A 66431-nucleotide genomic window follows, 5' to 3' on the forward strand; every position below is an offset into this window, starting at 1 on the left:
TGACCCTCCCCCGTTCATGCTCTGTCTCTCTCTGTCTCAAAAATAAATAAACGTTAAAAAATTTTTTTTAAATAAAAAAAAGAAAATGTGGACATCAAAATTAAAAATGCAATCACTCAAAAAAACTTTAGACGTAAAGCTGACAAAACATTTACAGAACTTGTATGCTGAAAACTCCAAAATTCTGATGAAAGAAATAAAAGAAAATCTAAATAAAGACATACCATGTTCATGGTTTGAAAACTCAACGTATGAAACTGTCAATTCTCCCCAAATTGATTTACAGATTTAATGTAATTCCTATCAAAATCCCAGCAAGAACTTTTGTTGATATAGACGAGATTCTTCTAAAATTTATGTAGAGGCAATGGAACTAGAATAGTTTAAATGATTTTGAAAAAAGAATAAAGTAGATCTTAGTTTGGGCTACTATAACAAAATGCTGTAGAGTGGGCAGCTTATGAGCAATAAAAATTTATTGCTGACAGTTTTGGAAGCTGGAAGTCTGAGATCAGGCTGCCAGCATGGTCGGGTTCTGGTGAGAGCCCTCTTCCAGTTTGCAGATTTCCAACTATTCATTGTATCCTCCTTATGTGGGATAAAGAGGATGAGAATGCTCTTTGGGGTCTTTTCATAAGAGCACTAATCATATTCATGAGGGCTCCACCCTCATAGCCTAATTACTTTCCAAAGCTCCCACCTCCTAATACCCTCACTTTGGGAGATAGGATTTCAACATATGAATTTTGAGGGGACATAAAAGTTTAGTCCATTTCAAAGTGAGAGGAATCACTTACCCAATTCCAAGACTTCTTATATACTACAGTAATCAAGACTGTGTGGTGTTAGTAGAGGGAAAGACACACAGATCAATGAAAAAAAAAGAGAGAAACCCAAAATATATCCACACCAATATCACCAAGTGATTTTTGACAAAGGTCCAAAACAATTCAATAGAGGAAAGACAGCTTTTTCAACAAATGGTGCTGGAGCGACTGGACACCCAAAGGCAATAAAACAAAACAACAGCAACAACAAAAACCCCACTTCAATCTAAGTCTCATACTTTATATTGAAATTAACTTAAAATGGATAGTGGACTTCAACAGAAAATGTGAAACTCTAAAACTTTTAGAAAAAAAGATGGGAGAAAATCGTTGGGATGTAGGACAAGGCAGACAAAAAGTTCTTAAACTTGGCACCAAAACAAAATCCATAGAAGAAAAAATCACTACGTAGGATTTTATCAAAACAAATTAAAAATACTTGTCTGTGAAAGGCTCTGTTAAAAGGAAGAAAAGAAAAGCTACAAACTGGAAGAAAATATTTTCAAACCACATATTTGACAAAAGATTTAGATCTAGAATACATAGATAACTCTCAAAACTCAACAGTAAGAAAAAAAAATCCAACTAGAAAATGGGCAAAAGAAATATTGCACCAAAGATGATATAGAGATGGCAAATAAGCACAGGAAAAGATGTTCAACATCATTAGCCAGTCAGGAAATGCAAATTGAAAACACAATGACATATCACTGCACACTTACCACAATGACTAAAATAAGGCAAAGAATGATAACACCAAATCCTGGTAAGGAGTCAGAGAAACTGGATCACTCTTATGCTGGGAATGTAAGAGTGGGAATGTAAAATGGTAATGCTACTCTGGAGGAAAACTCTGCAGTTTCTTTTAAAGCTAAGCATGCAACAACCAGACACCCAGCAATTATATTCTTGGGCATTTATCCCACAGAAATAAAGACTTAGGTTCACACTAAAACCCGTACATGAATGTTTATAGCATCTTATTCTTAATAGCAAAACAAAACAAAACAAAACAAAAACACACAAGAGAAAAATCCCAGATACCTTCCAATGGGTAAATAAACTCTGGTACATCCACATCATGGAATAGTACTTAGCAATAAAAAGGAATTAATCATCATTACACATAACAACTTGGAAGAATCTATAGAGAATCATGCTGGAAACAAAAGCTGATTCCAATAGATTATGTATAATTCCATTTATATAAGTGGATATAAATATAAAAGCACAACATGAGGGATCCTTGTGGTGTTTGAAATGTTCTGCAGCTTGACTATATGAACTTTGCTATCCTGGTTATGTTATTATACTATTGTTTTAGAAAATGTTACTATTGGGAGAATTAGGTAAAGGGTACACAGGATCTCTGTATTACTTCTTATAAGTGCATATGAATCTGGGGTACCTGATGGCTCAGTCGGTTAAGCAACTGACTCAGGTGATGATCTCATAGTTCATGAGTTTGAGCCCCACATCAGGCTCTTCACTGAAAATGCGAAGCCTGATTGGGCTTCTCTCTCTCCCTTACTCTCTGCCCCTCCCCCACTTGCTCTCTGTCTCTCAAAATAAATAAATAAACTTTTTTAAAAAAGTTTACAAGTGCAGGGGCGCCTGGGTGGCGCAGTCGGTTAAGCGTCCGACTTCAGCCAGGTCACGATCTCGCGGTCCGGGAGTTCGAGCCCCGCGTCGGGCTCTGGGCTGATGGCTCGGAGCCTGGAGCGTGTTTCCGATTCTGTGTCTCCCTCTCTCTCTCTGCCCCTCCCCCATTCATGCTCTGTCTCTCTCTGTCCCAAAAATAAATAAACGTTGAAAAAAAAAATCATTAAAAAAAAAGTTTACAAGTGCATATGCTTTTAAGTTTTTTCTTTCTTTTTTAAAATATAATTTATTATCAAATTGGCTTATATACAACACCCAGTGCTCATCCCAACAAGTGCCCTCCTCAATGCTCATCACCCATTTTCCCCTCTCTCCCCCACCCTCCCATCCACCCTCAGTTGTTCTCTGTATTTAAGACTCTCTTGTGGTTTGTCTCCCTCCCTCTCTGTTTGTAACTTTTTTTTTTAGTTTATTTATTTATTTTGAGACAGAGAGAAAGCACAAGTGGGGAAGGGGCAGAGAGAGAGAGATAGAATCCCAAGCAGGCTCCACCCCACCAGTGCAGAGCCTAATGTGGGGCTTGAACCCACAAGCTGCAAGATCATGACCTCAGCTGAAGTCAGATGCTTAACTGACTGAGCCACCTAGGCGCCCCTAAAAGTATTAAATTTTAATATTAAAAAATGTCAGGTTAATAAAATAAGCCTGTGTGGCTGTGATATCAGACAAAATGTTATTTCATGGCAAAAAAGAAAAAACCTTCACAAGAAATAAGGTGGGTCATCTCGTAATAATAACACTTTCAAATCACCAGGAAGATAATTCTAAACTTATATGCATCTAACAGCATAACTAAAATATAGAGCAAAAGCTGGCAGAACTAAAAGGGATTTTATTTTTTTTTTTCAACGTTTATTTATTTTTGGGACAGAGAGAGACAGAGCATGAACGGGGGAGGGGCAGAGAGAGAGGGAGACACAGAATCGGAAACAGGCTCCAGGCTCTGAGCCATCAGCCCAGAGCCTGACGCGGGGCTCGAACTCACGGACCGCGAGATCGTGACCTGGCTGAAGTCGGACGCTTAACCGACTGCGCCACCCAGGCGCCCCTAAAAGGGATTTTAACAAATACACTACACCATCACAGAGAACACATCTCTCCCAATAATAAAAGATAAAGCAAACAAAAAATATCAATAAGGATAAGGAATATTTGAACAACTTTGTTAATAAACCTAAGGTCACTTATGAACTATGGCATCCAACAAAAGAAGAAAACTCATTCCTTGTTTGCACACTTGCCACATTTACAAATACTGACCAGGTGCTAACCCACAGAACAAGCTTCATAGGTGACCACAATGTATTTAAGTTAAGAATCAATAACAACAAAAAATGATGATAATTAAAGAACCCTACATGTTTGGAAAATTTAAAACAATTCAAAACAACTCCAAGAAGAACTCTTACAGAAATAGAAAAATACTTAAGATCAAACCATACTAAAATATCACATATTAAAACCTGAGGGATGGAGCTGATGCAGTATTTTAAGGGAAAACTAGAGCCTTAAAAAGAAAGAATTCAAACTTAATTAGCTAGCGGTGCCTGGGTGGTTCAGTCGGTTGAGCGACCGACTTCGGTTCAGGTCATGATCTGTGGTCTGTGAGTTTGAGCCCTGTGTGGGGCTCTGTGCTGACAGCTTGGAGCCTGGAGCCTGCTTCGGATTCTGTGTCTCCCTCTCTCCCTGCCCCTCCTCCACTCGTGCTCTGTCTCTCTCTGTCTCAGAAATAAGTAAACATTAAAAAAAAAAAAAAAGAAATACATGAGAATGATTAGCACAAAACTCTTGTTAGTAGTTATCTTGGACTGGGTGGAATTAGGAAGCAATAGGGAAGAGGAACCCCAAGGGATCTATGATAATGTTCTGATCTCTGGTGTTGGGTGGTTGGTTCAAAGATGCTCATTTGGTGCTGCTGCTGCTGCTGCTGCTGCTGATGATGATGATAATGATGTAAAAGGAGGAGGAGGAGGAAAATTGTACCAACTCCTTCTTTTATATGGATGATATATTTCACTAGAATCTTTTTTTTTTTTTTTTAAGAACACTGGGTTTAGGTTCAGAAATCTTAGGTTTCACATCTACATAAAATTCTTACTAACTAAAACTCAAAGGTTGTGACCTAACCACAACCTAACCTAACCACAACCACCTAACCACCTCCCACCTACGGTAACAGCCTCAAAACTGGCCTCCTGAGTCCAGAGGTCACTCTTCTACACCTGATTCCACTGCAGACTTTCCTTTAAGCTTCATTCTCTTGAACATGAATGGTTTGTCAAATGTAAAACCATTGTATTCAGAGCTTCCAGGGTGTAAGACTCCAAGGTCACCTCGAATACAACTGTTGATGAAACTGCTATCCCCTTGCGGGGAATGCAAGTGGTGCTCCATGGGGTTGTGTAACTTGGTGCTACTAGCTCACTGGAGGAGAACTTCTGGAAAAAGAAATTTGCCACGGGGTTCAAGACAAAAAGATTGTCTATGCCAACAAAATTATTCCACAGGAGTTTAAAAGGTTAAGACTTACAAATCCAAACCAACCTCCAACATGTAGGCCACTTCTTTATAACAACTATTGTCATGGCCCCAAATTTACCCTTCACAAAGCATCTTCACACCCATTATCTCAGGTGCACGCAGTCAATGCTTCCCCTAACATAACTTGCATCTAGAATTGGGGCTGGTTTCTTTCAGCTTTGGGAAGTTGCTCAGTGATGTTCTCCAGGTGCCTCTCTCTTCCTGTATGTCCCCTGGGGCAGTCCCATCTGTCACCTACTCACATCCAACCTTCCCCAAGGCCCCTACAGAATCTCCCCAGTAGAAATGGATCTTTGTTACCCCATAACAGCACAACCTTGGGTGTTTGTCTCTATACATTTGAAGCATCTAGTAGATTCATCTCCTTACCCTTCTGTTCTTAGGATTCCACTAACCAGTTTTTCAGCCTCGGCACTATTGAGATTTGGGTCCAGACAGTATTTTGTTATAAGGATTGCCCTATGCATTGTAGGAAATTTCACAGTATCTCTGGCCTCTACCCACTAGATGCCAATACATATCCCCTTCTTCCCCACCCCTGTCCCACTGTGACAGCCAAAAGTATCTCCACACATTACCAAATGTCCACTAAGGGTTAAATCATCCCTTGTTGAGAACCACTGCCCTGGGCTATGAGCACCCCGAGGACAGAGCAGTGACTTATACACTTACTCACTGTATCCCTGTCTAACATTGTCCTGGCACATAGGTGTTTACCAGTATAGAAAAAATCACCTGCCATGTGTTAGATATAGTCTGATATATGTCAATGTTGACTACCCTCCAGTCATTCAAGGCCACCTTCTGCTTTTTGCCATATCTTCACGCAACCGATACTAGTATTAACTTGATATTTTCCTTTACATTGGCTCATTTTATCTCAAATCAGCCACCCAACATAGTACCTACATTAGGCACAGCACCTGATACAGAGAGGGTGCTTAGTAATATTTGTGAACTATAAGTGAATTTCCCTTTCCAGCTCTCAGTATCAGCTTCATAGAAAGAACCTGATTTCTTGATTACCTACCTAGTCTGTTAGGGATGTCTGACCACGATGGGATTATATTGGGAACAGTCCATCCAGGGTGTTCCCGGCTACCAGGTGACTCTCCATGTGACAACTGAGCACACTCTTTCTTCCTCACAGCTAGGCCCAGAAGTGACACACATCACTTACACTCACCTTCCACTAGCGAGAACCACTCCCAAGACTCCAGCTGAGTGCAAAGGGAAAACAGAGTGGCTGGCTGGCCAGCATCACGGCAGTGATGCCTCGATACTGCAGAACTAGGTGCTCTATTTTAGTGGATAGCTAGCTGGCCCTGCCTCAGCTCATGTAAGGTATTGTCAGTTCACCTCTCAGACACTGCTTTCTCCTCCAGAATGTCCCCTCCACAGCATCCTATCATCCAGGCCAGCAAACTATGCCTCCGAGGTAGCCAGGAAAGAACAGTAGGGAAATTCATGCAGTGGGTTCGCGAATCTACATACCCACCCTACCCTTTCCACCATTTGCCACAAGACAAATGGTAAAACCGAGAGAGGAGAAAAAAAATCTACTCAGGATTACCCACCAAGTCAGGGGCAGTACAGGACCCTGAGCTGTCTGCACGAGGCGGGCAGCAATGAGGCCCATCCACCCACCTTCAATAGAAGCATCCCAGGAATTAGCGCTGATGCCTACGCCCCACTCTGGAGTTCCTGACACCTCTTCTTGGATCTAGGCCCTTTCAAAAGGAGCATTTCAAATAGGAGCCATCAACACTTACAGAGGGTGGGTCTTAATCCACAGAAGATCATTAGCTTCACCCAAGTGATGGGACATCCATCAGCACCTCCCATTCTTCCACCAATTATCTATCTGCTAATTATCTGGGATTAAGAATTGACACGGAGCGACATGGTCATTAACCACATATTTGCACGGCTTATTCATGTTAGTGGGGCTGCTTGGTCTCACTGAGTCTAATTGGACCTGCCCACAATGCTGCACAACACATTTACATCTACTTGGCTGTCAGCAGCCAATAAAGGACCGCAGGATGTGTTTACTTCCAAAGGGACTTGGCTCTTGGCAAAAGCTTTTTTGCAGGCACGCTGGGTGTCTTGGCTCTCTGGCAATTCGGACTGCGGCTTAACTCAGAGCACACATTCAATTATTTGTCAAACATTTGTTAGCTCAAGCACTGTAGGAGACATGACACTGGCCCCAGGATATTTCAAAAAGACGAATGAGACACTGTTCCTACCACCTGGAAGGTTTCTCTCTAGTCAAGGAAACACAGCAAGCAGAGGTAGCTAAGAGCTGTGAGAGAAGGAAAGCAGAATGCCACAGGAGTGCAACACCAGGAAAGATCTGTTTGGTCTGAGAAATCAGGGGAGGCCTCACAGAGGAGGCATTTTCAGCAAAAAGCCAGATAGAGAAAGGAATTCTAGGCAGAAGGAACTGCAAAAGCAAGGGCACAGAGATGTGTGAGGGGATTAAGGAGTGACCTAGTGTGGATGGCACACATGCCACAGGTAGGAAGGGGGTGGCCTGGCACACTGGGGTCAGGACACGGGAGGGAAGGAGGTGCCTGGGTCATCCCATTGAGAATATTGAGTGTTCTGCTAAGGCCTGGAAATGTTTCCTCTGAGTACCGGGAACATGGAAGCAATTTTGTTTTGGTGTGTATGTGTGGGTGGGCGTGTTTTAGTATATTTTATTTTGAAAAATAGCATACATACAGAAAATTGTAAACATTCTCCCAAACTGACCGCCCCTATGCAAACATCACCCAGCAAAAGGAACAAATCATTACTAAAACTCCCCAAATCCCTTTTGGCCCCCTTTCAGGAATTACCCAATCACAAAAGAAAGCACTAGCCTGGCTTTAACATCATAAATTAGTTTTCCCTATTTTCTTGCATTTGGCTTCTTTTACTCAACATAATGTTCTCAAGACTCATCCATGTTGCTATACATAAATGTAGTTTTTCCTTTACCGTTGCTTATATTCCATTGTATAAATGTATCATAATTATTAACAAGCATTGCGTAGTTTCCAGATAGGGGCTGCAAATCTTCTTGTGCGTGTCTTTTGGTGTTTTCATGGAGGTACATTTGTTGGCTACCTATCTAGCAGTAGAACTGCAGAGTCATAGGGAATGCAAATATCTGTAGGAATAGACACTGTTAGTATCCTAAACCTGCTTTGTCCATTTGCACTTCCACCAGGAATGCATGGAGTTCGGGTTGTTCTATATATTGTCAGTCTTTGTATGTTTTATGCTAGTTTGTTTGGAGGGAGTGACACGATCCCACCTAGGCTAAAGGATGGTCACTCTGACAGCAGCATCGTGTGGTAGTTAGAAAAGAGGGAGCTGGCACAAAAGGACCAGTCATGAGGCTAGACTGTAAGGCCCAGGAGAGGGGTTATGAAATCAGTGGCGATAGAACTGGGGGGGGGTGCGGGAAAGGCTGACAAAAAGAGGTACTGAAGAGGTGGAATACGAGAACATGACCACAAGGTAGAAGTGGACTTAAGAGGGAGATGGAAGAAGGTTTCTGTATGAGGTGACTGGCTGGGTGAACGGTGTCAGGTTTGAAGGCAAGAGAAAGCAACCTAATTTGGGACACACATTGTGTTTGCAATGTAGGACAAGAGGGAGATGTCCAATAAACTGTTGGTTAGATAGGTCTGTTGTCAAGGGATGAGGTCAAGGCTGGCGACACTGAGTTAGGATGTATCATCACAGAGGTAGGGGTTGAAGTCAGGGGTGTGGCTGAGATTTCCTCCGGCTGGGGGTGGGGGTTTGTATGAAATGAAGAGAGGAGGGCTGAAGACCAGCTGCCTACCTTCAGGGGATGAGCAGAGGAAGAAGAACGAGAGACAACATCGCTTCCCTCTGAAATGCTGGCAGGGGCTGTGAAGCGTGAGTCAGGCCCTTTGAGCCCCAGCAGCAGCCTGGGGTCCGTCTTGCTAGCCCCAGTTTTCTCCTGAATGAACTTGCATCACTAACCTCAAAACTGCATTGTGAAATCCGCATCAGATTGCGTACCTCTGGCAGCATCCTGGGGACAATGGGACTCATAGCATCTTGGGGCTGGGAGTCCTCTCCACCTCCACCACATCTCTGCCAATTAGTTATCCAGCACCCCAGGCGGGGAACTCATACTTCCCACGGCAGCCATTCCACTGTTGAGCAAGTGAGGACATCAGAAAACCTTTTCTTACAAATGCAGTCTCACCAGGTTCAGGTCAAAGGGAAAAAATAAAGCTACACTCCAATGGTAATGACCCTGGGTAGCATAAGATGCAAAGACTCTGCGTTCTGGAAAATCTGTTTCTATTACTGTGTCCACCAGCATCTTCCTGCTGGGGTTGGGGTCATGGCGTTTGACTCCCTCCCAGGAAGCTGCAGTGATTTCACTACCATTTGCACACTGGATGGGAATGTGCTCATCCGCTTCAGGCATTCTTCTGGCTTCATCAAGCAGTGAGTACTGCCCTGGAAATTGGCCAGTCTCTCAGGACTCAAGCAGTGCATGCCACAGCACAGATCCGCCAGGCTGGACACGCGGGAAGAATGAGTGGCTGCTAGCTGAGAGCGAGCCCACTGCAAGCAAGGTGGGCACAATGCCATTCTGTTCAACATTTTTTTTTCTAAATATTTATCTGCACCTGGCCCTTTGTGGGTCTCTGGAGAAGACAAAGGAAGACAGACACGATGAAAACATGGCTCCCATCTTTGGGGAGATTGGTGGAAGAAACAGACATGCAAGGGAGAAAGGTGGATGAAACTTTTTTTTTTTTTACTTTATTTTTATAAATTGCCAAAACACCCACCTAGGCAGCCTCTGTAGGATCTTAAATATGGAGATTTGGATTCTGGAAAAGACATCAAGGAACACTTCCCTGAACCTCAATGGAAAGGGTCTTATCAACGACTTAAAACAACTGACATAGCGGGGCGCCTGGGTGGCTCAGCTGGTTAAGCGTCCAACTTTGGCTAGGGTCATGATCTCACAGTTCATGGGTTTGAACCCCACAACAGGCTCTGTGTTGACAGCTCGGAGACTGGAGCCTGCTTCAGATTCTGTGTCTCCCTCTCTTTCTGCCCCCTACCCCCACTCACACTCTGTCTCTCTCAAAAATAAATGAAAACATTAAAAATTAAAAAAAAAAAACTGACATAGCATAAAACTCCAAAGTGTTAACCCTTGGATACATACTTGCTAAACTGAAAAAACACACATCACTTTCTCCTGACTATAAGACATCCATTCCATTAGGAGACCTCAGACTGAGGGTTCTTAGGAATTTCCAGAATTTACAGATTTTGGAAATAGATAGCTTGTGTCCAAGTTGGCAGAATAAGATTAACTTTCTGATTCTACAAAATCTTTTTTCTTTCCCTTTGCCTATTGCTGTATATTGACACACTCTCTTTTCTCTATATGATTTCCATTTTCAACATCTTGTTACTTTTGACTCACTATGGTCATATGGATTGCCAGAACCACAGGCACAGAATCCCACCGAGCATAGCATATGATCAGGGGATTCACTTCACAGTGAACGAGGCATAGGAATGAGCCCAATGTCATGGGAAGCACTTCTCGATATCACATATTGCACCCGCAGGAGCTAGCCTCATAGATTGTTGAAACGCCCTACTAAAGGCACCAGGTACCACCTCTGAGGCAACACCCTGAAAGGATAGAGAGCCATCCTTTAGGATGTAATGTATTCATTAAATCAGAGATGCCTATATGGTGGTGTGACCCCACTAGGAAGGATAGATGGCCTGGGAACCAAGGGGTGGAAGCGGCAGTGTCCCCACTAACCATCAGGCCCAATGACCTTCTGTAAAACTTTGTACTTCCCATCCCCACACTTTTGGGTCACACTTCCTCACTCTCAGATGAATCTGGTTAGTCTATCATGAGTCTTCAATTGGACTTCTTTTTTTCCAGGTAGACTTCTTGACTGGAACTTATTGTTTTATTAGAAAATTAGTTGATTTGCTCATCTTCCTGATTGTGGTGATGGTTTCACTGGCATATGTATATGTCATAACTCATTAAATTATACATTTTTCAAAGTTTATTTTAAGAGAGAGAGCATGCACACACGTGTGTGTGTGTGTGTGTGTGTGTGTGTGTGTGTGTGTGTGTAGGAGGGGCAGAGAGAGAGGGAGAGATAAAATCCCAAGCAGGCTCCAGCACTGTCAGTGCCACAGACCCTGACACAGGGCTCGATCCCACACACCGTGAGATCATGACCTGAGCCAAAATCAGGAGTTGGACACTTAACCAACTGAGCCACCCAGGTGCCCCTCAGGCATACATGTGAAATAATTTACCTCAAAAAAATCTGTCAAAAGAGGGATGCCTGACTGGCTCAGTCAGTAGAGTGTGCAACTCTTGATCTCAGGGTTGTGAGTTTAAACCCCACATCGGGTGTAGAGATCACTTAAACATAAAATCTTTTTTAAAAAAATCTATAAAAAGGAAAAAAATGAATAGTTATGTGAAATACATAATCTCAAAAATATTAAGATATCAATAGGGATTTTGGTAAAAATATATAACGTAGATAAGAAAAATCAAGAAACCCTCCATAGAAGAAGAAAGTACAAGCATGATTCAAAATTAACCAAATATATTTTCGTAATAACTCCAACGGCTCTCTTTAAAAGTGGGACTACCTTAGTGGTGCCTGGGTGGCTCAGTCGGTTGAGCATTGGACTTTGGCTCAGGTCATGATCTCCCAGTTCATGGGTTCAAGCCCCATGCCAGGCTCCTGCTGATAGCGTGGAGCCTGCTTTGGATTCTCTGTCTCCCTCTGTCTCTGCCCCTCCTCCACTCGTTCTCTCTCTCTCAAAAATAAACATTAAAAATAGGGACACTTGTACCCCAATGTTTATAGCAGCACTTTCAACAATAGCCAAATTATGGAAAGAGACTAAATGGCCATCAACTGATGAATGGATAAAGAAATTGTGGTTTATATATACAATGGAATACTACGTGGCAATGAGAAAGAATGAAATATGGCCTTTTGTAGCAACGTGGATGGAACTGGAGGGCGTTATGCTAAGTGAAATAAGTCATACAGAGAAAGACAGATACTATATGTTTTCACTCTTATGTGGATCCTGAGAAACTTAACAGAAGACCATGGGGGAGGGGAAGGAAAAAAAAAGTTAGAGAGGGAGGGAGCCAAAACATAAGAGACTCGTAAAAACTGAGAACAAACCAAAGGTTGATGGGGGGTGGGTGATGGGTATTGAGGAGGGCACCTGTTGGGATGAGCACTTGGTGTTGTATGGAAACCAATTTGACAATAAATTTCATATTTAAAAAAATAAAATAAAATTGGACTACCTCAAAGAGAAGGCCTCTCCTACTCCTCAGGTCAGGATGGGTTGTGTTGTGCAGGCTGGCACAGGGCCAGGGAAGAGGGGATCATTCAGTAAAATAAAGGAGAAGAATCATCATGCTGGGAAAAGGGGAGGTACCTGGGAGAGAGGGGAAAGGGTCAGCAGGGTGGGATGCTGCACGGGTGGAGGAGGCAGAGTTGAGAGCCTTTAGGGGCACAGCAACACAAAAGGGACTTTGGGAGGAAAGAATTAATCAGAGAGGATTTTGAAGTTGTTTGCCATGGTGTTGCTATGGGCCTCTTTCCCTCTGGTCACTCCTTCACGGTCTTTAGCAAAGGCTGTGTTGCTCACTAGTTCCTTCATGTGAAAGTGGATCCTTCTGGGAACTCTAAAGGGGGTGGGGATGAGTTGTACACGTGTGTTGATGCAAGGCAAAACCAGATTGTGCAAAGAAGCTGGAGTTAAAGGCTCCTGAGTGAATCCCTAGAAGTGAGCAAAACTTAATTTTTTAGGCCTTTAGATTACTTTAGGTCTTCAAAGGCTGTGGGGTTCAAGCTGGGATCTCCAAGAGGTAATGAAGGACCCGGTTAATATCTAGGTTCTAGGTGAGGGGAATAGGGAGGGAATAGCATGAGGACGCATACATCCGACATGATGAAAAGGTGGAGCTGGAGAACAGGAGAGCACAGAGGAGGGAGGGAGGATTTAGAAAGGGCTGGAGGTTTGAGGGGTCTGCTGGGCTGAGAGGCTTGTTCACCTTATATCTTGTCCCCCCTCAAACCACCACCCTAAAGAAACTGACAACCGGCCCCCAGCACAGATCTAGTCTTTTTTTATCCCCCTATCCCTCTTCCCACTTTTCTAAATCAATTATGTTGTCCTAGAGAGACAACTGAGATGGAAACTCTCAGGAAAGAAGACAGAATCACCCTTGTGGGGAGGGAAGGGCTGGAGTAGAGACAGGGGCTTCTATCCAACACTCACTGACCCCCTGTCTGGGTGCTGTACAGAATTTCTGGGTAAAACCCCAGTCATGCAATTTAAGGACCACAAATTAAATTATTCAGAGAGTTCAGAAAACCTGGAGAACAGAGTCCTCAGCCTTCATTCACCAGTCACCCTCCAACCTAGGTGTCTTGGCTCAGCCTTTCCTATGTGTTACAATTAATCTGGATAGCAATGCTGAGCCTCTGAAAGTTTTTAATCAGGTGCTGGAACCCCACTTACTGCTGTCCTCATGGAGCAGAATCCTACCTTCTAGAGCAAATGCCATTTGAGATTTTGTGCCCTTCCTCAGGAGAGGTCTGCTCATTGAAGAAAATCAACTGAAGACCCTACAGAAAAGACCCTTCTCTGAGGTTTTTAAAAAAAGAAAATAGAAAATACTTTTATCCACTTCACAAATGAATAAAAGGGAAGGGACACAGAGCTCCATTAATGCACTGTAGAAAGACTATCCATGAATACTGATCTGCCTAGAGAGAAAAGAGGAAGAATTGAGTCCAAGCCCCTCATTTGTTTCTTGTCTTTCGGCATCAATGCAGGGGTAAGAAGAGGTGCCAAGAGGGAGCATTTGCGGGTAAGTTTCTGCCTGAACAGTCCAGAGCTCTCAAGAGTTGAACTTAGTCTCTCCTTCCCATGAGACTCACTGAAGTCTATAAATCTCTGAGGATGTCAGCTGCCAGAGCCCATCTTTCTCTGAAAACAAAGCTTTCAGCAGGGGAACTCAAGAAGGAGTCAGAACCTAGAAGGTTTTGGGGTTCTCTGCTAGGCCCATCCAAGGGAATGGCAGAATAAGAGAGCTGGCCAGTGGGTCTTGCCCACTAGGTGGCGGTGTGAGGTGAAGTGGTAGGACTATCTGGAGGCTGGCCTTTTAGGTCCTGATTTGGGGCAAACTGTTTAACTTTCCTAAGGCTCATATTCCTTGTGGAGATATACTTGGCCTGCATCCTTCACAGCATGGTTATGAGGATATGTTGGGATAAAGTATAAAGCACTATTCCATACTTGAGTTTGTCCATTTTCACTGACTGGTCTTGTATACTAATGCTTGAGGCTCTCAGAGTCTAGTGTCCCAAGAGCCTCCTCCAAAGGACCATTTTACTCAGCCTCCTGGAAGATCTGTTTGCTCCTCCCTTCACCACATGTGACCAATTCTCCTGGTGTCCCAGGTTGGAGAGATTGCCAGAAAGGAGCTCATGTGACAGGGACCTGCTTGTTCCTTGGAAAAGCAGGTATTAATGAATCTCTTCTCCTTCTTTCTTGTACCTCTATTCCTAGCATGGCCTGTGTGATTCCAGGGCCCCAGTGCAGCTGAACTTGCATGGGAGGGTAAATCTATAGGGAAGGATATGTGAAAGAAAGCCCCGCTTGAGAAATGAAAGAAGTGTCGTGAAGTGATATAGGGGAATGTGACTCTTGCCAAGACTTCTGGGTCCCCCATCCCTATTCTGTTCCCAGCTACAACTTGTACCTCTTGTCTTGTGCAGCCATCTGGGCTAACTTCTTAATGAGGACAGCAAGATCCCTGCCAGGAGGATCAATAGAGAGACTGTAGAAGCTTATCTTCTGATGTTTGGGGAGGTTGGGGAAGATGCTGCTCCCTCTGTGTCCCCTTTGGCTTCCATGTCTCCTCTGCCTGAGCCCTCCCCTCTCTCAGAGGCATCTCTGGGGAACTCTGCAAGCAGTTGCATTGAGGTGGTAGCCTCTCTCCCTCAGCCCTGATATCTAGGAGCTCCCGAATACATAAGTCACAAAGGGACTAAGTTTCCAGATTATGGAGGAGAAAGAACAGAAGGAAGGGTACTTCCCAAACAATTGAAGCACATTAGTGAATTCTTCTGGGACTACTTTAGTCTTTTGCTGACACACAGGACACTGAAGACTCCCAACCTTATGAAGTAACATAGATAAACCAGAGCAACTGCACAGTCTTCAGCTTCCAAACCCCACTGAAGGTGGGGTGGGGGGAGAAGGCTCTTTGCAGCAGAAATGGAACCAGCTCTTCCAGGGTCTCCCCAGTCTGCACCAGTCCTTGAGGCTACTGTCCGGGTCTCTGGACAGGGTTGATCCCCCACTAGCATCTCCCTTTGTCTTATTTAGTGGATTCCCTAATGGGCCCGGTTCATATACAGACTAAAGAATCCCCACTGGCCTCAGCCCCTACCCCAGGCCCCTCTTCAATTTCTCTCCCACTCTTTCAGCCCCAATTAGGGCCTGTGGAGTGTCCTTTCCTAGACCCCAGGATGAAGTACAGTCACTCATCCCAAAGGAAATTCAATCCCTGGATTGGCACTTATTGTAGAAGCAGCTGGAACATTTGTGATGTTTACCCTCTTTTGGTCCAAAGATCTCAGGAAATTTTTAATCCTCCAACTCCCAACACTCCTACAGGGGCCTCTTTGTCTTAAGTACCAGGTTCCACCCTTGCTGGAGAATTTCCTAGCAATGAGACCTGGGGCAGCTGCAGCACCACCTTTGAAAGCTTCATCCAGTACTGAGCCCATATAGCACAGACACAGCCTCCAGGCAAACTGGCAGGGACTTCTCCAACAAAGGGCAAATGTGGACCTTTACAGCCCTCTATCATAGGTGTCAACGCAGCAGGGAAGGATCTAGCCCAGAGGACATGGAGGCATCCAGGAAACTGCTACGTGAGGAGCCTGGCAAAGTGCCAGCGAGAGATGACATGCGAAAACTCTGGAACATAGCCCAAGGAAGCCCCTCCCCCCCTCAATAATCTAGTATTTACAAAGCTATTCCATGAGGAGTCTAGGGTCTGATTCTGAGGAGACAAAGTGACTTGTCTCAAGGAATGGCTCATCAAGTAGCAACTGGAAAACACCCTGAAGATTCACTTGGACCAAAAGTTGGGTAGATATCTCTGGCAGGAGCCCTTGTAGGTGTATGTAGTCCAAGGCTTGTTGTCAATTGCCCCCTCCTGTGAAGTACTATAGCCAATAGGAAACTGGAGATTTGGCACCTTCAATGAATCAGGAACACTGCCTGAATTCCTTTTGGAAGATTTCCTTCCTTGATCTAGGCATTAGATAAGCACTAGAAACCTAGGTTACATGGTTTGGGGTACAGCAGAGGTAGAACTTACCTCTTAAGGTCCTTGAATCTGTAAAACTGTTAAGTTGATAGAGACCAAATCATAGTTTCCCTGGTCTGCTTTTCTCTCTCAGCACCGTGTTTCAGGGATGACTAAGCCAAGGGTGCTTATTAGCTCTTTGAATGAAACCATTGGGCAAGTCAGGAGACAAGCTGATCACAAAAATTCAGTTCCTACCCTGAATAGTTCTTTCCCTGCCCTCTCAGCTGTGAGCAAGGAAGCCAGAAGGCCCTGTGATGTTAGTCATGGTTCACACAGGATTCCCAGTCCAAGAAGAGAAGACAAACTTTCATCCATCATCGACAAATCGTGGCACAGTATGACTGTATGGGGGACAAGAGAGGCAGTCCAGAGTCATTCCCAGTCAAATGATGGCAGGATAAAACCCAAGGGATGTGAGTGGAGTTGTATACCAACAGACTCCAGCCATGGAGAAGCAGTGTCCCAGAGGCAGAGAACAGAGGGAAGAGTGTCTGGAGGGGACTACCACAGACCAGAGCATCTTCTTGGGAGTTTCCACTTTAGGAAAAGACTACTGGAGATTAATTTAGGGATTCCTTCAAGGGTCAAATAGTCCAGAGAGATAGTGAAGTCCAAGAAGATTCCAGCTCCTAAGTCACAACTGGAAGATGTTCTGAGAGTCAGTGAGCTGAGAGATGCTCAGAAATTGAATATCTGAGTGGTCAAGGGGCTCCAGTGATGAAGTATTGCCCCCACTCCAAGTGTTGGTTGCCCAAGATGTGGCACAACCGAGCCTTAAAGAGCAGATTGCTGATGGACTGAGGCTCATACTGGAGGTATGCTGTAGAGCAAGCCTCAGGGTTTTCCCGCTAAAGTGCCCCGTGCCTTCGATAGCCGGCCTACTTCATTTCCTTGAATCTATAAATCAATTTGAGGAGTTGACACCTTAATAATACTGTGTCCTCTGACTCACAAACCTTGTAGATATCTCCATTTCTTCAATTTCCCTTATCAGTGTCCTATAATTTTGTATATAGACATTACACATATTTCAATACATTTTATCCCTATGTATTTAGAAATTTTATCTAAATGGTATTTTTAAACTTCTAATTGCTCACTGCTTATAGAGATACATTTATTTTTGTTTTTTGACTTTATATTGTATGACTTTGTTAAGCTAACTCATTTATTAGTTCTAGTGGCTTTTTTTGTTTAGAATTTTCTTCATAGATGTTATCTGTAAATAAGGAAACTTCTATTTCTCCCTTTCTAATTTGCATGCCTTTTCTTTCTTTTTCTTGCCTTACTGCATCATCTAGTTCCTCCAGTACAATATTGAATAGAAGTGGTGTGTGTAGATATCCTTGTTCTGGATCTCAGGGTGGAAAACATTCAGTCTTTCACCATTATGATGTTGGCTGTGGGTATTTTGTAGATGCCTTTTATCAGACTGAGGAAGTTCCCTTCTATTCTTAGTTTCGAGGGGTTTTTGAACCAGGAATGGATATTAGATTTGGTCAAATGCTTTTTCTGCATCTACTGAAACCATGTTTTTTTCTTAGTTTGTAAATATGGTGAATTACATTGATTGCTTTTTTTTAAATGTTAAACCAACCCCACATTCCTGAGATGAATCTTACTCAGTCATGATGTTTTATCCCTTAATATATTGTTGGATTAAATTTTCTAAAGTTTTGTTTAGAACTTTTGCAACTATACTTATGAGAGATATTGATCTGCAGTTTTCTTTCTTGTAATATTTTTGTTTGGTTTTGATATCAAGGTAATTTGGGGCTTGCAAAATGAGTTGGAAAACCTTCTTTTTCATATTCTGAGTTTGATTAGAATTTTTCTTCCTTAAATATTTGATAGAATTCACCAGTGAAGCCCTCAGCATCTTAAGTTTTCTGTGTGAGAAGGTTTTTAACTATAATTTCAGTTTGATACAAGGGTTATTTATTCGTTAAGCAAATTTTGATAATTGGTATCTTTTATATTAAAGTTCATAATATTCCATTTAAATATCTGTAGAATCTATAGAGGTGTCACCTCTCATTCATGGTATTAACTGGTATCTTCTTTTTTTCTAATCCAACTGGCCAGAAGTTCATCAATTTTTTGCTCTGAAAGAAGCAGCTTTTGGTTTTCCTCTATTTTTTTGTTTTCTTTTTCATTGATTTCTGCTTTGATCTTTACTATTTTCCTTCTTCTGCTTACTTTGGGCTTATTTTCCCTTTTTGCTGTCGTTTATTGGGATTTTAGCAGGTAGCAGAAACAAATGCATGGATTTTCTGTTTATCCAGAAATCAGAGATGTGATTCAAAATGGCTTTTTCATTTTTTTAATGGAATTGCCATTTGTAGATTCTCCTAGTATTTAAGAAGTTAGTATTTAAGAATGTTGGTTCTGCAGTTTGACTCAGGCTTTACATCCTAAGTCTTCCCCCTTCCTAGCTATGTGATCTTATAAAGTAATTAACTGTCCCTGAGCCTCAGTTTATCCGTATGTACAATGGAAAAAATAGTAGTATCTTTCCCCACAGTGAGTTATCCATGTAAAGCTCCATACCTGACCCACAGTGCTTGATAAACATTAGCCATTATTTATTTACTCTTTCATTACTATTATCAAAAAAACTATACTACTGTAAAGACCCTTTCATCATTTAAGGACTTTTTCATGTTAACCCCTCCTGTTAGATAAATCAGCTTTTTACTGCTCCCCTCAAGAGTGTGGTAGCTAAATACACAAAAGCTAGCTTTCACTTTGTAACGAATAACCCTAAAATTTGTGCTTAAATTAACACTTTTTCCCATTTCTATGTATTGGCTGGGCAGTTTTTCTGGTCTAGGACAATTCAGATCCAGACGACGTAGGACAGCTTCATTTGTATGCCTGGTGACTGGTGCGGTGTCAGCTGAGACTCAGCCATGATTAGAGAATCCTCCAGCAGGTTAACCTGGGCTTGTTCACGTGGCAGTAGGATTCCCCAGAGGAAGAACAGAAGGGCAAGCCCTGATGATGAAGCTCCTCCCACCTTATGACCCAGTGAATATTTTGTGCTTGGCTTCATGAATTTTATGTCAATTATTTTCCCCTTATAGTCATTTGCATGCACTCTATACTCGTGTTGTCTGACTATATTAAAGGTATCTTTCAATGTGACTGTTTATCTTGGCAAAGATAGGACATTAGGCAAAGAACTAAGAAAAATCAGCTGTTCTTTTTTTTATTATTATTAAAGTTTTTAAAAATTTATTTAGGGAGAGAGAAAATGTGAGTGAGTGGGGTAGGGGCAGAGAGAGAGAGAGAGAGAGAGAGAGAGAGAGATTGAGAGAATCCCAAGCAGGCTTCAAGCAGTTCTGATATGATGGGTCCCTGAGCTCCCCTGGATAACCTGCCTAACCCCTCTGGGACTTGGTTCTGCCTCTCAGACCTCAACTCCTCCCCAACGCAGGCAGAGCCTGAGCCTCCGAATAAGTCGACAGCCCTACTCCATCCCTTACACAGGCTCTGCTCTGCCACCTGCTAACACGCCAGCCTACCCTTCCTTCTAGTCTGCCCTACCTCCACCTCAGCACAGCCTCCTGACCCAGTGGGCACAGCTGATCCCAGCTCCAAGCTTCTCCTCTCTTGCTGACTGAGCTTCCATTTTGACAGTGGGTAAGGGCCAGCTCTGAGGATGCAGGAACAGAAATCCCCACCAAGTCACATAGTGTGGGAGCTTACTAAATAATACAAGTGGACAGGGACAGTGGGTGGAGCTGATGAGTGAATGGATCCTACAAGCAGAGACCTATCCCTTAGTCCAGACTGGATGAATTGCACAGGCTTGGTGAGTACTGGGTTAAGGTGCTCTCCATGGCTCAGCCCTCTGCCAGCAACACCATCCACACAGGCGCTTGTCTTCTACCTATAGGCACAGTGCCTTATCCAAAACCCTGTCTCTGGAAGAACAGAAGTCAGTGTACCCTTAGGGACAAGCTGTCTAGGCCCCTCCAGTTTACCTGCCCCAAAGTGGCTCAGCTCCACAGCTGATGTGTGACCAGGGCCGTTTCTGGTTTTGTGATCCACATGTGATGCTCCAGGAAAAAGTAAAAATGTCTCTAACTGTATTTACCAGATTTGGGGCAGGAGGAGGAGGGCACACTGTTATGTATTTAGATGTAGAAATCTAACTTATTTTAGTTAGGACGTTTTACTCTCCTTATGCTCCACATATAAAAATAATGTGTTGGGGCGCCTGGGTGGCGCAGTCGGTTAAGCGTCCGACTTCAGCCAGGTCACGATCTCGCGGTCCGTGGGTTCGAGCCCCGCGTCGGGCTCTGGGCTGATGGCTCAGAGCCTGGAGCCTGTTTCCAATTCTGTGTCTCCCTCTCTCTCTGCCCCTCCCCCATTCATGCTCTGTCTCTCTCTGTCCCAAAAATAAATAAAAAACGTTGAAAAAAAATTAAAAAAAAAAAATAATGTGTTCATGACTAGAAAAAACCCACAACATACTGAAGAGAATAAAGTTCCCTTCCCCAATGAGCTCCCAGAGACCAATCCCCAGAGGCAACCACTGTTAGCATATTTTTATTTATCCTTCCAGAAATGTTCTACATGTGTGTAAACATGGATTTGTACAACCTCATTTTATACATATAAATAGGATATTTTGAAACATACATGGTACTTATGTCATATTTGTAAGTTTTCTCACATGGCTATATGACTAGGTCCTTTCAAAAACATAGATAATCCCTGATTTAGAAGCATGTAATAACCCAAAAACTTAATTTGTAAATAACCTTTCTGGAACTCAAAACATCTTTTCAGAGGAGTAATATTCTAAATCAGGGTCAACAAACCTTTTCTACAAAGGGCCAAATATAAGTATTTTTAGCTCTGCAGGCCACACTCTGTCACATGTTCTTGTTTTTTTGTTTTTGTTTACAATCTTTTTAAAACGTTGGGGCGCCTGGGTGGCTCAGTCGGTTAAGCGTCAGACTTTGGCTCAGGTCATGATCTCACGGTCCGTGAGTTCGAGCCCTGTGTCGGGCTCTGGGCTGACTGCTCAGGGCCTGGAGCCTGTTTCAGATTCTGTGTCCCCTCTCTCTCTGACCTTCCCCCATTCATGCTCTGTCTCTCTCTGTCTCAAAAATAAATAAACATTAAAAAAAAAAATTTTAAACGTAAAGACCAATCTTAGCTCTTAGGCTGTTACACAAAAACAGGGCATGGGCCAAAGTCGGCCTTTGGATTATAGCCTGCTGACCCCTGTTCTAAATAGCAGTTAGGTGCCAAGCTTAGCTCTCAGAAGCAAGATTAACCCATAATGGGTTTAAGATGCCAAAAGAGATAATATACTTTAAATTGCTTTGTAAACCATAGTGTCTCTACCAATGTGAAGAATTATTAGACAGTTCTGCAGTGTTTAGCATGCGGGTAATTTTTTTTAAAATAAAAACTGTTAACACTGAATAAAAAAGGTTTATAGATCTTGAATTGCATGATTTAGCAAAGAATCTGATAGAATTCTCAAGTGATCTACAAGGCAGCACAGGTAGATGACACTGTGTTATATACAATCCTACCTCTTTTGTCAGCATAACACAAACACACATTGACTCAAAACTGGTTAGTGTGGTATGAGAGTTCACTGGACAAGTGGCCCCCTCCATCAAAAAACAGAGTGGATCACTGAATTTTTACCTCCTATGCACATCAAAAAGGCTTTTTTTGTGCCTGTTCACAGTCACATGCACTGACCTAACCCTTGAATTCTCTGTGAATTGCAACTGCTAGAACCTACAAAGGTGGAGAAGGCACAGAGTAGAATAGAGTGGATGCTGGAGAGTCATTTGGTGACTACCTATATTAGGAGCCTTATTTATTTTATTATTATTATTTTTTAATGTTTATTTTTGAGAGACAGAGAGAGCACATGTATACACGTGCAAGCAGGGGAAGGGCAGAGAGAAAGGAAGACAGAACCCCAAGCAAGTTCTGCACAGCTGTCAGCACAGAGCCTGATGCGGGGCTCAAACTCACAAACTGTGAGATCATGTTCTGAGTCGAAATCAAGAGTCGGACGTTTAACTGACTGAGCCACCCCAGGCGCCCAGGAGCCTTATTTTAACAACAAAAAAACCCTGTCATATTTCATTGAGCTTTAATCCTTATGACTTGCTTCTTCTTTGTCAAAGAGGTAGAACTTACCTTAATAATTTCATACCATGACTACAATTTTATTTTCTTATAAAATAAATACAGATATATAAGTGATGAATCACTAAATTCTGCACCTGAAACCAATTTTGTCATACATGTTAATTAACTAGAACTTAAATAAAAACTTGAAAAGAAGGAAAAAGAAAAGAAATGCAGAGATTTTCCTGAAGTATCTGGGCTGGAATCAGGAAAGAAGGTGGAAGACCAAGGACACTTGAGAGGATCATGTGTGAGAAAGGGGTTGGCCTTCTGATTGTACACACAGGCAGGGAAGGCAGCTCATGTGCAATCCCAGAAGGGAAGGCCAGGTGGAAGGAAGATGTTGCCCTAGGCATGTGGCTTAATGTCACCTGGGTTTTTAAGGTAGGACACTTTGTGATATCTCTCTTAGCAAAATATCCTATAACTTGCTAACAGGAGTCCTTTAAAAAAATTCTGGAGGCACGTGGGTGGCTCAGTCAGTTAAGCATCCAACACTTGATCTCAGCTCAGGTCTTAATTTCAGGGCCGTGAGTTCAAGCCCTGTGTTGGGCTCCATGCTGGGTATGAAGTCTACTTACTAAAAACAAAAAACAAAAAAACTGTAACTAAAACAAAACAGAGGTCATCCACACATTGTATTTTAAGGACCCCTTGGTTCCCTTGAGTCTGCTTGTCCAGGCAGGTAAGCCAGAGAGGGTGTCAGTAATAACAGGCACAATAAAAATATTACCTAAATTTGTAGACCACTGAAGAGTTTAGAAAATACCTTCCCAAGCATTATCCTTGGAACAACAAAGGGTGGGAACTTGGAGATGGGTAAAATGACTTGCCGTAGGTCACAAAGCTAGCACAGGGCAGAGCAGAAAACAGCACTTGAAGTTTCTGAGGCCAAAGTCAGTGTTCTCCACATCTCCCATGCTATTTCCCAGGAGGTTCCACAGAGATCTGGAATGGGTATTTCTACTCTCATTCCTTCCCCTGTTCTTCATTTAGTGGCTGGATTCCCATGAACATCATTCTAAGTGTCCTACACTTACTAAGCACATGAAATTGCTGACCTGTCAAATAAACCAGCATGGTTTGCTGGGCATCTGTATCTGCAAGGGGGAGGCAGCAGAGCCATGCTGGGAAGGGAGCCAACTCTGGGGCCAGACTGGATGGGTTGAAATCCTCCATGTATGGCTGACCAGCTGTGTGAGCTTGAGCATGTTACTTAACCTCTGATCAATGTATGAAAAAGCATCTACCCTCGTGCCAAGGACAGGAAAGAAGTTCAGTAACTGATACAGATTTCATTACTGAGTCTTCACCTGCCTTCTTTGGGACTCTATCACAAAAAGGAAACTACCAACAAGAGGTTGATTTGTATCTTTAGCTCCATTTTCTTCTCTCCAAAGAAAAAAGTCACAAATACATAAAAAGCATGAATACCATGTATATGCATGCTCATGGGTTTGGCTAATGAGTCTTTCTGGTTGTGAACAGCCTCCACATGCTGAAATAATCCATGCCAGCCCTTAAGCCAAGCTACAATTTAAAGATTTAATAAATGCCACACATCCTCTAATCTATTCCTATAAGAGATTGACAAGCATCAGTATTTCTTGTGGAAGTTACCGTTCAGGAAAGCTGGGGCAAGTGGGCTGAAAGCCAAAATTACCTAAACAGCTTGAATAACTGGAATTTATCTCCAGGCTAGTGAAATGAAAAGAAACAGTTATCAAGGGCTCCCCCTACAGGCACCAAAAAGCAAAGGCTAAAATTTAAGGCCGATACAGAGTACTGTACCTCCTTCTTCTGGAAAAGTTCCCACAATGAAAAGGAATATAAGACTTACTTCAAACTATTTCTCTTTATGAGGGATGGAAGTTCATGACTTAGAGATCCAAATTGCCTCACAACAGGACACTGAAAATACATACCTAGAGACAAAAGCTCACATGGGGGATTCAAAGATTGGGAGTGGGGAGAGGCTTAACATCATGTTAAATGAGAAAGAGCTGAAGGAAACGGGGGGGGGGGCGGGGGGGGGCTCAGCAGAGAGACAGGACTGAGGGGTAGGGAGCTAGAATAATATCTGACAGGCTAACACAAGGGCACTATCAGCCACATGTTATGTGGCCCCGCTACATAACAGTGATTATCAGGGAACAGACTTTATCTCATAGAAAGGAAGAGTTTTTTAATAATGAGCACTATCATACATAATGAACTACAAAGAGCAGGGGTGAAGGATCATCACTGAGGGGTTTAAGTGGGGGCTTAAAGGCCAAACACTGGGAATACTGAAGAGACTGGTAAGTGGGCAGAGAACTAACCTGGATTATATTTAGGATTTTAGTTCCAAAATCCTGAGAATGTATATTAAAATCTCAAACAACTGAACAGTCCTGTTGCTAGAAGGCTGGTTGTTATCATCCTCAGACTATTTTTTCAATATTAAATATCAACATTTTGTGCTTCGAGCCCTGATTTAGTCTCAAAATAATTTTAAGAGAAAAGGCATCAAAATCGAAATAAAAGATAGATTATACCAATGTCAACTTCCTAGTTTTAACATTATACTACAGTTTATGTAAGATGATACCATGGGAAGCAGCTAGGTGAAGGGTACACATGGCCTCTACACTATTTTTGCAACTTCCTGTGAATCTGTAATTATCTCAAAATAAAGAGACTTTAAAAATCAAGTTAAAGATACTTCCCCAAGAGGTTCTAAGTAACCTCAAAGGCAATCCAGTTTGGTTCAAGAGTGCAGTGTCATCAGCCACAAATGACTCTGTGCAAGTATCTACAGGCAGCAGGACTCATTTCAAAACCATGACCAATCAGCTATTAAGATTTACAGTTGTGGGGCGCCTGGGTGGCTTAGTCGGTTAAGTGTCCGACTTCGGCCCAGGTCATGATCTCACAGTTCATGAGTTCGAGCCCTGCGTCGGGCTCTGTGCTGGCAGCTCAGAGCCTGGAGCCTACTTCAGATTCTGTGTCTCCCTCTCTCTCTACCCCTTCCCCACTCATGCTCTGTCTCTCTGTGTCTCTCAAAAATGAATAAACGTTAAAAAAAAATTAAAGAAAAAAGATTTACAGTTGTGATTAGGAAAGCCTGTCATGTTGACAGGTATCTAATTTGGTTATGCTGATCATAAATCTTCAGTTATCTGGGATCACATCAGTAAAATCACCTATAGGCAATACATTCTTACAACTGCTTCCTACATGGTACTACACAGGAACCATGAACAGACTTAATTACTATATTTATCTAACTGTAATAAAATAATGTGGTTACGTCTTCTTCCTCCCTTAACTATGACTTGCAACAAGAACTGCATCTTGTTTTTATCTCCTTTTATCACCAAAACCTAACCCACAGTAGCTTTTCAGTAAATACTCACACAATAAGTAAGAAATAACCCGGTAATTAAGTTATTTTCTTGGACCTCTGGAGTGACTTTCTTTTCTGATACAAAGACATCCAGAGAAACTTCAGAGTCTCTATTTTGGAATCAGGATTAAATATATGCATACTACATACATATATATGTGTATGGGCCAAAGTCTCTGATATACAGGGGTTTAATCTCTAAAAATCTTTATAACCACTTGTGTTCGATCTGTTAGTTTCTTGTTTTTTTTTTTATTTTTTTTAATGTTTATTTATTTTTGAGAGAGAGAGAGAGAGAGAGAGCAAGCACAAGAAAGGGAGGAGCAGAGAGAGAGGGAGACACAGAATCCAAAACAGGCTCCAGGCTCCAAGCTGTCAGCACAGAGCCCGATGCGGGGCTCAAACTCACAAACTGTGAGATCATGACCTGAGCTGAAGCCGGACACTCAACCAACTGGGCCACCCAGGTGCCCCAGATCTGTTAGTTTCTTAAAACAATGTTAACTGAGTTTGATTCAAAATAAAATAGAGGGGTCAAGCTATTCCAGACAAGAAAACCAGTATGAATTGTTGAACAGATCCCCTTAGCTTGTAAGTTCCTGCTAGAATGCTCTCCGCCCAGTTTTACCAAGCGCCAAGAATAATCAGCTTCTTTCAGAAATCGATGAGACATCAACACCTTTGGATTCTTCAACATTAACCAACTGAAAAGCATATGGCAATTTCTCTAAATGTTACATCTCTCACTTTATTAAAATACAGGTTTTTCAAATAAATATTTTGAACAACCCAAATCAATCAAAGCAATAAGATCACAAAGTGTTGCTTCTTTTTGCAAAGGCGGCACATCATTAGCTTATACAGATAATCCAACAGCCCCATCCAAAGTCAATTAGGCTGTTTAAAACACACGATAGAGGCTACTTACGATCCCAGAGACACCAAGGACTCTGTAGGGTCAGTCATTTGAATAGGCTCCGAAGCTGGCTTGATCCTTAGAACCTCTGCAAAGCCATCACCAAACCAGCAAGTGACATGCGCTATGTCTACAGTAAAGTAGAAAAGGCGATCCTGGCAGAGCTTCCGTCGATATACAGACCGAGGGTCAGCTGATAGCACAGCCTCAATGGCGTGCCTTGCTTCCTCTGCTGATTGAAAATATTTAAATGAAGACTGACTGCCATCTGCAATGAGAAGTATACAACTTAATGCTGAAAGTCATGCAAGTCAAATTTCATTACAGTGAACTTTAATGTGGAGTTTGGTTGGTTCCTTGATGATCGCGTAAAATGAACTGGGTTTGCCAATCTATTCAGTCATTACACAGAATGTCACTTTCAAGTAGTATTTACTATCATTAGATTAAACTTATGCATGCCCCCAATTTTCATGTGCTAAACAAAATCTTCTATCTAATCTCAACACAGACTTTACTTCAATTCCTTGTCATTTTCTTCTCAGAAAGGAAGCATGGTCAGGGAAATGCATTCACAGTCCCAGCATTCTCAGAAAGCCACAAGAAAGAGGACTAAACCCACATATACCCAGAGCTCCGGCTATAGGTAAGAGAAGGTGCCTCAGATAGTTGGTGTCACACCCCTACTTAAAATAACACCACAGGGGCGACTGGGTAGCTCAGTCGGTTGAGTGTCCAACTTCGGCTCAGGTCATGATCTCACAGTTCGCGAGTCTGAGCCCACACTGGGCTCGCTGCTGTCAGTGCAGAGCCCACTTTGGATCTTCTGTCCCCCTCTCTCTGCCCCGTCCTGCTTGCACTCTCTCTCTCAAAAATAAACATAAAAAAAAAAAAAGTAACACCACATTCCCTAAGGAACAAGGACATGACAAAACAGATACGCTGAGAAAGCTGAACACCATCATGAGGGAACAAGCCACCCCATGCCACCCAGGTTTATATTTCAGGTAAAAAGATGTTTAACCCTGTTAAGTAGCAGACTTCCTACACTTATATAATTGTGGATGTATTATAATTTTTAAAAATACAGTATGTACAAAACTTAAATAAAAAATTAACTGTGACTTAACTTTTTTTTCTTATTTATTTATTTATTTATTTATTTATTTATTTTTTATTATTTTTGGGACAGAGAGAGACAGAGAATGAATGGGGGAGGGGCAGAGAGAGAGGGAGACACAGAATCGGAAACAGGCTCCAGGCTCCGAGCCATCAGCCCAGAGCCTGACGCGGGGCTCCAACTCCCGGACCGCGAGATCGTGACCTGGCTGAAGTCGGACGCTTAACCGACTGCGCCACCCAGGCGCCCCAACTTTTTTTTTTTTTTTAATGTTCATTTATTTTTCAGACAGAGAAGGAGACAGAGCACGAGTAAGGAGGGGCAGAGAAAGAGGGAGACACAGAATCTGAAGCAGGCTCCAGGCTCCAAGCTTTCAGCACAGAGCCCGATGTGGGACTTGAACTCACACACCGCGAGATCATGACCTGAGCCAAAGTCGGATGCTTAACCGACTCAGCCATCCAGGAGCCCCAACTGTGACTTAACTTTTAATAGCTACAACATAACATACATCCAAATGAAGGCCGGACCCTTCCAGGAAGGTATGTGATTTAAACAGTGTTGTCCCTATTCAAAATATCATCTGGAGTGGTGGTAGATCTTTATTCTTCTGAAAGTAAATTCAATTTTTAGACAACAGCCAAAAATCACTCTGGGCTATATCCAATAAGTAAGTTTGTAAGTAAAGCCATGAAGTTCAATTTTTGGTCAAAAACGAAGGACCAACCGATTCAAATGCTGATCACATAGAATCCTTTAAAAAAACAAAGACAAAAACAAAAAAAAACAAGGACCAATTATGCAGTGCTAATATTCCTTTATTGCATGGCTCATAAAAGGACTCCAAGGCCACTCAAAAAAGAGGAGCTTTAAAAACATCACACTCTTTAGCAACAGTGTAACTGGTAAAAGCTCCAGGCCTTTGGTTGTTCACCTGGCACCTCACTTTTCTGCCTACTAAACCTTCCAAGTTTAGCTCAAATACTTTTTCCTCCAGGAAGCCTTCCCAGATTTCCTCTCTGCTCTCCAAGTCACAATCCTTCTCTGCCTCATGTGCCCACAACACTCCGTTCCAGCACCAATCCCCATGTCCGCCCCCCACCAACACACACAACACGCTGCCATTCAATATCTTTTCTCTTTTCTAGACTATAAACTTCCTGAGGTCATTTCTTATTTCTGTATTGGCTCCAAATTCTGTTCTAAATCAGTCCTTATTTAAAATTTTTTTTTCAACGTTTTTATTTATTTTTGGGACAGAGAGAGACAGAGCATGAACGGGGGAGGGGCAGAGAGAGAGGGAGACACAGAATCGGAAACTGGCTCCAGGCTCTGAGCCATCAGCCCAGAGCCTGACGCGGGGCTTGAACTCACGGACCGCGAGATCGTGACCTGGCTGAAGTCGGAGGCTTAACCGACTGCGCCACCCAGGCGCCCCAATCAGTCCTTATTTTAAAGTTACATTTCATAATTTCTCTTTTTAATGATTTTTTTTAAATCAATAAGGCATACTGTAATCTCTCAGACACATAGCACTAGAGTTTAAAAAAGATAAAACTTTCCACAGTAGGAAGCATTCACTGATAACCGCAGGCGGAAGGGTAAGTATAAATACAAAGTATCTTCCAGGCAACACTGCTTTCTTTGTTCTATCACAAAATCCTTTTAAACTTACCTTCCTCCTCCCATCAACTGTATACAATGATGAAACAACTTTCATAAACAGAAATTTTTTTTAAGTTTTTTATTCATTTATTTGAGAGAGAGAGTAAGCATGAGAAGGGCAGAGAAAGAGAGAGAGACAGAGAGAGACAGACAGAGAGAGAGAGAGAGAGAGAGAGAGAGAGAGGATCCCAAGCAGGCTCTGCACTCATGAGATCATGACCCAAGTCGAAATCAAGAGGTGGATCCTTAACTGACTGAGCCACCCAGGTGCCCCATAAACAGAACTTCTTAAATACAGAGGTCAATTTAAAAATTAAATGCTTTGTTGGGGCGCCTGGGTGGTGCAGTCGGTTAAGCGTCCGACTTCAGCCAGGTCACGATCTCACCGTCCGGGAGTTCGAGCCCCGCGTCAGGCTCTGGGCTGATGGCTCCGAGCCTGGAGCCTGTTTCCGATTCTGTGTCTCCCTCTCTCTCTGCCCCTCCCCCATTCATGCTCTGTCTCTCTCTGTCCCAAAAATAAATAAACGTTGAAAAAAAAAATTAAAAAAAAAAATTAAATGCTTTGTTTAAACACAAAGCATTAGGGAAGAACGAGAAACACATCCTGGAGTGGCGGATGAAATCAGACACACTCTTGGCAACTTAACTGGCTACTTCTTACTGGAATCACTGCAGCTACCTCTTAACAGCCCCTTCCTTCACTCTAGATTGCTACTCGGGATCTGCTGTGGACAGGGGAAACCAGATTACAATGTTTGTTAAAAACCATGTGGTAAAGTAAACATGCTCCAAATAAAAGCCCTGTGGCCCCTCTTCTACAGTGAAAGGTATGTCTTTAGGGCTGGGACTTTATGGTGACAATAACTGTGCTAAGAGACCCTTTACCTCTTACTCTTGGGCTCTGTGCCACCTGATGGAATAAGATGGGATATTTCTCTAGTCAGACAGTAAAACAGATGAAAAAATGTAATTGACATAAGTATAGAACAAGCATAATTTAGCTTCTGCATGCTATTTGAAAACCCCAGGAACTACTGTAACAGACTTAAATCTGTTTTATGAGATGAGGCAACAGCCATTCTCAGAAACATTTCACTGAGTTTTGGGACTCACTGTACTGAACAACATGGCTGAATGGAAGTCGTCAGATGGTGGTGTTGCCCAAATATTATTTTATACTCCTGCATTTCTTACGGCCAGTCATCCTGACAAATATGCTGTATGACTGCCCTCAGAAATACCAAATTTGACTAAAGCTCTCATTCAGAAATAAGAAACAGAAAGTACCTGGTACACCTCCTGAACTGAGGTGCTCAAGATCCATCTCTGCGTGAGGAGTAAACCGCACTTCCAAGGTGGCCACAGGGGCCTCTCTCACCCACGCAGGGACCACGCTGCAGTGGGCTGCATCAGCCCTCCTGGGACGGCCGTGAAGGACCACAGGCTGGACCTCTGTACTACTTCCTTGTGCAATCACTGCTTCTTTCCCTCTCCTTTGCCTCCTTTCTGTACCTTCCTCTGAGAAGCTCTTCTCCAGGAAATATGGGCCGATTTGCTCTTCTGCCACACTTGGACTCTGATCACTTCTGGATTTGACACCCAAATCTCCCACTATCTCCCTGTGCTTAGGGGAGTTTCGCCAGATTTGTGTTGAGCTGTCACGTTTCATATAGTTTTCTCCTGAAGTTCTGTCTTCGGCACATTTAAGTTTCTCCTCAGTGTGACCACAGTGTTGTGGTTCATCATACCTTGAGAGCTGTTGCTGGTCACAGCTGTCAGTCTTGCCACCGGACTGGGGCGTGTTTGGGTGCTTATATTGGTTATTCTGTAAATTAAAGTCCTGTAAACGTTCAATCAAATTTTGTGGTGAGTCATACTCAGCTATGTAGGGCTTTATGTCTAGGACAGGTGTGCCATGAATCATGTCAATTCCAGAAAGGTATATGGCTCCACCTATAATGTGAAAAATACCTCATCTTAGAAATAATAACAATGAAGAATAGTGCAAACAATTATAAACTAACAGCATCCTTTTATGTCTCACCAAGCTTACTCACAATTCTCTTACACGCCAGGCTCTCTGATACCTGGTATCAAAACACCCTTTTCATTCTACCTGGAAACCCATCCTCTTCTTTACTTGTCAAACTCCTGCATGTTCTTTAAGGCTCTTAATATAACATCTCTTCTACAAAGCCTTTCTGGCTCTCTCTCTCTCAAAAAAGGAATAAATGTTAAGAAAAAAAATTTTTTTTTAAACATGACCAACACAGGAAACTGATTTCTACAACATGCTTACTGTGAATGAGCCTGGAACTTTGGAATGAGGACTTTGGATTTCCTAGGTGATGGATTATGCCTAACAACGTCTGCAGAAGGAGGAAAGGCATTGTAACATGGGTAAAAATTCATGGGATTTAGTCAGACAACCACTTGACTGAATGCTATTAGGAAAATTATCAAACATCAAAGAGCCTCAGTTCCTTCATCCATGGAAGTAAGACTGCTACCCTATCAAGCCACACTGAACATACGTGAACCCTCTTTACAAACTGTCAAGCACCACATAAATACTAGAAGTCACCATAACACTTATTTGTTAAGAATGTCTAGGGGCGCCTGGGTGGTGCAGTCGGTTAAGTGTCGGACTTCAGCCAGGTCACGATCTCGCGGTCCGTGAGTTCGAGCCCCGCGTCGGGCTCTGGGCTGATGGCTCGGAGCCTGGAGCCTGTTTCCGATTCTGTGTCTCCCTCTCTCTCTGCCCCTCCCCCGTTCATGCTCTGTCTCTCTCTGTCCCAAAAATAAATAAAAAACGTTGAAAAAAATTTTTTTTAAGAATGTTTACAGTGTTATTTTATTTGCCTTTTACATTTCTCATTTGATCTCCCTGTTAGAATTTTAAGTTCTTCTGCAGTGCAGGGATTTTTTATCTGATTTGTTTACCACTATACCTCAGCACCTAGAACAATGCCTGGCACGTTTACAGTGCTCAGAAAATATGTGTGGGTTACATGAATGATCATAAAATGTTCCAGTACTACTACCCAAGCTGGTTAGCCATCACAAACTGATAAAGCTCAAGGTGAACTGGCTACAGAATTTTCCTGGAAAACCTCCCTAAGGCCCAGCTGAATACAATCCAGGGGAGGAAGTTCAAGTTCTGGGATAAAACAAACAAAATAACTGATCTTACCTATTTAGTACTAAGCAGCCTGAAAACTACTCTTAGAACTTTTGTCTCATAAGATCCTAAAAAATACTATGGAGTTCCAGAGAGGGCAGGTCCTGCTCCTGAGCCTGTTTTACAAACAAGCAAGCTAAGGCCTGGAATGGTCTTCTGATTCCCAGTATACCTATTTCATCTATTGCCCAACAAATGTGCTTATTAGGGCAGAGTGATTCAAGAACAGGATGCTTTACTGACAAACAAAACAAAGATACAAACCAAAACTCAAAAATACAGAGAATAGATTGGTGGCTTCCAGAGAGAAGAGGGTGGGGAGATGGGTGAAATGGCTGAAATGGACCAAGAGGTACAAACTTCCAACTGTAAAATAAATGAGTCATGGGGATGTGATGTATAGCACAGTGACTACAATCAATAATACTGTCTCATACATTTGAAAGTTGTTGAGAGTAAATCTTGGAAAATTCACATCATAAGAAAAAAAACTTTTGTAACTCTGTATGGTGATAAATGGTTACTAGACTTATGATGATGATTTCACAATGCATATAAATATTGAATTATATAGTACACTTGAAACTAACATATCATTTATACTTTAATAAGAAAAAGAAAAAAGAAAGGGATGCTTCCAAAAAATGTATGGTCCATTAACTAGGCTATATATGAACACACAGTTAAGACTAATCTGATATTCTACACAGGTACTTCCACTAAATATTATAGTGAGATTCATCACAGATCCTTTGCCACACATCAGAGTTAACAGCTGTGCTACAGCCATGATGCACGTCCAGTTCCTCAAAGGTGCAAGGAAGAAATAATACAACACCACCCTGTGTGTTTACCATATCTCCACATACAACCAGTTACTGTGTATTAATTCTGAAAGTGACCAATTATTTTTGAATTATTTTGTATTTATTGTACTCCAAGTCAAAGAAAATTTGGTTACTAATGTAAAGATTATGAAATCTTTCATTATTTTAAAATAACTTAATAGCTTCTGACATATGTGATGATATAATCAGACTCTGAGCATCCTATGAGCACTGATTTCTAAGTGTAACATTCGTTGAGTCATTTCATTTTCTTCAACGTCTGATAGTTCTCAGGGGTTCGCACCATTGGTAATCATCTGAGTAACAGGCAGTGGTGAATACTACACTGGCTTTAGAAGACTTCTTTTGGGTAAGGATAAAAAGATAAAAGTAGAAAGGAAATGTTTTACCTTCTACCTTTTCCAGCTTGGCCAGAGTCAATCCTATTGCATTGGGACGATGAGGGCTCCTTGTGGAGAAAACTCCAGTCTTTGCGCCATTCAGCCTAGGAGGCTGCACTTTTGCCTTATAGCTCAAATGACCATTTTTGTGAAAAACAAACAAAATCCTATTGAAAATAAACCAAACCACTGAGTAAGAAAAGAACACAAGTTAATGTATCATAATGATTTGAGGGGAACAATCTTTAATCCCACAAATTAGAACTGAAACAATGCTTTTAATGGTATTAAAATGTAAGCAATGAGAGGGAAAATACCATTCTGATTCCCTGAAGGGAGGCAGAGTTTTATTTCCATATCCTTTAATCTAACACAATTACTGGCATATGGTAGGAACTTAGCAAATGTTTGTCAAGTGCCGAAATGAGCAAAATTTACGAAGTAAATGCCTTCTGTTTGCCAGGCAGTATGCTAGACAATTTTATACTCATTTAATTCTCTTAACAAGTGTAAGATTTGTAATTTATCCCCATTAAGAATGAGGAAATTGTGGGGTGTTTAGGTGGCTCAGTTGGTTAAGCATCCGACTTCAGCTCAGGTCATGATCTCACGGTTCATGGGTTCAAGCCTGCATTGTGCTCTGTGCAGACAGCTCAGAGCCTGGAGTCTGCTTCAGATTCTGTGTCTCCCTCCCTCTCTGCCCTTCCCCTGCTCATGCTCTGTCTCTCTCTCTCTCTCTCTCTAAAATAAATATAAAAAAAAAAAAAAGTGTGTCTTTAAAAAAAAAAAAGAATGAGGAAAATGAGACTCAGAAATGTTAAATAACTTGACTAGGCGCTCCTAAACAAAACACAATTCAAGAAGGAAGCCAAGAAGAGAAACAACAGATTTGAATTCATTAAATTTATGACTACACAATGTCATCTCAGGAGAAAATGTCTGCTACCTGTATAATGGATGATGAGTTAATATCTGTGGTACATAAACTGTTCCTACATATCACAAAGAAAAGGACAACTCATAAGAAATTAAGCCAAGAACACGAATAGACAATTCACAAAAGAGTAAAAAATAGCAACCATATGAAAAGATGTTGAACCTAATAATTTAGAAATTGAACTGAAAAATAAAATACTGTTTTTCCCTGTCAGGCAAAAATGTAAAAAAAAAACTGATAACATATAGTGTCAGCAAGAACGCAGAGAAAAGGTCATTTTTATACATCTTTGAAACATAAATTAAGCTTACTAAAGTGCAATTTGGCAGTAGCTCTCCAAAGTTATAAATATGCACCCCCTCTAGCTCGATATCCATTTCTGATACCCTATTTGTAAAAAATACCCAAGTGTCGGGGCGCCTGGGTGGCTCAGTCGGTTAAGCGTCCGACTTCGGCTCAGGTCATGATCTCACAGTTCGTGAGTTCAAGCCCTGCGTCGGGCTCTGTGCTGACAACTCGGAGCCTGGAGCCTGCTTCACATTCTGTGTCTTCCTCTCTCTCTGCCCTTTCCCTGCTCATGCTGTGTCTCTCTCTGTCTCAAAAATAAACATTAAAAAAAAAATACCCAAGTGTCAAGAATTGTGTCTAAGAAGGTTTGTTACAGCATTACTGTAATACCAAAATAACTATCCATTAGCAAGAGAATGGTCAAATCATGGTATACCCATATTTTCCAAAAGCAGACAGTCATCAAAGCAAAAAGGATAAATCTCTATGTACTGTCATGATATATACTGTTAAGTGAAGAAAACATATTCCATTGTTTAAAACAAACACCCACTCCCAATGTGTATGTATATGCTTCTATGTGTATTAAAAAAGGAAAACAAAAAGCCTGGTAGGATATACACCAAGCTGTTAACAACAATAATCTCTGAAGAGTGTAAAGGGGTGAGGACAAGAGAGGAGAAAAATAGGAGGGATACAGAAAAATCTCTTTATATAGATCCAGACCCATTTTTTTTTCTATCAGTAAATGTTTTTAACTTAATTAATTTAACCAAGATCCTACAAACTAGGTCAGACATTCATGTTTTTACTCTACCCACATCTCCAAATTAACGTGAAATATAAACTATTTCAGAATAAATACCTAATTTTAGGTCTTCACTTTAAAATTAGACCAAGCCTTGGGGCGCCTGGGTGGCGCAGTCGGTTAAGCGTCCGACTTCAGCCAGGTCACGATCTCGCGGTCCGTGAGTTCGAGCCCCGCGTCGGGCTCTGGGCTGATGGCTCAGAGCCTGGAGCCTGTTTCCGATTCTGTGTCTCCCTCTCTCTCTGCCCCTCCCCCGTTCATGCTCTGTCTCTCTCTGTCCCAAAAATAAATAAACGTTGAAAAAAAAAATTAAAAAAAAAAAAAATAAAATTAGACCAAGCCATACTGGTGATGCTGGAGTGAGGAAGAATGGACAGAGACAGAATTCCAAGTGACAATCAGTAACACTAGTATAACACAGGTCCTAATATAGGTAACACTTTATTATTTAAAGTATCCAGATTTCTAAAGCTCTTTTGTCTTTAGGAAGAATAGACTTAATTCTTCATGGGTCTAGAGTAGAGTCATGCAAACTTTTTCTGTAAAGGGTCAAACAGTAAATATTTGAGGGTTTGCAGGCCAACCAGTCTCTGTTGTAACTATTCAACTCTGCTGCTAAACCACAAAAGCAGCTACACACAATACATAAATGAATAGGAGTGGCTGTGTTTCCATAAACATATTTACAAAGATAGGAGGTAGATGTATTTGGTCCATGGGCTGTAGCTTGCTGACCCCTGGTCCAGAAGACAATAGGTACCCACAGGCAGAATCAAGAAGGTCTGCAGATTTCAGCTCGACAGAAGGCATTTATTATAGTTAGAACCAACTGCAAATGGAACATGCCCACTCAGTGGATTCCAAGCTTCCATGAGGTTGCTCAAGATATACAGACAATCACGTGTGAGAACATGGTACATGAATTCCATGCAATAGGAAGGATGGTCTGGATGGCAGACTCCAAGATTGCCTTCAACTGGAGTACTTTACTCAAGGGCAAGTTCTGGCCCAAAGAACCACTTCTAATTATAAAACAACTTACCAAACATGAGAAAACTGTTCTAAGCCCATCAAGGAATGTTCAGGATTATTAAAGATGCTCTTCCGAATTCTCAAACAAGCTCGCGAATGGCTACAAACAGATGGCTGCCTTGGAGTACCATTCTTGGCTGAGAAACAGGATTCCAAGTAGCCAACTGGCTCAGTTAAAAGATTCCCTACAGAAGAAAATCAGGTAAGAAATCATTAGTCAAAATGTCAAATAAAGATGTAGGAAAACATGTTTTCTTTAATGCACTGATTTCATAGTTTTAACATCTACCAAGTGTTATGCAACTACTAAAAATGATTCATATAGTATCATGAATATATATAAATAGCCTCATTATTACATACACATTATTATATCCCTTTGGATGATGAGCCAGAAAGAGTACAGGTCTAAGAAAAGAAAGACAGGGAGCATTTTTAGATGTTCTACTATGACCATAAATCAAATTCTATGTTACCATTTTCTAAGGCATGTGACTTTGGTCAGGGCTAAAACGGTATTTACTATAGAGGGAATAACACACACACAAAGTTAAATGAGAACTGTCATAGCACATGTAGGGAACAAGGTAGTTTGCTTGGCTGGAGTATGAAAGATAAGGCAAAGAATAATTAAAGATAAGGAGACAGAGGTTGTATACAGATATCCTCATGCTTTTCAAAAGTCTGCATTAAGCCACTGCACATTTACAAAAGACCTACATTAGTACCTGTTTTTGCTAATCAAAAGAAATCCAATGTTTATTTTTACCAAAAAAGGCAAAAATTGAAAACACTGTTCAGTATGTTTTCCAGACAGCTGTTATAGATGCAGGGTGCACCTCAAGGTGTGAGATCGGCCCCACCCAGGTCCTTCCCCAGGAAGCATCTGAGCATCAAGACACTAGATTTTTGAACTTTGTCTGTGAGCATCTGTGGTTTATCTTGTTTTGTGCATCCACTAGCAAGATGTGTCCTCAGGTAACAGAAAAGCCTAAGAGAGATTATTTTTTGCATTGAGGAATGCTCAAAATATTTTCCATATAAATTAATGGTAACTACTTTGCATTATGCCATTTCAGCTTATGAAACATTTTGTAGGGATGCTCTACTTTTGGATAGTGGGGAAAACATGTCCAAATAGGGATGCATTCAATTAAAAACAGAACATACGAAACAAAGTTGTTTAAGCAATAAAGGGAGTACATGGGATCATGCTACTAAAATGTCTAGACACAGGGTAGATTTCAGATTAGGCTTGTCCAGTAGCTCTCTGCCCCTTTAGAATGTAAGCTCCCTGTGGGCAGGAGTTTTTGTTTTGTTTACTGCAATGTTCACTGTCTATATTGCATGCATGGGGGTAGATACTCAAAAAATTCATGTTACATGGAAAAAAGCATTAAGTCTAACCTGATTAAAATGGGAATTGAAAAAGTGAAAGAACATAATCCCATTTATGAAAGTTTGTTTATACATTCACCTAAATACGTACATGTATGCTGAGAAAACTATTTGGAAGGATATTCACCAAAATGTTAACATTTTGGTAAATGGATGTGATAACATGTAAAATGGATAGTGAGATTTTTGGATTATTTTTATATTTGACTTTGTAATTTGTATAATATTTGAACTTTTTATAATAATTAGAAACCCTTTTTTTTTTTCCTAAGTGGCAACTCCTTTCAAAAGAAGGAAACCCAGGGGCGCCTGGGTGGCTCAGTCGGTTAAGCGTCCGACTTCAGCTCAGGTCATGATCTCACGGTCCGTGAATTCAAGCCCCGAGTCGGGCTCTGGGCTGACGGCTCAGAGCCTGGAGCCTGCTTCCGATTCTGTGTCTCCCTCTCTCTCTGCCCCTCCCCCGTTCATGCTCTGTCTCTCTCTGTCTCCAAAATAAATAAACGTTAAAAAAAAATTTTTTTAAAAAAAGAAGGAAATCTGGCTAGCCAGTATCAATATAGGTTTAAAGTCCAAGGTATCCACAACTAATTTACAAATAACTTTTTTTTTTCTTTACATTTCATGAAAGCTTTACTAACTTCTCTTAAGAGATGATATAAAGACACTCTAGACCATCATTTTATTTCCAGCTTCCATTACCAGCATAGGTGGTGAGATTATAGGCCTGGTAGTGTCCCTCACAGCACCCTTCTTTACTTTTCACTTATAAAAACTATATTATTGGTTACATATAAAATATTATATGTAACACATATATATTAGAGCATCATATTATGAAATCTTGTGTACTCACCACGCATCCCAAGAACTAGAGTTTTACCAACAAATTGTTATCTTTTAATGTTGTCTCTCTCCTAGGGCACACCCATCCTTCCCGCTGAGATAAACAGGTGCCTGAATGGGGTCTTTGTCACTCACTTCTTTTTCTAATGTAGTTTTTTAAATATAATTTTATCACATGCATATGCATGCCTACATAATTTTTATTTTGTCTTTGAACTCTATAAAAACTGGTATTAAACTACATGTTATCTTCTCAGGCTTGCTTTTTCTCTCTCAATATTATGATTCTAAGATACTTCCATACTGTGTATGTTTTTGAGGACTTTAAATATTTTTCCAATATGTTTACAGGCCTTCTTTTGTTTATCCTTATCCATGTTCCTGTGGAATAAAGACAGTAAATACTTTAAAGATGAAGAAACTGAGGCCAAACAAGTCTCTAGTGTTCCATTAAAATGTCATAAAGAGGGGCACCTGGGTGGCGCAGTCGGTTAAGCGTCCGACTTCAGCCAGGTCACGATCTCGCGGTCCGGGAGTTTGAGCCCCGCGTCGGGCTCTGGGCTGATGGCTCAGAGCCTGGAGCCTGTTTCCGATTCTGTGTCTCCCTCTCTCTCTGCCCCTCCCCCGTTCATGCTCTGTCTCTCTCTGTCCCCCCAAAAATAAATAAAACGTTGAAAAAAAAATTAAAAAAATGTCATAAAGAAAAATGGCCAAAAAACCAGCCCTAACCTAGTAAGTTGGGATCCCTGTGTCCTGTTTTCATTTAACAAACACTTTCCAGGTGTATACAATTGCCAGACACTGAGCTAAGTTTGGGTAAAAGAAACAACAAGAACTCTTACCATAGTGGAATTAACAGTTGTGAAGAATCTCACAATACTTCAATATCGTGGAAAAAATATTTAAAGCACCTAGTATAACACCAAGTGCTCAGCAAAGAGTGTTTTTCAAAGCTCTTACTTAGGCCTTTCCCTCATTTTAACAGTAATTACAATTGTATTAACTGTGTAATAAGAGAAAAACCAACAGTTATTAATGCAGAGTTTTTGTACACAAGGTAATTCTGGTCTTCTTGACCTCTTGCTTGGACTGTTAAATTACCCTTACTATATAATTCATGTCCCCCACGCAGGTCCCTCTCCCTGTTAAAATACACTACACCAATCCTCTAGACTCTGTTCCTTAATTTTATGCTACCCCCTTTTTTTTTTAGGTTTATTTATTTATTTTGAGAGAGAGCACAGGGGAGTTGGGAGGGGCAGAGAGAGGGAGAGAGAGAGAATTCCAAGCAGGCTCAATACTGTCAGGGCAGAGCCCATTGGGGGGCTCCAATTCACCAACCATGAGATCATGACCTGAGCCAAAATCAAGAGTCGGAAGCTACACCAATGGAGCTACTCTAGGCGCCCTGCTACCCTCTAACTTTCCACTTTTCACCATTAAGAGACTTTCTATTTCTTACACTGGTATTTAAGGTTCTCTACAATCCTGAATCCAAACAACGGTTCCCACCCACCCCCGCCCCCCATCCATCCAATATTTCAGACTTACAGCTCCCCAATTCCATGCTATGTAGACCTCTGAGCCCTGCTCCTTCCTGTCAAAATATAAGCCTGCAATCTGGGACTGTGCAACAACTTTTTAAAATGAGCACAACCTCTGACCAAGTAGAAGTACTTTTAGCAAATTTAATCTAAGTTAAACATTTATAACACACACAAAGATTTTAGTTTTAACAATTTTCTTCAGAACAATGAAAACTGGCAGTACCCTAAACGCCCAGCAATAGCGAACTGGTTAGAACACATCTCTAAAGAAAAATAATGTACAATCCCTTAAAAATTTATATGAAACTTGTTTTAGAAAGAAGTTACAAAACAATGGGGTCACATATCAATTCATTTTTCTAGCGTGCATGCACTGAAAGCAGTATGGTAGGCTGACGCCAAGATATTAACAGTGGTTTTCTCTGGATGATGGTGGACTTTGACTTTCTTCCATTTGCTTCTAATTTCTTTCTTTTTTTTTTTTAATTTTTTTTTTCAACGTTTATTTATTTTTGGGACAGAGAGAGACAGAGCATGAACGGGGGAGGGGCAGAGAGAGAGGGAGACACAGAATCGGAAACAGGCTCCAGGCTCTGAGCCATCAGCCCAGAGCCCGACGCGGGGCTCGAACTCACGGACCGCGAGATCGTGACCTGGCTGAAGTCGGACGCTCAACCGACTGCGCCACCCAGGCGCCCCCCATTTGCTTCTAATTTCTAAAAGTAATATTCTGCTATGATGAAGGGAAAATAAACCATGCCCATCTTTCCAGGCCCACTTTAAAAAGATTTCCCGTCTCTCCGCCCCAGAACTTTCCCACATCTCCCTCCTCACTTCCTACAGCACAGGAGGCCTCTCTCTTGGGGCATTTATTAGTTCCTAACGCGCGTTAACACCAACGTTCACATCCTATCTCTCCCACAGGCGCAAGAACCCCCTGAGAGAAAGGCCGTTACACTGCACGTGGCTGTTCCGGCCATCACGCCTAAACCAAGCCAACCACAGCTACCCAGAACAGATGACATCATCCCGCTCGCCTCAGCAAAATCACGTGGCCGCTGGTGCACGTGATCCGTGGCTTCGCGGTAAGTACAATGACGCACTTCGATTCAAGTTCTCACATTTACGTCCCTCTCGGCACTGAAGTCGGAGGCCTGCGCCTAGGCCTCTTTTGGGTGCGGAACCGCCGGTCTCTTAGAAGTTACCTGTTTCCAAAGCCGGCTTCACGCACCCGCACGGGGTCGCTGTGGCCTCAGGCCCTGTCTCCTCCAAGACGCGCATGGCTACTTTTCACTGAGGTGCCGACCCAACTCGGCAGACTTTCCGCTTCCTGTGTCCGAACTTGGTGCCTGCGCAGAAGCCGCGCTGGCGGGGTGGTGCGGACTCACGGCCTGGCGCATGCGCGGAGAGGGAGGCGCGCTCACTGCGGGTGGCGCTGGCGGCCCCTGTTAAGGTTACGGTTGGAGCGCTGAAGCCATTGCCCGGCCTCGGTTCCTTTCCCGGGTCCCGGCCTCCGTTGACTTTAGCGGATCCGCTGCGATTCCCCGCCAGTCAGCGACTCCGCGTTCCATTGCTTGCCAGTGGGGACATTCGATGACGATTTATGCACTTAGATGTCTCTCTCGAATTTTTAAAGAAAAAGGATGGATATATGCAGTTACCACATTAGCATAATTATCGGATGTTGGGAAATGTTAGAAATTCTTGCGTGGTAGGAATACACAGATGATTATTTATACTTATGTATATTCAATTTTCCCACAGTAAAAACGATGTATTGTCAGCAAGGAACCCCAAGTAAACCTTATTTAAAGTCTAATGGATGGGGAGCCTCACACTGGAATAGGGGGTAAGTGGAGAGTTTTTTGTGTGCTCCATACTTTGCGGGAATTGAAGCGAGAATGAAATTGAGGGTCAATATGCCATGTACAGAGAAGAGATTGTAATCTTTGTTTCTGGACAGCTCTGAAAAGGGCCAAATAGAATCGTATTTTCATCCCATGCGATGACCAGTTATCCTTGTAACGATACGATCCTTTTACCTACTTACTTGTAACGTCATCTCTCACCTATATCAAGTTTCTCTTTATATGTAATTCTGTATATGGGCTTTTTATCCTGTTTGTGGTGGGGAGAATAAATGGCTTGCAATATAAAATATTCAAAAGCATGCAAATCCACAGATTTTAAACGCACAACCATGAAAAGCTGTCGCTAAACCTTTTTATTTGTTATGGAGTAATAGATCACTAGCAGAAAATAACCAGCAGGAGCCAAAGATTGACAGAGAAGGTTGTGGTTGAAAACACACACACGCACACACATACACACACACACACTTTAAAATTGATCGCATTCATAAATATTCTTCTGTCGTCTGTCCATGAAAATTTGGAAAAGAATGCCATTTATCTGTTTCCAGGAAAAAGGCTGTTATTCTGTGTGTCTGCAGAAACAAGTTTGAGAACAATTAAGCTATATACACTCTGTGAAACTGGCACCGTAATAGCTGTGTTTGCCACTAGATGGTGGTGTTGAAAGTGATAGTATTGCTTAATTTGTGGACAGACTAGTGTGGAAATGTATTTGCCCTCCTGACCTTAGATATCATTATCTAATGATAATCACGAAAAAAAAATGCATTACCAAGTGTGACAAGTACTGATGCAAAGCAGATTTGGAGACACTGATGTAGATTGCCACATCTAAATTTCAAAGGTAAAATTTTTTGTTCTGGAAAACAGAATTTAAATATGTAACACTTTTATTATATGATTTGAGGTTTTTATTATCCTTTCTAGAGTTATATAAGATTATTTGTAATTTATAAGGCAACCTTCTGGGGCGCCTAGGTGGCCCAGTTGGTTAAACACCTGGTTCATGATTTTGGCTGAGGTCATGATCACAAGGTTTGTGAGTTCGAGCCCTCTGTCGGGCTCTAAACGGACAGTACGGAGTCTGCTTGGGATTCTCTCTCCCTCTCTGCCCCTCCCCACTCAAAATAAATAAATAAAAATAAAAACTTTATAAGGCAATCTTTTCTTTGGAGGTAAAATCTAGGAAGCTGCCTTTAAAAAAACTAAATGCTGGGGCTCCTGGGTGGCTCCATTGGTTAAGCGTCTGACTTCAGCTCAGGTCATGATCTCATGGTTCGTGAGTTCAAGCCCCTCATTGGGCTCTGTGCTGACAGCTTGGAGCCTGGAGCCTGCTTCAGATTCTGTGATTCCCTCTATCTCTGCCCCTCACCCGCTTGTACTCTGTCTCTGTCTCTCTCAAAAATAAGTAAAAACGTTAAAAAAATTTAAAAAAAACACTAAATGCTTCTAATACAGGTGGTCATAAGCCTACAGTTACAGAACACTTCCCCTTGCAATGGTTCTTAATCTTTCACTTGGATGAAGGATCCCTGAAAAACAATTAAAGCTTTGGGACTTCTCATGAGATCATTTTAGATTTAGTAGCATGTGTTTCATGGATTTTTAAGAACCACCATTGTACCTACCATGAGAGGAGGGTAGTACAAAGTGGGCTTAGATGGTTGCAAAACTTTTGATTCTGTGACCTCAACGTTTTAAGCCAAGAAGAAAACTGGAAAATGTTTAGATGCACACTGGTGTTTGAGTAAGAATAGTGAGAAAGCAGAGATTGTGTGTATACAGGGAGTGGGGTGAGAGGGCAAGCAGAAAGGGTCCTAAAAGGTAAAAAGAGAAGATCCCTCTCCTTCTAACGTTCTACATTCTTCATTCCATCTACTTTGTCATCTGTTTCACCTTTACGCCCCTGTGCATGGCACATATGCAAATCTCTTATGGTTCCTCTTTAATGCAACACTATTAGAACATGAAACTTCCATTTACCCTTTTCTAACTAATGTTGACCCACTCTGGCAGATGAAATTGGGACCAGATTTTCTAAGATTAGACCCAGCATGAAAAGTACTGAGGAAGTTAGATGTTACTTTAGGTGAGTACCCAGCCTCTCTGAGGTTATTCCCTCATCTATAAAACTGGAATGATAATCACTGCCCTGCCAATTTCATACACTCTTGAGCAAATCAGTGTATATCAAAGTATAAATTCTGAAGTGCCATCCAGATATAAAGGACTATTATATGGTTATTCTGCCTTCAATATGTCACTTGAGTAATATAATGGAGTATGAGTAATCATTGTATGATGCATACACCCCAAGAGGAAAAAAATGTAATGTTTGTGGGGGAATGTGTGCAAACAGGAAGGAAAGAGCATTGTACCCTCCCCATACACTAGTGGTCCTCAACTGTAGCTGCACAAGGTTCACCTGGAGAGCTTTTTAAATATTCTAAATGCAATGTCATATCTGAGATTGGATCCTGAAGCCAAAAAAGGACATTAGCACAAAAACTAATGAAATCCAAATAATGGTAATGTCACCTGTCTTAATTTCTTAAGTTTGATAAATGGACCATGGTTATAGAACATGTTAACATTAGGATAAACTGGGTGAGAGGTATACAGAAACTTCTGTACTATCTTTACAAATTTTCTTTAATTTCTAAAATTATTCCTCAAAGAATATTTGAAACAACAACAAAAAAAAATAAACTAAAAAATTAACATACCTATGCCTGGATGTCGTCCTAGGCAGGTAAATCAGAATCCCTGGGGAGGCACAGCTGTAATTTTTAAATCTACCTCAGTGGTTCTAATATATCCTGAGTGTTAAGAACCTCTGTTCTAAAAAAAAAAAAAAAAAAAAAAAAAAAAAAAAAAAAAAAAAAAAAAAAGAACCTCTGTTCTACACTACGAATGCTTGAGGGACTGGGATTCTGTCTTGTTCTTCACTGTATAGCCTAGAACCTAGCACAGTGCCTATGTGCCTATAGTGCTTATGCAATTGCGCTCTTGCTAAACTAAACCTTTACTCACAGAAATCTCCTTTACTTTAGTCTTCTACAGAGGGAAAACTGCAAACAACCCCCCCCCAACCAAATCCCAGGGAGTTTTTCAGACATCTTCCCACCTGGAAGAGTTCCTATTCCTGCCCCCAGTCTCTTGTCATTTTCAGCTAATCGTGACCATTATCACCAGATAGATATTCTTAAAATACTGAAACTGCCACTCCATTGTTCGAAAGTCTTATTTAGTTCCCCATTACCTTACGTAATCTTTGGTATGGAAAATTCTGTTCACGCTAATAATATGAGATTTTTAGCCTATTAGCCTGCTATTCCACATGGACCCTGCATTAACTGTAGTTTGCAAGTAGTTCTCTTGAATATGTCTCGAATTCACCCTTCTCTGTGTCACATACAATAATGCTGTGATCCTCACCTACAATACAAATCTTTTTCATCTTTTCATCTTTTGGAGATATAATCTTTTGAGGTCACTCCAGCCAAAAAAAGGGGGGGGAGGGGAGTGTTTCCTCTATTCTATGTACTATTCAAATGACACTAGCCTTTCTTACTTTCTTTTGTAATTATATTCTGTTTTATTGCCCCGTAAAACTAGATTAAACCTCTGCTGGGTAAGAACTATATGCTATAGGTCTTCTAACCCTCACAGTGCTTACCACAATGCTGTCCACACGGTGAAGCATGTGATAATGATTTAATGTACTTTTTGCACAAATGCAATATTTAAAAAGGAAAAATAGAAAATCAAAATTCAAATACTTAAGTAAACTACATTTATTACTCATTACCTCAAAATACCTTTGAAGGAGTCCCAGAAGGATAAATTGTTAAAATTAACTTAAAAAGCCAACTAAAGCCTGAATAAAATGTTGATACTATTGTTACATTGATAATTGAACAAAGTTTACAAGAAAACAAATTTTAAATGAACAGACAATATACTCTCTCTACTTTTGAGAATTAACCAAGGAAAAAAATAAATTAAAAAAATCAACCAAAGAAAGGTTTGTTCTTGAGGGTAAAAATCAGTTATTCAGCACCCCCCCTTTCCCGTTTCTGTCTCTCCCCACCACTATCCTTACCCCAAAATACATACACACACACACACACACACACACACACACACACACACAAACTAGCAGGATATCATCTACGTGGTAGAGCCTCAAAAAACACCTTAGTTCACTCTTTCAGCTGTAGTCTATATGTGGGAAAAAAACCACTTAAAACATTAATGAGTATTGTAGAGATACAATGTTTTGAGAATCACACGTATACTAAGATGTGTATTTTGTTGGACAACTGATGGTTGAGCATCATTAAAACAAAACATAACTATAGACGTCATTTTCTGGATGAATCTCTTGAGGAACATTTGGAATTGCTGGTATCTCTGGTTCCTCTGCTTTGGGTTTTTCTCTCATTTCTGTAAAATAAAATATGAAAATAGGTTAAATAAATGGTCAACTGGGACAATTGACTAGATTAAAAAACTCTACCTCACACCTTGCACAAAAGCAAATTTCAGATGAATTAAAGATTTAAATATTAAAATACCATAAATGTTGTATAAACAATAAAATTTTCTTATAATCTTAGGATTAGAAAGGCCTTTCTAAGCAGGAAACAGATCAGAAACCATAAAGGAAAAGAATGACAAGTTTGAATTACCAAAAATTAAAATTAAAATCTTGTCATGTAGGTGACAAAAACCACTATAAATAAATTTAAACCATAGACAACTGGAAATATATTTACAACTTACATGTAGGTAAAAGCTTAACTATTACATAGAGATTTTCTAAGTCAATCCAAAAAGATCAAATTTAAAATGGAACAGGAATTCAAACGGGCAATTCTCAAAAGAAAAAATTCAGGAGCGCCTGAGTGACCTGGTCAGTTGAGTGTTCAACTCTTGATTTCAGCTCAGGTCATGACCGCGCAGTTCATGAGATACTGCCCTGTGTCAGGCTCTGCGCTGACAGCATGGAGCCTGCTTGCAATTCTATCTCTCCCTCTCTCTCGGCTCCTCCCTGGCTCACGCGTGCATGCTCTCTCTCAAAACAAATAAATACACATTAAAAAAAATAATTTTAAAAAGAAAAAAATCCCCGTTCATGCTCTGTCTCTCTCTGTCTCAAAAATAAATAACTGTTAAAAAAAAAAAAGGGGGCGCCTGGGTGGCTCAGTCGGTTAAGCGTCCGACTTCGGCTCAGGTCATGATCTCACGGTTCGTGAGTTCGAGCCCCGCTTCGGGCTCTGTGCTGACAGCTCAGAGCCGGGAGCCTGCTTCATATTCTGTGTCTCCCTCTCTCTGACCCTCCCCCGTTGATGCTCTGTCTCTCTCTGTCTCAAAAATAAATAAATGTTAAAAAATTTTTTTTTTAAAAATCAAATTTATAACAATCATGAAATTCAAATTCATAATAATACTAATGCCTAGAAGCAGTCATTATCAGAAAAGTGGAAATTAAAACAATTAGGTTGTTTGGGTTTTTTAAAACCTAACACATAGGAAAAGATTTTTTAAATGTAATCATGTGCAGTATTGGGGAAAAAGCACTTACATAAACTCTTGGTTTGTGTGGACTGCTAAAACATTTTGGGAGGCTCATTTGACAGAATGTATCCAAACATTAAATGTGGGTACCCTTTGGCCCAGCATTTCAATTTCTAGGGATTTATCCAATGGATATAATCAGACACACTTAAGCTCCCAGTGCCTCAGTTTCCTTATCTATAAAATGGGGATAATATTATTTTTCTGGTAAGCTTTTTAACATTGAATAAAATAATTCACACAAAAGATTTTTGTGTGGCACAAAAGATTTTTGTGTGGCACATAGAAAGTGCCAAATAAATGTTAGTTCCAATGATGTTCACTGAACATTGTTATAATAGTAAAACTCGGCAGTAACCTAAATGTTCATCATTTCAGAGACTGGTTGGATAAATTATTATACATATAACACAATACCATACAATTGTTACAAAAGATGTCATTAAGATGGCCGTGATATATATTGCATGTGAAAAAATGCAGCTTACACAGAATAGAATGTATTATACTATGTCATTTGTTAAAACAAAGGAAAACAACCTCCAGGATGGGGATCAGAGATAGGAGATGGTATCATGGGGGATTTACTCTATATTCACTTACATATTGCTTTAATTTATCATAATGAACATTTATAATTCATTACTATGAGCCTTTTCTAATCAGTAAAAAGGTATATACTTCCATTTGTTTGACCAGACAAAACCCCAAACAAGAAAAGCATGAATTAATTGCCCACATTAACCTTGGCAGGAATGAAACTGCTCGAACCGAGCCCTGTGTGGGTAAGAAGTGCTTCTCCAACAGGGGCTCCCGTCAGCCCAGGCAGTGCTTCACGTGGCTGCTTTTTACTCTAATGTTTTCACCCTTGAAAACCTGGACCCATTGGAACCCAACTAACCCCATGTCTCTGTTGTAGTTATCTTTTAGGAAAGAGCTTATTTGTTTATAAGCTACCAGAAGGATTTCTTGAGAAAAGGATATGGTCTGCTAGACTCAGGCCACTTCACATACTGTCTATGGTTTTGTACAAAGAGAATCAAGGTTCTCAGTTATATCCCTGAGGCAAAGGCCAAATTGAAGAAAGGTCACATTATTTTAAAAGTGTCATGCTTAGGAGAATGCTTTTCAGGAACAAATACTGAGATAGAAAGGGTTTTTGGCAAACCTGATAAATCCTACAAAAACAAGTTCCCTTTGTAACGGGATCATATCTTGTACCTTTATAACCCCATTGGCACCTTGTACCATGACTTTACTTCCTTTAGTTTGCTGGGACATTTTCTCAAGAAAAACTTTATTCATCAAGCTTTCTTGTTAATTTAAACTTAATCGTTCTTTAAAATATTTTGCACATAATTCATCCTATATTGGGTTTATTTCATTTCACTGGCTAAAGTTTCTCAGAATGGATACTCTGTCAAGTACCTGGTATACACACTTATATTGCCAATTATTTTAATTCTTTGTAAATGTGCCAAACAGGCCCTGGTTGAATGAAAAACATTTTTTACTTGAAACCAGCTAGTGACATGAATGATACCCTTGCGATAACACGGGATATCCTAAATTGTGAAAGAAGGCTATAAATCATCACTCTGAGGGATATGGATACCTATGTTGGTGCTCTAATTATAAATGGGGAATCCTATTAAGTGGCAGTTTCACTGACTTGTCCCAACAAACCATCCCTACCTTGAGGAAAAGTATAAACATCCTTAGCATCCTCCTGGTGTGCTTTAGGATCCTGGCCTTGGGGCCCATCTGTTTCTTGGTACGGCTCTGGAAAGCATTCTTGAGGCACATCCTTATTTCTATATGTGTTGGTGGAGAGGTCCTCAGGCCCAGGTGTTTCTTGGTATATTTCAGGCGAATAGTCTTCAGACCCAGGTGTTTCTTGGTATATTTCAGGCGAAGAGTCTTCAGACTCAGGTGTTTCTTGGTATATTTCAGGTGGATATTCCCCAACAGCAGGCATTTCTTGGATTGTCTTATGAGAGGGTGCTTTAGGCACAGCAATTTCTTTATATGTTTCATGAGAGAAGTGTTCGGGTTCAACTGTTTCTTGGTGTGTTTTTGTAGAAAGGTCTTTAGGCACAGCTATTTCTTCTGTTTTAGGCAAGAAGCTTTTAATCTCAGCAATTCCTTGATCTGGTTCAGAATTGTATTCCTCAGGTTCAGCTCTTTTCTGGTATGTTTCATGAGCATAGCCTTTAGGCACATCTGGTTTGGTGAATGCTTCGGGATAGCATCCTTCCAGGTTAGCTATGTCTTCAGTTTTAGAAGGAAGGACTTTGACTACAGCTGTTTCTTGGCACAGTTTAGGAGCGAGATCTTCAGGTTCAGCCATTCTGAAAGGATGGCCTTGAAATACAGCTATTTCTTGGCACATGTTAGGAGAGAGGTCTTCAGGTTTAGTCATATCAGGGCACATTCTGGAAGAATGGTTTTGAAGTATGGCTGTTTCTTGGCACATTTTAGAAGAGAGGGCTTCAGGTTCAGCCATATCAGGGCACATTTTGGAAGGATGGCCTTGAAGTACAGCTGTTTCTTGGCATATTTTAGGAGAGAGGACTTCAGGGTCAGCCATATCTTGGCATGTTTCAGAAGAGTGGTTTTGTATTGCTGTTTCTTGTATCTCGGAAGAATTCGCCTGATGTATAATGCTTTCTTGATCTATTGCAAAAATTTGTTTCTCAGGCACAACTTTTTTGGGAGAGGCTACCAGATAGAGCGCTTCAGTTATAGTCCTAGGTGGTTCAAATTCTTTCTCCATAGGTGCTAATGCTTTCTCCCTCATGTCTTTTTTAAATTGTGACTGAGGCTCCACCTTCAGGTCTGTGTTTTGTTGTCTCTTTCTGCCTCTTTTATTTCCTTTTCCTATCCTTGGCCTCTTGCATTTTTTCTCTCTGTGAAAGATCAGAATTAGTGTCAGCAATGGGCCTACAGGATTCAAATAAATGCTTAGTAATAACAGCCGCTGGTCTTCCGGCTGCCTTGTTGCATGACCATGAAAAAAATCACTTAATCTCTCTAGGCCTCAACTCCTTGTTTGTAAAATGAAGGAGCCAGTGCTAGTTGTCAGGAGAGGAGATGTCCCGCAGGGACTTTTTGTCTCTTGACGCCTTGCTCACAAGGAACCTTCTTGGTGAGTGTAGAGAGTATGTGTGTTTGAGAGCATATACTTAAAGATTGGTTATGGAGAACATATAATTGATGTTATAAATTAATAGATTGGCACTGTGGTTTATACAGTGGTCTGTCTGGGTTTAGCGTGTGTGAGTTAGTCCCACTATGCCCTGGGTAAACTGATACAATTGCATTTCTGGATCTGCAATCCAGGCACAGCTCCTTGTCTGCACAGCCTGCAGACGGAAGATGTATATCTAATTGCTTATCTAATTCAGTGTCTTGTGTAGAGAATGCTAAAGAGCAGCAATACATGTCAAATGAGACGTTCTGTGAGCTGGGTCAAAAGCTTCAAAAACATCTCTTGAGGTAACGAAGCCTGGTGGAAAGGTACGAGTGGCCATTTTATACCTACTCCAAATGAATAGCTAGATTAAGGATCTAAAAGATAAAAGGATATGCATGGAAATTTCGGCCAATGACAACTCGTTAGGTACTGCAACTATAACCAAATACAGATGGCTAATACAGATGGGCTGGTGGTGGGGAGGAAAAGGTACTAAAAATAAACATTTCATCCTTCTTCTAAACCTATTGAAATTCTGTTCCATGCTACCTGCTCCACAGAGCCTCCTCTTGCCAACCACGGGGCTGAAATGCTCTCCTTGCTCAGGATTTATTGTGAGGGCCATGCTTTTAGGTGAGGAACATGAGCTGCCTCATACCGTTGTTACTTGTGGAGAAATATTCTTGTAGTAAATATTCTTATTTCTGTTAGCAAACGAGATAAAAGTCGTGCTTTTCTATCTTCGCAGTGCTCGTAAGTCCTTGCGCACTTAAATGTATACCCTATTCTGCCTTTATGTTTGAAATTTCCAAAATTAAAATTTTTTAAAGACTGCCTCCCTAAAACCAGTTTGAAATCAATATTAAAAAGGTAAACATGTAATAAGACAGTCAAAATTAATATTAGAAATAATATACAAGAAAATGTTATGTAAAAATGATGGAAAGGCACCTCACCATTTTAAAGTATAATTCCAACTAACAAAGGTAACAGGATAAATTATAAAGTTTGTCAGATTTTTAAAAGATGGTATATGTGACTTTTTCAGGAAACACTTATTTTATTCTAATATTGAATACTAAATAACTTGTCACATAGATCACTGTATGAGGGAATCTGAGTAATGTTCCATGTTCTTCCTGGTAGTTTTTCAAAAGATGCATATATATCTATGTGGTCTAAAATTAAAAAAAAAAAAAAAATTAAAAAAAAAAAATGGGGCGCCTGGGTGGCGCAGTCGGTTAAGCGTCCGACTTCAGCCAGGTCACGATCTCGCGGTCCGTGAGTTCGAGCCCCGCGTCGGGCTCTGGGCTGATGGCTCAGAGCCTGGAGCCTGTTTCCGACTCTGTGACTCCCTCTCTCTCTGCCCCTCCCCCGTTCATGCTCTGTCTCTCTCTGTCCCAAAAATAAATAAACGTTGAAAAAAAAATTTTTTTTTTAAAAATAAAAAATAAAAAAAAAATTTAATCTGAACTCTGTGACTGATCAGCTATGTGATCATGGGTAAGTCACTCAAACTCTCTATGCCTTGGTTTCTTCACAGGCAAAATGGAGTAAACGGTATCTGTCCAACCTCATGCGGTCGTTGTAAGAATCACATACAATAACTTAGAGGAATGAGTTATTCAAATATAAATTAGTATTCATATTAATATAGGAAACACTTATAGTGCTTCCTATGTGCCAGGCACTGTTTTAAGTAATTTGCTTATTCTGTTATCTCATATAATCTTCACCTCAACTTATGAGGTAGATACTATTATTATCTCCACTTTGCAGATGACAAAACAGACACACGTTCTTGTCCAAAGTCAAATGGCTAGAAGTGAGGGAGCCACGCTTCAAATGTAGTAGTCATTCTGGCTTTAACAGCCAAGGCTCTTAACCATTACACTCTGCTGCTTCTCTCTGGAACCACTTAGGTTTCGCTGTGTGGTATGTTGTGTAAGAATAGCCCTCAGCTCAGTCGGTTAAGTGTCCGACTTCAGCTCCGGTCATGATCTCGCGGTCCGTGAGTTTGAGCCCCACGTCGGGCTCTGTGCTGACAGCTCAGAGCCTGGAGCCTGCTTCGGATTCTGTGTCTCCCTCTCTCTCTGCCCCTCCCCCACTCACGCCCTGTCTCTCTCTGTCTCTCAAAAATAAATAAATGTTAAAAAAAAAAAAAGAGACTAGCCCTCAGTAGCACAGAGATATGTCCTAAGAGCTGCCAAGAGGCTCACCAAGGTGTCCTCTACTTCAGTGACTTTTTCAGCCTTGCTCCCCGCACCCAGCAAACCCAGAAATCCAATTGGATCAGCACACTGAGACCAGCTCCATTTATCTGGAATAGAACTCATCAACCAGCTGAAAATGGCTGATATATAAACCTAAAAACCAATTTTTAAGTGAACAGTGAGAAATGCAAAGTCACACAGCAGAGGATGCTTGCACTAACAGATGAATGTACTCTTTCTCTGTAGCAGGTATTTGAGAAGCCAAACAATGATCAGAAGGTTGCCCGGAGAGTATGGAATTAGGGAATATAAGGATATTCTTCAACAGAGTCACTTGCCACAGGACTCAAGTACAGAAGTTTCTGCTGTAACACAATATATGCATTCCTGAAAAACCTCACTTTCAGCAAAATCCTACACTAAAAGTGCAGTGCTTATGGGGGAAAATAGAGTTAAAGCAAACAACTCAAATCTTGTGCAACTTTCGAACACTAACAAAAACAATAATTGGTACTGGGGGAGATATCTTGAGTAGTCCAGATAGGCAGCTTACTATGAGAAGGCTGCCTGGGGGATAGCAAAAATACGCAAAAGCAACAGTTTTTTTTTTTTTTTTTTTTTTTTTTTTTTTTTTCCTTGGGACAGAGAGAGACAGAGCATGAACGGGGGAGGGGCAGAGAGAGAGGGAGACACAGAATCGGAAACAGGCTCCAGGCTCCGAGCCATCAGCCCAGAGCCTGACGCGGGGCTCGAACTCGCGGACCGCGAGATCATGGCCTGGCTGAAGTCGGACGCTTAACCGACTGCGCCACCCAGGCGCCCCAAAATCATGGCCTGGCTGAAGTCGGACGCTTAACCGACTGCGCCACCCAGGCGCCCCAAAAGCAACAGTTTAAACGCAGGCTTTCAGCTGCTGAGATCCCGTAAATGCTGGTGGTGCTCTGAGCCAGCTGCCATTGGGTTGGGCCCAGGAGGAAGTGCAGCCTACTCGTGGAGAGCTATGGGGGGCTGGTGGTGTCCTCTGGGGAGGGAGCCCTGGATGTGGGCTGAAAAGGACCCTGCTTATGCAGCAGCCAAGCTGAAGGCTTTTCCCTTTCCTGCTGAAGGTTTTAGCTGTATTCCTTTTTGATTAGGAAAAATCATGGACCAATACAGCTTCTACATTACACTGACATCATTCTCCTATTTACCAATCATATGTGAGTTGATTGGTGCTATAGAAACATGTGTTATAGCAGAACAGAAGATTCTCAGTCCCCAGGGGGGATTGGTGCCCTTTCTTAAGAAAAGTGCTAAAACATCTATTTTGTATGTTTTTTTAAACGTATATCTATTTTATCTTTGCCACCAAAAGAAACATTTTTCGCAACAATGAAGAAATGCAAATATAACTCCTAATCTAATAATAATATAATAATTATTATTATTATAATAAAAGAGTGCTTAGATCAGTGGTTCTCAACTGGGGGCAATTTTGCCCCTTAGTGCCCCACACCAAGAGACACTTGACAATGTCTGGAGATATTTTTGGTTGCCACAATGCAGGTGGGAGGCGTGCTACTGGTCTCTAGATGCCAGAGATGCTGCTAAACATCTACAATGCACACAACAGCCTCCCACATAAAGAATTATCCTATCCACAACATCAGTAGTACCCAGGTTGAGAAACCCAGGCTTTGGGGCGCCTGGGTGGCGCAGTCGGTTGAGCGTCCGACTTCAGCCAGGTCACGATCTCGCGGTCTGTGGGTTCGAGCCCCGCGTCAGGCTCTGGGCTGATGGCTCAGAGCCTGGAGCCTGTTTCCGATTCTGTGTCTCCCTCTCTCTCTGCCCCTCCCCCATTCATGCTCTGTCTCTCTCTGTCCCAAAAATAAATAAACGTTGAGAAACCCAGGCTTAGACGGGCTCCTTGGGCTCCCCTTTTCTATCTCCAAGCACCTCCTCTGTTTTCATAGTCCTATTTTAAACGGATGCAGTTAGATGCTGTCTCACTTATAATCATGGTCTTGTACTCTCTCCCTAAGATTATATACAAGTGACTTTGCTTGGAGATTTAAAAACTCCTAAACTCTCCTGTCACTTATTTACATAAAGTGTTTTGGTTTGCTCCATGGAGAGTTAATCGTACTCATTCAATTAGTATTTTACTAATAGAAAGCTTGGAAAACTAGCCAGGAGCTCTCCTCAAAGGTATCTCCTGCTCCCGACAAGATGCTTCTATGTTTATATTACCAGAGTAGTAGAAAGAACACCAGGCCTCTCTACAATGGAATTCAACTGCCTGGTGCTTTAATTTAAAAAGAACAGGGATAAAATTCCATTCCCACCACTTCACTAGCTGTGTGATTTTAGGCAAGAGATTGAACCCTTTGGAGATTTGGCTTCTTTTTTTTTCTTTTTGTATAATAGGAATACCAGCTCCTGATTCATGGAATTGTTGGATAAAATATAGTGTGTAAAAGCACTCAGCACTACTTGACCCATAGCATATACTTGACAAATTGCCATTCCTCTTCCCCTGCAATGATACCATACCCAAATTGCCATTGTGAAGTTTGCTTCTCTTGTGCTTCCTCTTTTCTTTTCCTGAGTTGTTCTCTGTTTCGCAGATTCCAAGTCCCAATGATTTCTGTAGGATCAAGATGGAAGTTATAGGAGATAGTGATCAATTGTGGCATTTATCAGCAAGAGTCCTATGGTAAGGTGGAGACCCCCCCCCACCCCATCCTGAGTGTCTGTTCTTCTCCTTGCTTTTGAAGGACAAGGATCACATTTTATTCATCCTTATGCCTCCAAAGAATGCCTAGGAGCAAATGCTCAGTAAGCATTTTTAAATGAAAGGGTCAGTTTTTATACATATGTGTTCTATCAACCCATTAGTTTCTTCAAAATAATTTTACATATTGCACAAACATAAAGGAAAAAAATCAGCCGTGCTCTGCCATCCTTAACATTATAACCTGTTTTCATTTTATTTCTCATATCCATCTAGTCTCCATATTACACAAAGTTGTAATGATAGCATACCATAATTTTATCATTTATTAACCTAACATCATGTCAAATATTTTCTATGGTATAGTCCTCATAATTATAACTTTAATCAAGTTGATGTATTCCCACTTGCCCAGTCATTCCACATGTATTGGTTGTTGCCAATTTTATGGGCTGTTGGGTTTTTTTGTCACGGTAGCTCAAACTATAATAATATTCACGCATACAGTTTTTTTCCTTTTGAGTTTTTTCCTTAGGATGATGTCTCTCCAAGCTCTTTGGGAAGTTATTATCAAAAGAAAGGTTCTGTTGCCATCTGAGTTTGTGAAAAGTTAATGGGTCTTCTTAGAGCCTGTAAAGTGATGACAAACTTGCATGGAGGGCCCCAAAAGACAGAGCATGCTCCTTGGGCCGTAGCAGCTTTTGTTCTTAAGACAGAAGTTCTTAATGATAAATTTGGATTTGGGGGATATTATATATCTATTTTTATCGATGTCTAGTTAATTTACCATTTCCTTCAATTATGAATGTAGGTGACAAACCACAGAAATTTTTGTGCAGTAAGTGACTTTGTCACCAAAAGAAATCACAGATTTTTTCCACATCACATTACAGTTGTTGCAGACACCTAAAAACACAATTTATTTGAGATGATATATTTGATTTTTTACAATGCTGTTAGATTCACCATTACTATAATCTTGTTATGTAATGTGTCTATAAATACGCATATATATTACTGTATCACAGTTTTTCATTTTAATAGCTGTATCTTACAATTGCTTCCTTTGGAATTTTATCTATTAGTTTTATGTATTTTAAATATTTATTATAAAAAGGTATCTATAGGTTCCTCAGAGTGCCAAAGGGATCCATGGCACAAAAAAAAATAAGAACTGTCTCAAGACCTAGGGTTCTGCAAAACATTTTGAGAAAGGCTGCTTTAGGATAGACCCAAAACTAAGATTAGGAAGTCAAGAGAATAAGCACTCGTAAAGATCTGACAATAGGTAGACCAGATCTCTTTCCAAAAAATTATACCAAATTTACCCTACCATAGAAGTATAGGGGTATAATGGTTGTTTTACCTCAACCGTTCAGTACCGGGTATTTTAACATTATCTTTCACTTAAATATATTATCAAGAAGTTATTATGTCCTTGTGTTTCTCTGCTTATTAGAATCTTAATGTATTAGAAGTCACCTCAGAAGGTTATACAGCCCCAATCCTTCCCATCTAAGGTTATATGAACATACTCAATTATGTGCTTTTTGGGGGCCAGATCCATAAAAATTAGGAAAATAATCACAGCCCAGTTCTTCCCAACTGTCACTAAGACATCTTAGTGGCCAGTACAGACCTCTTAAGATCTCTTTCATTACCTGGAACATGGTTCTCTTCTTGATGAGGACCAGGTGTCTGATGGAGCATCGAGCGAGATTGGTCCTTTCCCAAATCCATCTTGCTGTTAACTCTTCCTGCTATGTGGTCTGACTTCCACAAACAGCCTTTTTAAAAATATCAAAGCAACTAACAGTTAAACACACACACACGCACACACGAGTTTGTCACTTTACTTCCCGCCTAAAAGTTTTATCTGGTTGGACCACAGCTGCTGACTACTTCTACTTTCTTTATCACACTGCACAGGTGTGAGTAGGGGGCATGGTTGGTCCTACTATCTTCATCCTGTAGTATAGTTGCTAGTTATACAGGGAGCCCCACGGCCACAGCCTGGCATCGTGCAGCCTCCGGTACAGCAGTCATTTATTTCTGTCTGCCAAGAAGTGCCTGAGTCTGATGGTCCTTTTTCCAGATGGAAATGGCGTAGTGTAGAAAGTGCCCTAGCTGCAAGACCTAACCAGTCCGTGTCCTAGAAAGTCACCTCCCCATTCTGTGGCTCTTTCCTCATTTGCAAAGTGGGTAAATAATTCCTGACTTGCCCACCTCACAGAGTTCTTGTGAAAAAGTGAAAATCATGAAGTGAAAATTATGAAGCTATGAAATTAACCTTACGTTATTTTCCTGCATGTGGCACTATTACCTTAATCTGTTGCAAAATAAATTTCACACGTGTATATGCTGTGAAATTTAGATAATAGACCCAAGGAACCAAATTAGGAATTCAAAGCAAATTTGAACCCTTTTCTGCTCACCTGATCATTCACAAGTGCCTCAAGATGACTAGTGAAATCCACTGTTACTCATCCAGGGAAGGGCAAAAAGAATTTCTTAATGAAAATATGACCATGTTATGTCACAGAAATTAAGTTGAAACCAAAGGAATTACCCCATCCCCAGTTGGTTACCCCATTTGAGAAGGTAAGGAAGCACAGAGGACTATGGCTGTTCAAGTAGGGAAGGACCACTGAACACACCCTGCTATGAGCAGCCTTTCTGAGAGACGCAGGAGCAGCAGTATTCTAGAGTCATAGATTGGATTGAAGAGAGTTTGAATTCCAAAGTTGCTTAGTTCGGCAAGTTAGATAGTCTAGGGGCCACTTTACCAATCTACAGCATGGGGACAGTATTGGTATCTATCTTGTAGTGTTATTGGGGTGATTAAATCAAATGGTCTGTATAAAACATTTTATATATGCCTGGAATATTGAACTTGCTTAACAAGTATTAGCTGCTTTTATTAATAATAAAATACAGTAACCAGATTTTGCTAAACCAAGTCATAGTTTTAAATGTGCTAAAGAAACTCAGGAAATCTGAAAAGAATCCTTTATAAAGAGAAAAACTTTAAAAAGTGAATATGTGCCCCCTACTTCTCTAGACTCTTAAGGCATTAGAAGTGAAAGGGCCCTCGGGGGACCTGTGGCTCAGTCGGTTGGGCATCCAACTTCAGCTCAGGTCAGGATCTCACGGTTCGTGAGTTCGAGCCCGGCGTCAGGCTCTGTGCTGACAGCTCAGAACCTGAAGCCTGCTTTGGATTCTGTGTCTCCCTCTCCCTGCCCCTCCCCTGCTCACCCTGTCTCTCTCTCTCTCTCTCTCTCTCTCTCTCTCTCTCTCAAAAATAAACATTAAAAAAAGAAGTGGAAGGGGCCCAAAACCATCTAGTTCCTTCCCCCCACTTTATATATAGATAAATTGAGAGTCAAGGAGAGGAATGATTTGCCTGCCCCAAATTGTCTTACATTGTGCTGACAGCACCTCTCACTGATTATAAGACAGGTCATCTTTTCAGGTTTGATCTTGGCTGGGTATGAAAATGTATGTGTAGTGTGAACGTATGAGAGAAGTGAGCTTTTCAAACACACTGTTAAGTATTGAGAATTATATAACAAACACCCACGTACCCAGCACTCAAACTTAATGTGGTTTTCAGTCACCATATCCTAACACTTTTGAGTTTCTCAGTTCTCCAGCCTTTCCCATAAGAAAAGATCTAAAATCTCTGATAACCTCAGGGAGTCTCTATTCAAAGGATTCCTAGAGGGAATGGAAGGTGTTGTCTGTAATTCGTCTCTCCATAACTTTTGGATTTTCAGATACAGGGTTTAAAGAAATCAAATACAAATTAAAGTAATTTTGAAAATTATAAAATAGTAGTGTTTTATCATTTAAACTGGCATTAAATTTTTTTTTTTAATTTTTTTTTTTCAACGTTTATTTATTTTTGGGACAGAGAGAGACAGAGCATGAACGGGGGAGGGGCAGAGAGAGAGGGAGACACAGAATCAGAAACAGGCTCCAGGCTCTGAGCCATCAGCCCAGAGCCCGACGCGGGGCTCGAACTCCCAGACCGCGAGATCGTGACCTGGCTGAAGTCGGACGCTTAACCGACTGCGCCACCCAGGCGCCCCGGCATTAAATTTTTTTTAATGTTTATTTATTTTTGAGAGAGAGAGAGAGCAGGGGAGGAGCAGAGAGAGGGAGACACAGAATCTGAAACAGGCTCCAGGCTCCAAGCTGTCAGCACAGAGCCTGATGCGGGGCTCGAAGGCACCAACTGAGAGATCATGACCTCAGCCAAAGTCAGATGCTTAACTAAGCCATCCAGGCGCCCCTAAACTGGCATTTTAAATATTGATCCCTTTATTTGAGATGCTTTCATTCTTACAGGTTGCTTCTTATGATACCTCAATAAAATAACCTTATAAACTATCTCTGGGGTACCTTACAGAAGATGCAGAGGTACTTCTTAATTAGAATTATCTTTACTCTTGGGGCGTCTGGGTGGCTCAGTTGGTTAAGCACCCGATTTTGACTCAGGTCATGATCTCACGGTCCGTGAGTTCAAACCCCACTCCGGACTCTGTGTTGACAGCTCAGAGCCTGGAACCTGCTTCAGATTCTGGGTCTCCCTCTTTCTCTGCCCTTCTCCTGCTCACGCTCTCTCTCTCTCTCTCTCTCTCTCAAAAATAAAGATTTAAAAAATTAAAAAAATTTATCCTTACTCAGGGCTTATTACATTCAGTTCAATGATTCAGCAAACCTTAGGGAACGCCTCATATTGTGCACATGTTGAGCAACAATGTCAGGATGCAAAGACTGACAGATGTAGTTCCTGGATTCTGTACACCGTACACTTGAGGTATATATATCCACATCTTGATTGCAAAGAGCTAATAGACTGTCTACCCTGTTGCAACCTTCCTAAGTTGATTTCACCCCTGCCTGTTCCCTGTATCTGGGAGCAGAGTGTGGAGGGACTATAAGAGGGTGGGGACTTGAGTTAACAGTAAATAGAGCCAATTTTGGGTGGGGGAGGATAGTGGAAAGACTTCAAAGCAAAGTAGATTGGAAGCCAGGCAAGGTGTCTTTGATGTGATAAGCAGGCCAGAGCAGGAACTTGTTTGGGACACAGAAGTAGCCACATAGTAAGTTCACAAGCCATAGTTCATTGTCCCTTCTCCCTATGGAAAACTCTGGAGTCATTACCAGAATGTGAGATGTTAACCATTAAATTAAAGGGTGGATATTTTTAAACAAATGCTGCCTTGTTCTATAGTTACTTGCATATATACACAAAACCTCTTTTTAAGCCACAAACTCTTAGGGGGTAGTTACCTCTCCTGATTCACCTTTCCATCCCCACAGTTTAATCCAGTGGGAGGCTGCCACAGTGGTTCCCCATAAATGTCCACACTCTTGTATGCAGGGCGGGAAGCCTGTGAAGGCACTTTATACACTCAGAGGACTTGACGTGGCTGTGACTTAATAATAGTAATCCCATCATCTGTTCTGGAACTCTGCCTACTGTCATTCACTGGCACTGTCCTATGTATTGGAGATATGGCAGCTAAAAGACAAAAGTTCCTGCCCTTACAGAGCCTACAGTCTAGTGGGGAGAGATAATCACTAAGCAAATTTAAAATATATACATATATAATATATCAGATGGTGATAAGTGTTTTGGAGAAAACTGAGCAGGGAACAGCAGGCTGAGGAATTAGGGGGAAAGTTGATGCTGGTTGCTATTGAAATAGGGTGAGGGGCGCTTAGGTGGCTCAGTCAGTTAAGCATCTGACTCTTGATTTTGGCTCAGGTCATGATCTCATGGTTCGGTTCATGAGTCCGAGCCTCGTGTCGGGCTCTGTGCTGACAGTGAGGAGCCTGCTCAGGATTCGCTCTTTCCCTCTCTCTCTCTCTGCCTCTCCCCGCCCTGCCCTCTCTCTCTCAAATAAATAAACTTTAAAATAACTAACTAACTAACTAACTAACTAACTAACTAAATAGGGTGATTAGGGAGGGCTTAACAGAAAGGGTGACAGTTGAACAGAATTGACAGAGGTGAGGGGCCAGCCAGGCTGATAGCTGGGAGGGCATTCTAGGCAAAGGGACACCAGCAAATGGTCGGTGGTGGTAGGAAGTAGTTTCAGAGAGGTACGTTTGTTGCACCATGTAGGGATTTCTACTCTGATTGAGATGGATAGTCATGGGATGGTTTTGAAGAGAAGAGTGATATGATCTGATTTATATTTTTTAAGGATTATTCTGACTACTGTGTGGCGAATAGACTCTTAGCAGCAGGAAAGGAGGTGGAAGCAGGGAGACCAGTTAAAAGGGTCTTGCAGTCATCCCAGTGAGTGGTGATGAAGCCTTGCACTGTGATGGGAGTGGTGAAGAAGTGATCAGATTCTAGAGTAGCTTCTAAACTGGAGGTGGAGTGAGAGACAGTCAAAGACTAAGAGTTTTGGTCTGAGCAGCTGGAAGACAGAGTTACCACGAATATATGAGGAAGGCTGGGAGGAGCAAGCTTGAAGAAGATGATTGGAGTTTAGTTTGGGACATGTTAACAGATTAGGGAGAAAACAGGGAAGGAGCAGCCAGAGAAGCAGAGGAAAACCGGAAAAGTAAAGTATCCCAGAAGCCACAGGGAAAAAAACATTTCAAGAAGAAGGGGGTAATCAATTGTGGTGAATTTTGCTAACGAGTAGAATAGAAGAAGGGTTGAGGGTTGTCTCTTTCCTAACAGTTCAATTCAATCAATTACAGACTGTGGAGCCCAGAGAGGTTGTTACTTGGTCAAGGTCATACAGGCAGGACCAGCTACCTAATTTGCAGGGCCCAGTGCACAATGAAGATGCACAGCTCCTCTTTCAAAAATTAAGAAAGTCAAGTCAGCTACAGCAGAAAATTAAACTCCACACAGGGCCCTATTTCACAAGTGTTTCACCGGATCCTTGCGGCAGACATAAAACAGATCTTCATGTTTCAGATCAAGACACTGGTGCTAAGTATCGAGTGATTTAAGGTCACAGAGCTAGACTGGCAGTGTAAGTGTGGAACCTGGGCCTTCGGCCTCCTGGTCCAGCCTTCTTCCCACAAGATCAAACCAGGTATTGAGGGAGAGAATTGCTTTCCTGCCTCCTAACTCTGGAGCAAGTTTATTGTGTGTGTGTGTGTGTGTGTGTGTGTGTGTGTGTGTGTGTGTGTGTTTTAATGTTTATTTTGAGAGAGAGAGCACAATTAAAGACTGGGAAGAGAGAAAGGGAGAGAGAGAAAGAATCCCAAGCAGAGAATCTCTGTGCCGCCAGTGTAAAGCCCAACTGACTCAGGGCTCCGACTCATGAACTGTGAGATCATGACCCAGCCAACATCAAAAGTTGGATGCTTAACCACTGAGTCACCCAGGCACCCCTGGAGCAAGTTTAAGTATTGAGGCCTTGTTCATGCATTTCAGAGAGCTGATTGAACTGGGAAGGTGTGGGAGGAAGGAAACATTGCTAAGAACTTCTGCCCCGGGGCTCTGATGATGGGGGTGAGAGGGGAGCACAGGATACTATCTAGTCAAAAACGTGATCTGATAAAAGTGCTCCAAAGCTCATGTAGTTTTCGGCTATACTGATGTAATTATAAAGCCCCCACACCAGGGGTAGATCAAAGTCCTGCTACACTTTGGTTTGTCATACCACACCTAGAACATCATGCTGTGAGGACCATGTGAGTGGTATTTGAGAATGTGTACAAGAAAGAGCAAAGGGTATGTAGCTGTACCATTTCCTGGCTGTGTAATTGGGGGGTAGGGGTGGAAATCGCTCAGTTCTTTCTAACCCTCGGTTTCTTTACTTGTAAGACAAAAAAAGTAAAATCTCACAGGGATTCTGTGAGGATGAAAGTGATCGTGAGAGCTTCTTGTAAAATGAAAAGCACTGTGTAGATCGGAGTGCTATAAACTTGGGTGGTGTGCATAGTATTATTGGAGTGTTCTAATGGTGCACCTAGGCATTTTCCTAGAGTGCGGTTGGGTAGACAAATGAAGGAAGGGAAGATATTGTGCATTTATTTCTCTTAGCGTTCCTTCCTTGCTAAAATCCTTTTCCAAAGCTTTTGAATTCTTTTCAAAGAGTGTGGATCAAGCTTTGTTTTCCTAAGTGGGGAGGGAGAGTTTCTGGTTTCCTTCTCTCACAGTCTGTTGATGCATGATAAATGAGTTCTGTCTCTGCTAAAACAGATGCTGCTGTACTCACAGTGATAACACGGTCTATGACTTTAGAATGGCGGTAACCTGACTTTCAATTTAGTTTATTCCAAAGTTCCTCCTCTGGCATCCTCCCCCAAGGCTTCTTTCTATTTCTAAATGTACAGACAAATAAGCATCTCTGGATTAGCTGTGAGTGGTGGTTTATGTGGGGAAGAATAATTCTGCTCCCACCTTGAGCCCCCATTCCATCTCTATCCTTTCTTTCCCCAACTTCCCAAACTCATACTATACTAGCTTGACCTCTTCCCCCCCCCCATACATCTTAGATTCCTTCACACTTGCAGTCTAGTTTTTCTTTCCACATATTGTTCTCTCATGCCTCATCAGTGACTTCCTAGTGGCCCCTCCACAGTTCTCTCTGACCTCCTATAGCTCGTGATTCCTCCTGGCACTTGCACTCTCCTGGAAACCTGCCCTGCCCTTGGCATCTGTGGCGGTGTGTTCTTCCTCTTTCTCCCTCTTCCTCATCCTTGCTCCCAGGCTTCTCTTTCACATCCCTAGATGTAGGAGGTATTTCCCAAGGATGACTCCCTGATCTTTTCTCTGTATACTCCCACCCTTCTTAGATGGTTGATCCAACCATATCCCTTTAGCTATTATCTCTGTACAGATATCTTCTAAATAAATATCAGTCTGAGTTCTAAGCTCACGTGTTCTTGGATACCATTCATTATGGAATATCCCACTGCACCTCAAACTTAGCATAGCGAAAAGCAAATTTATCCTCCCCTTAAGACCAGTCTCCTCTGGTTTCTTTCTGCTAGGGTAGTGGCGCCACGTTCCTGGTCATCCAGCTGTAAACCTTCACAATTGTCTTGGCCTCTGCCTCCTCACTGGACACAGCCTCCAGCTGGGCACAGTTCAGTGAATTTCGTCTTCCCAGTGTCCCACATGTTCATTCCCTTTTATCCTTCCCCATGCCACCATCCCAGAGGGGAACCTCAGCTTCTCATTGGAAGTACTGGAAAAGCTTCCTAAATGGTTTATCTGCTTCCATTTTCCCTCACCTTCCCCAGACTGTCCTGCACTAACAGCCAGAACATTCCCCCTATGGCTGACTCAGTACTGGCTCACTTGGTACTCGGTTCTACTCTTTGTAGAATACTGTAAAGTGTCAGTAATACTTGCAAGATAAAGACTCAATTTTTCAGCCTGGCCTTTAAAACCAACTTCCCAACCTTCCCTCCCATTCCTTTCCTGAAAATACCCCCACACTGTTCTGATTAAACAGTGCTTTGCCCTCCCTGTTTGGCTGTGGCTCGTTCTAACACCCACAGTACCTTTATTCACACCTCCTGACTGTTCAGTGCTCCTCCCTGTGTCCATTCAGATCCTGAGTGCCTCCATCACAAAGACTTTGATGCCAGGTACTGAGTGCCTCCATCACAAAGCCTTTGATGATGATGGTGATGATGATATGTTAGTCACTTTATAATAGGTACCTGAAATTTTACATATATTATCTCATTTCATTTGTCCAACTCATAGTATCCCCATTTCACTGGTAAGGACATTAGTGGTTTGAAGAGATTAGGTTATATCCCAAGATCATGTAAGCTCATAAATGCCAGAGTTAGGGCTCAAAACCAAGGTAGGCTGTCTGTAAAGTTCAGAT

The 66431-nt window shown here is 41.5% G+C and overlaps 2 protein-coding genes across 3 annotated transcripts; both read right to left on the reverse strand.

Moving 5' to 3' along the window:
* Positions 1–26787: 26787 nt before the first annotated feature.
* On the reverse strand, positions 26788–43928 carry TRMO (tRNA methyltransferase O). Its single transcript, XM_047066687.1, has 5 exons — positions 42228–43928; positions 37245–37419; positions 34179–34336; positions 31048–31713; positions 26788–27243 (listed from the first exon to the last, which is right to left on the reverse strand). The coding sequence occupies exons 1-5, from the start codon at positions 42301–42303 to the stop codon at positions 26984–26986; spliced, it is 1335 nt and encodes a 444-aa protein (XP_046922643.1). The 5' UTR covers positions 42304–43928; the 3' UTR covers positions 26788–26983.
* A 2666-nt stretch (positions 43929–46594) lies between these two features.
* HEMGN (hemogen) lies at positions 46595–58469 on the reverse strand. 2 transcript variants are annotated; one of them, XM_047066698.1, is made up of 4 exons: positions 58263–58469; positions 56421–56514; positions 50175–51388; positions 46595–47345 (listed from the first exon to the last, which is right to left on the reverse strand). In XM_047066698.1, the coding sequence occupies exons 1-4, from the start codon at positions 58339–58341 to the stop codon at positions 47239–47241; spliced, it is 1494 nt and encodes a 497-aa protein (XP_046922654.1). In that variant the 5' UTR covers positions 58342–58469; the 3' UTR covers positions 46595–47238. The 2 variants fall into 2 exon arrangements, with proteins under 2 accessions (XP_046922654.1, XP_046922662.1); XM_047066706.1 differs by having other exon boundaries at positions 58241–58302.
* Between the last annotated feature and the right edge of the window lie 7962 nt (positions 58470–66431).

Source organism: Lynx rufus, unplaced genomic scaffold, assembly GCF_022079265.1.
Source record: "Lynx rufus isolate CCGP_SWC_20201006 ecotype Redwood Valley unplaced genomic scaffold, mLynRuf1.p SCAF_10, whole genome shotgun sequence".
Lineage (NCBI taxonomy): Eukaryota > Metazoa > Chordata > Mammalia > Carnivora > Felidae > Lynx > Lynx rufus.

Bases quoted from the DNA above. Each gene is read 5' to 3' on its own strand.
- TRMO (XM_047066687.1), bottom strand. From the start codon at position 42,303: ATGCGCGTCTTGGAGGAGACAGGGCCTGAGGCCACAGCGACCCCGTGC. The intron at 34,337-37,244 runs GTAAGTTGTTTT...TATTTTCAATAG, and splicing joins GAACAGTTTTCTCATGTTTG to GATTTTGTTTGTTTTTCACA. The intron at 27,244-31,047 runs GTACTTTCTGTT...TTCTCATTGCAG, and splicing joins CAGTTCAGGAGGTGTACCAG to ATGGCAGTCAGTCTTCATTT.
- HEMGN (XM_047066698.1), bottom strand. From the start codon at position 58,341: ATGGATTTGGGAAAGGACCAATCTCGCTCGATGCTCCATCAGACACCT. The intron at 51,389-56,420 runs GTATGGTATCAT...GATCTTTCACAG, and splicing joins ACTTCACAATGGCAATTTGG to AGAGAAAAAATGCAAGAGGC. The intron at 47,346-50,174 runs GTAGGGATGGTT...TTTATTTTACAG, and splicing joins TGTTTATACTTTTCCTCAAG to AAATGAGAGAAAAACCCAAA.